The sequence below is a fragment of the Mus pahari genome, chromosome 7 (assembly GCF_900095145.1).
Source record: "Mus pahari chromosome 7, PAHARI_EIJ_v1.1, whole genome shotgun sequence".
NCBI classification, from domain to species: domain Eukaryota; kingdom Metazoa; phylum Chordata; class Mammalia; order Rodentia; family Muridae; genus Mus; species Mus pahari.
In genome coordinates this window covers 103,524,326-103,595,386 of record NC_034596.1, presented here as the reverse complement: position 1 = coordinate 103,595,386, position 71,061 = coordinate 103,524,326, and the positions used below count along the sequence as shown (strand labels likewise).

The window sequence follows — 71,061 nt, the reverse complement described above, 5'->3', positions numbered from 1 at the left end:
TGACCCCGTCACCCCAAGCCAGATGCACAGCAGACACAGCAGGCGCAGCCAAGCAAGCAGATGCCAGTGACCCCACCCCCGCCCCCGAGTGGCAGGCGGACGGCCACCTGTGCATCCTGGGACACTGACCTTGGGTGCTCCACGGACTTCTACCTCCACACTGGTGCTCCAACTCCCCTGGACACGCCCCTACCCCTCCCAGTCTCCCAAGGTGCTGTGGTTCCATGCTTTCCACAACCCCAGCCCACCCTGCAAGCAATTCCACCCACCCCCCACCCACCCACTACTGGTCTGGTCCGGCTCGATTGACACCTCATCTGACCCTGAACTCTGATCTTACCTGGGCAGAACTGCTCCAAGGAGCATTCGACGTACCAGTTTGACTTACCAGATGGACTGATCCACCCTGAAGGTCCCTGAGACTCAGGGGACCCAAGAAAGAGTGGTCGCAACCAAGTGGGGCTCCCTTTTCCCTCCCCAAACGGACATATGGACAGTGCAGGGGACAGAGACCTTATGTAAAGGAGGGAGCCCCCAGGAGACACTGGTGAAGCCCCAGATACCCAGACTACTGTGCCAAGGAGCCAAGACTGTTGTGACCAGACCCACTGTTCACTGCCACAGGAAGGAAGCCTTCTCATGTTTTCCCACCCCATACCTGCTTCTGCCCCATGAATAAAGAGAATAAAAGATTATCTGACTTGGTGCTTTGTTCTTAAAGGGAGGGGTGAATAGCAGGAGACAGGACTGGAGAATATGGAGCATGGGGTCAGAAAGGATGGAGGGTGAAGAGAGGGTCGGGGTGGGCAAGGGCGAGGGTGGGAAGGGCAGGGGTAGGAGGGCTTGACTCTCCGGAAACAGCTCATGAAGACAGAGCAACAGGCCTCCTGTCTTCTCCCAAAGGGAGGGAAATCACTGCACTCTCAAAAAATTGGGCTCCTGTGGGAAATGGACTCAGGGGTTCATGGGGCAGAAGGAGGGTACCCAGAAATCCCAGACTGGGATTTCTCATCTGGTCCCAGCCCTCTAGTCACATGAGAAATGAGGAATGCTCAATGCCCACAGTTGAGGAGGGGCAACAGGCAGGACGTTTAAGATTGGGTCCCAGAAAATCAGTCCTTAGAACCCAAGACTGCATCCCTCCACACACTCTCCATCCTGCAGTGGGGTCACTGTGCCCTTATGGGTGGGGGCCTCATGACAAGGAATCTACCCCTGACAGTAGTACCCTGATGGATCATGGGTAGGATCCCAGGTTCAAGGTCAGGGGCTCAGCCTCACTCAGCACTTCCTCCTGTTCCTAAGGAGGCTTCAGTGACACCCCCCCCCCCGGAACCATTCCCACAGTTCGCCCTGAGGAGATAGCCTGGATTCTTGTCTTAAAAAATGCTATCATGAGGGATTCTCTGGGGAGGGGAAGGAGCTCTTAGGGGTATAGGGACATAGAGCAATTAAGTCCTTTACTTACAAACTGTATACTTCCTACCCAGAAAATCGGCTCACAAGCTAGGAGCACAAAAACAAGGGACCCCCCCACTCTAACCTCAAAGATAGTGGGGGGTGCGATGAGCAGGGTCCCCCCAAGGGCCCGTTCCTAACTCGGCCCTTTACATCCTGCCTGGAAATCCGACCCTGAGTTAACCTCAGGAGACCCTCCTTTGACCTGAGAATGTGCCAGACCCCTGAATACCCAGCATGACACCTCCCCCTGCCTGCTCTCAGCTCTCAGATCCTATCTATACAGGATTTATGAGCTTGGGTCCCAGAAAAACAGTCCTTAGAACCCAAGACTGCATCCGTCCATGCCCTCTCCATCCTGCACTGGGGTCACTGTGCCCTTATGGGTCCTAAGGGGCCTCATGACAAGGAATCTACCCCTGACGGTAGCACCAGGAGATCATGGGTAGGATCCCAGGTTCAAAGTCAGGGGCTCAGGCCTCATTCTCCTGTTCCTAAGGAGAGTCGATAACCTTAAGGTGGGACTGGGGTCCTAATGGAGGAGAACAAACATACCAGTCCTGTTCCCTCACTTAGTGTACCTGGGCTCTTCCAACAAAACTGTGCCCCAAAACAAAACAAAACAAAACAACCCTGTTCCTGCTTGGTGAGAACTTCTCTGGTCCAGTGGATGAACAGGTGACTGTTACATCACAACTACTGCCAGGGACCCAAGGCCTTCCATAGCAAGTGAGAGTGAAGGAGAATTCAGTGAGCCAGCAGCCAGCCAAGAGGCTGCCAATGATGTTGACTGCAGAGGTAGGCACATTTACCCACAGCCCACACAAACACAGACCATAAAGGACCAATAAAGGCCCGCTGGCCTACCAATCTACCCAGCGGGGATTGGTCCCCATTAACAGCAAAAGGAGGCAGTCTGGACCGTGAAGAGAACTGGTGACATGCTAAAATGTGCTAAAACGGTAGGTTATGAGGTTATCGGCGGAGCCACTTATACAGATTGAAAAACACAACACAAACCTTTTTGTTTCTCCTGGGGAAAAGAAAAGAAAAGAAAAAAATTGGTGTGAAAGTTCCTGCTAGGCGATGATGACATCACTTCCACCCCTGTAAAGGTGAAAACCAGAGGCCAGCCCCTGGCTTCAGACTCCACCCACCGAGGAGCTGCCCCCACTCCCCCACTTCAATCCCCAAATGGAGAGCTCTGACAGCATCCAGGAACAAAGAGGAGCATGTCCCTCCCTTGACCACCTTCCCTGTACCCTCCCTTGCTTCCCCTTGTAAGATGTCCCTGCAGGCACCAGGCCAGGCATATTGTCTCCAGAGCTGGTGACAGCACATAGACAGGACCCTGAGCCCAGAGTTTGACCAGCTTAGGAGATCTCTGCATGCCTGGGTAACCTGGGCTGCCCCCATAGTCAGAAAAGGAGGGAAAAGTAATGCCCATCCCACAGCTACCCCACACACCTTAAGCTGGGCCCAGGGGACCACATCCTTAGACACGACCTGAGACCTGAGCAGCAAACCTCATCTGGACTTCCATCCACCTGTGTGAGCTCAGAGACCTGCATGACCATCCTGATGCCATGACCGTGCAAGGTCCACAGGTAGGAAGAAGGAGATGGGGGCAGGGGCGGGAGGAAGGGAACAGGGAAGGGAGAGACAGTGGTCAAGGAGAGGGTGGGGGACTAGGTGTGGCCTGGGTCCTCCCGGTCCTGCTCTCAAATCCTTTCACAGCCTCCATGCTTTCCACTCAGGGTGCTCCTGTGTGCTGGGGCTGGCTGCCTTAGTTGGTTAATGCAGTTAATAATGGTGGTATATTGAGGGGATGGAGAAGGGCCCCGTAGGCATGCGATGATCTATTTATTGGGGTTCAGACTCTATGCCAGCTGCTCATCGTGCTACTGAAGTGTCTGTGGGCACCCGGCCTGGGAGGAAGATGAACAGGGATCTTCTGCAGTCCTTAGGGGATCCAGAGTTTGAACTGGACGAGGTGAGACGTCTCCAAAAGGGCTCAAGGAGCGAGTAAGAGGCCGCCTGTAAGGGACCTCAGCCTCCTGGTCATAAAACAATAATCCTGGATAGAGGCAGAGGCCCCTCAAGGAGACCCTGTTCTGGGAGCACTGGTAATGCTCAGCCCTGCCCTGTCTCAGCCCTTTCCCCTGCTCTAGTAACAAAGACCCCCATCTCTCGAGGATCCGCCCCTTTCTTCTAGGAGCTGGGTCCCCTCAGAGGACCTCCAGGAGATAACAGCTCCTGGAATCCCAGTGGGAGGAGCCCCAGAGTAGGCCCAGGATCGACCTCTGACCTGTCTACCCTTGGCCACAGAGTCAGAGGGTGACCCTTGGCCCAGCCCCAGGGAATGTCCCACCAGGGGTATAGCTCCCCCTCCAAGGAATGATCTCAGGTATGGCCCGCCCCGGGTATTCCCCTCCAGAAACTGTGGAGAATGGTGAGAAAGCATGCCAGGGAAAAGAGCAGGCTGAAGACGCGTCCCTAAGCGGCCCAAGGTGCAGAGGAGGGTCCGGAGGCCTCACGCGGTTGAAGGGGGTGAAGAAAGGCATCATATAGGAGCTGAATGGCTGTGCAATCAACTCCTGCATGACGCCGTTCCCACCCCCCAACTTCTCACTACACTGGGACCCTCCTCTCCTGAAGAAGCAAGGCAAGAAGCACAGACAACAGGTAGGACAGACTCCCAGGGCTTAGTGTTAGAGGAAAGAAACCAAAGGCCAGCCAGCCCTAGGGCACCTGCTGCACAGTGGAATGAACCATCTACCCTCCTTGCCCATCCTCACTTCTTATAAACTCTCATGGAGAGACTGGAGCCAATCCAAGGATGAGGAGAGAGGAGAGTGGGAGGGGAGGGGAGGGGGGAGAGGAGAGGGAGAGGAGAGGAAAGGGAGAGCCGAAGGAGGGGTGGGGAAGGGGAGAGGGAAGGAAAGATGACTGCGGTCACAGGAGTGTCCTGCTAAGGTCCATTCCAAGTATCCAGTGGGCTCCTCTGGAGACCTAAAGGGACTCATGGGAACCAGCAGGAGCTTAAACAGCCCCAGGTGGATCCCCAAAGACAATGCATGGGTTAAAAGCTACTCAGTGTGGTGAGGGGACAAACTGCAGGTACAGCTAACAACAGCTCCCCAGATTCTTTGAGGGTTCAGCTTTAGTTGCACTGCTCCGTGAATAACTAAAAACACAAACTGCTTTTGCTTGCCTGTTGGTTTTTTTGTTTGTTTTTGAAACAGGATCTGTGTAATACAGAGTGATCTTGACTTCTCCATCTTCCTACCTCAGGCTTCCAAGTGTGGCTACGACTGACAAACCTCTGTTACCATGGCCAGCTTGAAAGGCACAGGTGCATCACCTTACATATGAATAAAGTAAAAAAAAAAAAAAACCAAAAACAAAATCTTTCCTGACTTGTGCGCTTCTCTTCCTTGTCTGCCACACCCACCTTCCCAGCTGTCAACAAACACTTGTCCCAGCATAGTCTCAGATAGCAGGGCCAATCAACAAAGGTATAAAGGGGTAGAATGTGGGAGAAGGCATTAAGGATAGGGGGCCAGAAGACAGGGGAACACAGGTGGGGGGACTCAGTGTTAAGCCAGGGAGAAAAGGCGCTGCACACGACATGGGAATGACAAAGGGTTAAGGCATCTCAAATGCTGTGGTAGGAGGCTGCAGATGTCAGTGGGGCAGGGGAGGAAGAGAAGGGGGGCTCAGTGCAGCATGTGGGACACAGCTGCACATCATCCAGGACGGAAGAGGGTCACAAAGGAACACGTATGTGTATGGGAGCACAGGGACATGGCTCATAGGAAGCAGGAGGGTCTTGGGGTGATGTATGTCACAAGGGAGAGATGAAGCATGTGATATCCCACACAAAGAGGGGGTCCTTCATGTCACAAAAAAGAGAACAGAGACATCCCATGATGCCTAACTACACAGGAGGGTATCAGTAACATGGAGAATGATTAAGGGATTAAATCTAGCAGATAGGGTGTGGTCCAAGGCTGTACATGGGGAGAGAATCCTTGGTACAGGGAAGAAAAAGATGTAAATTTGATGTGTAGAGGAGGGGTCACATGACACATAAAAAGAGGAGGGGCTCATCTGTCAAGAAAAGTGTCCATCACACGTATGGAGAAGGACTAGATGTGACACCTATGAGTTGCTTTGTGACGTGGAAGACATGTTTGTCACAGTGTGGTACATGTAGAGGCAGAGTTCCATGTCACATTGATGTCTCAATGTGCCGCATGCAGAGGTGGGGCTTCCCAACATGAGGAGAGAGAGGAGAGGAGTTCCATGTACCACATCTGGAGCACCAAAAGGGTTTGTGGTGACTAAAAGGAATGAGGGCTATGTGACACATGATTTAGGGGCACTCGCATGAGGGAGGAGCTTAATATAGCATGAGTTAGGGAGGGGTCTAAGGTGAATGGGGAGTGAGTGGGGTGAAGCGCGGGTGCAAAGGGTCCCATGTCTCATGAAAGAGAGTCAGCTGTTGACTCAGTACTAGGAGAGCTGTGTGGCTGAAGAGGGCATGCACTGGGAAGAAACCTACTGTGACATGCACAAGGACCCAGTGGGACAGACATCAGCGCTGCACAGTGAGAGGGTGCTCCCTGGAGAAGGGTGCTCCCTGGAGAAGGGTGCTCCCTGGAGAAGGGTGCTCCTTGGAGAAGGGTGCTCCCTGGAGGACCTTAGTATGACCCACATGTGGGGGAGGAGGAGAGTAAGATGCTCAGGGGTAGAGATCTGGGTGTCACATAGGCAGAAGACGAGCTCTCTGCCACAACACAGTGAAGTGCACTGTGACATCTGAGAGACCGGTCCTTGGAAAGCAAGGGTATGGAGCAGTTCAGGGTGGAAGACGTGAGGCTCCGCAGGATGCACACTCGAGGCAAGGCTAAGCATGAGACGTGGTGACACATGCATGGAGCTAGGTGAAGTGTGACACAGGAGCAGGGAGGGACTCTGCGGGACACATGAATACGGCTAGGCTAAGAATGACACATGTGGGGAGAGGAGTTGGGTGAGGAATGAACAGGGCTAGGCTCACCATGATACATGTTAGAGAAAGGTACCCTATTAGACACATGGGAGGGGCTAGGCTAAGCCAAGCATTTGTTGGGGAGAGGTGCTCTCTCTACAGGACACATGGGTGGGGCTAGACTAAGCATGACACATTTTGGGGAGAGGTGTTCTCTCTATAGGACACATGAGTAGGACAACTCAGGTGACCATGACAGAGGTGGGAGTGGTCATAAAGGACATAGGAAGGGTTAGGCTAAGCATGACACATGTAAAGGAATGGTGCTCTTCAGGACATATGGGTGGAGCTAGGCGAAGCGTGCCCCATTACAGAATTTTATCTTTTTCTGTTTGTTTGTTTATTTGTTTGTTTTTTGTTTTTGAGACAGGGTTTCTCTGTATAGCTCTGGCTGTCCTGGAACTCACTCTGTAGACCAGGCTAGCCTTGAACTTCAGAAATTCACCTGCCTCTGCCTCCCAAGTGCTGGGATTAAAGGTGTGCGCCACCACCACCCGGCGGAATTTTATCTTTAAGACACATGGCTGACATTAGCCTAACCTTAACACAGGATGACAAGAGGAGAGGACTCAGTGTGAGGCCAGCAATAAGACACAAGAAATGTTAACACATGAACTCAGAGGATCTTGGGAGTGCAGTCTATCTGAGATGAAGCAGGTGTAGTGGGAAACTTTATGTAAAAATAGGGAAGAGAAACTTACTCTGACCCAGGGATAGGGGTGGAGCTGAATGTGATACCTGAGGAGAGACGCAGTGTGACTCAGGACCCTTGTTGTGATTCATGGATGGTAGGAGGGACTCTGTGTGTGACACAGGTGGAGAAAGTTTTGACATGTAATGGGGTCTAGATGAGAAACACTGTTGGAAAAGAGACACAAATGTCTTGTGGAAGGGTAGAGAGCTCAGAGCTCTGAGTGTCACTGTTGAAAAGGGACTTAGTCTAGCACAAAGGAGAAATGAGGAACTGTGGGGTACACAAGCAAGGAAAGACTTGAGATGGCACAGAGAGGACCAACCAGTTTGATACCTAGGTGGCATGACCCCATGTGATGAAGAGAAGGAGAAAGGTTCTGTGAGAAAGGTGTGACAGGTGACCGAGGGGAGTCTGTATGACTCAAGGGAGAGGAAAGGGGTTCAGTGTGTCACAGGGAAAGAGGGTGGCATGTGATGCAGGGGAAGAGAGATAGGAGAAGGCAAGACTCCAGGTGTCAGGAGAGGTGGGGGGTGGTTATGGTCAAAAGCATGGAGAATCTTTTCTGTTTGAGGCACATGGGCTGGAGCATAGTATGACAAATGGGGATATGAGAGGTTCAAAGTGACACAGCAGAGGAGCTCTCTCTATAGGACAGACAAGAAGGTAGTGTTTCATGTGGCACATGGGTGCAAAAGGGGCTCGGCATGACACACACATGGGTGTGACACCTGGTGGCAGAGGGGGAATTGGTGTGAACCACAAAAGGGGAGGAGACTGCAATTCACAAGCATGAGGTCAGCATGACCCACGAAGAGGAGAAGACCTCAAGAGAGCAAGAGGGCTGTGCTTTAGTTAACACATGAGGGGCGGGTGGGGTTCTCCATGCCTGAAGAGCAAGGGTGAACCCTGGGGGGAGGGTAACAAACCTGATGGAGCACACAAATTGAGAAGTCCATGACTCAGTCATGGCTGTGCATGTGAGGAGAGAGACTTCAGGTGACAGGGGTGGAGGCAGGATTCAATGTCACTTAGGTGTGGGGGCTATGGATGATACATCACAGCAGTGGGCGTTTGGTGTGACACACAAGGGCTTGTGTGACACATGAATGGAGGAACTTTGTGTGACACATGGTTCTTACTGACAAGGAGGTGGGAGAAATTCTGCACATGGCCTGGCAGGAGTCTGCGTTAGTAGTACAGAGAGGAGTGGCTACCTAATATGTGGGAGAGGGTGGTGTGGGCCAAGGAAGAGGTGTGTGTGTGTGTGTGTGTGTGTGTGTGTGTGTGTGTGTGTGTGTGTGNGAGAGAGAGAGAGAGAGAGAGAGAGGGGGGGTGGGTGAAAAGACAGCAAGAGATTGGGGAATCTATGACAAGGAGATGAGGCAGAGCTCAGATAAGTGACAGCCTTAGGAGCCTAGGTGGGACACTAAGGAGGGGAGTGGTGTGACATTAGTGGACTCAGCCTGAAGCACTGAACCAGCAGAAGATACAGAAGATAGACAAAGGAGATACAGCTTTTACTGAACGACTTGCGTGGTCACTGTGGGGAGAGCTTTGTGTGACTTCTGGATGCAGGAGGATCTCTATGTGACAGTGTGGAGCAACTCGGGGTGATGCAGAGGTGGGACAGGGACTAAAGGGGTAGGGGAGGAGTTCAACGTGATATCAGAAGGGGACGTGGGTCCATGTCACATACAGTAGGGTCACAGATTGTGACACATGACTAGATAGAGATTTAACCTAGGTTAATAAATGGCCCTGTGTGATACTAGAATAGGAGGAGCATAGTTCAATATGACCCAGTAATGAGGGCAGAGAACCCAGGTCATAATACAGTGGAGGGGTGCTTAGTAGGACATAAAAGGGGGGCTTTGTTATGGCATCAGTAGATGAGACAGTTAGGACCCATTAGAAGGACTCAATTTATGTTTATAGGTTGGGGGTTCATATGATAACTGGAGGGGAGTTCATGAGACAGAGGGGAAAAGAGGTCAGGAGAGCATACACCTGAGAGAGGGGTTTAGTCAAGTGCCCGGTACTGTGTCTCAGGTAAGGGAAGAAGACACAGTAGCCAGGAGGGTGCTCTGACAAGTGAGAACCTCAGGAGGCTCAGTTCACACAGGGAGGCAGCTTGACATGAGACACAGAGGGATTTGGTGTCGTAGGAGGAAGCCTGTGATCTGGGACCTAGCGGAACAATGAGAGCCTGAACATCACACATGGGTAGAAGAAGGGATCTATGAGTGGGGAAGCAACTCAGGTAGACAGAACCTTCCGGTGACTAATGTGGGAGACTCAAGCAGGTGAAGAGGTGAGACACGTGGGTGTGACATGAGAGGTGGGGGCCTAAGGTCACATCACTGGTGGGGTTTGGGCTCTCCTTAAGCATCTAGGGATTGCTGTCCCTGGGTTGAAGGGAGGCCCAGAAACTACCTCAGCCCCCTAGACACAAAGGCATTAACATAACCAGCCCCATTTCAGCTCCGAATCTAAAAAAAAACCATTTAAGTGAACATCCTGCAATGTATACACAGATTAACTGCAACAATACATTCCTGAGAACCCTGGTATAGGCCCGAGGGCCACCACAGTCCCCCAATGTCAAGTACATGTCAAACCTTAAAGGAAACTTTAAGTCCCATGACCCAACCTCAAAGATCTAGGAACTTCCAACATAGATGTTTAACAGCATATGATCAAGGGAAAATGATTAATAACAGCAGACATAGAGATCATACCAACCCCCACCCGAGCCCCAGAGTGCACAGAAAATAGCCCAGGGAACAAAGCAGACGCAGGGGTTGCTGACCCAGAGACCTGGGTGTAGACTCTAGGGAAACAAGGCTGCTAGGGGGTAGGAATCTGGGAGTGAGCAATTCTGGGAGGGTGTTAGCTCTAATGGACTGAGTACCTGGTACCACTTCTGGGACAGGCAACCCACTGGGAACAAAAGCACCTAAGGCCTCTCCTTGCAGATTCTTTTGGAAATGCTGCGGCAGGGGCTGCACCTACACCCCCTCCCTGCATCCACGTCCCGAGCAGCCTTGACACAAGTTCCCTTCCAATCCAGCAGTTTGTAAGCGTCTCCCCGAGGTGTGGACTCTCAAGGGCAACGTCCATCTACACGATGCCTGGCACAGGGCCTGGCACACAGTAGGACCTTCACCGAATGTGCAAAAAATGAATGAAAGCCTACCATGTACAAGGCCCTGGCGGCCAGAGTGAGCCCAGAAGCGAGGATGATGGAGGTGAGGAGGTGATGGACTGGCCAGAGGTGAGATGCTGAGCCCAGGAAGATGGCAGAGGCCAGGCAGAGGTGATGAAAGTCATGATGATGAAGTCCATGGTGACAGACATGCATGAGATGGACCCCTGCCTCCCCCTCCCCGAACAGAACAGGAAGAAAAAGCCAGGACCCCAAGGCTGAGCCTGGAAACCTCTGTCCCTGAAGATCAGTATGGATTACGTGTCTAGCTTGATCCCCCACCCTGACCATTCAACATGACAGATCATTATCCCAGCATGGTGTTCGGAGAATTTCTGAGCCTGGGCATCCCACCAGGTAGGAACAGCAGATTCATAAACAGATTCGGTTTATAGACACCCATATGGGATTCTGGAGAGCCATCTCTCCTCCCTCCCTAGATCCATCTTAAAAATGTCACTTATTATCACAGTGTATGCGAGAGCGTGGATGCACAATGGAGCGGTCAGAGGGTAGGTTCTGGGATTGAACTCCGGTCCCTCAGGTTTACACAGATAACACCGTTACCTGCTGAGCTGATATCATACAGCTTGTTTACTTTTCTTTAAATGTTTCCAATTTTGAATGGGCCACCAAACTTCCAGGGCAAGTTGGAAAGTCGGCAAGCAATAAAGTGGCCTCCAGCATATTGTTCAAATAGATTTGTGACTGATTTGCCATAACTTTTCAAGTGACACCTGATTTTGCCTATGCCAATCCTCACTGGTTTATTACCCAGCAACGTGCTTTCTCAGAAGAACTCCAATGCCATCAGTGACCTTCAGTTCAAATCATGGTGCTCATAGTCATCAGGAAAGCAAAAATATTGCACACGGATATCTGAATCGCTTTACCTGCACAGGGAAAGGTGCAGGGAACTTACCTGGAGCCCACGGGATGATGTCATCTCTTGCTGGTAAGAGTGCATGTGTCTCTGTTGAATCTGTGGTGCAGCGGTGCACTCTGGGAAGCTCATCCAGTCTGGGGGCACCCAGACCACCACCAAACGGTGGCAGGTACCCCGGGGAGTGAGTGGCTGGGAGGTTGGTTGAAGAAGGTAGACCAATCCTTGCCCAGCCAGCTATCCCAGAAACTGGAGAGTTGGGGGGGGGGTCAGGGTCTGGGGAGCTGATTAGCACTCCAAGCAAGGGGGCAGGAGATGGAGGGTGGACAGGGTGCCCCACTCCACATAGGGAGGAGAAACCCCAATGGAAGGGGTTATTGGCAACTGATAGGGGAGGGGAAGTACCCCACTCATAGATGCAGTGAGGGGCTGTCTAAGCCGTATGGCCAGAAAGAAGGGCGAGTTGGGGAGTGGGAACATAAAGGTGGTAGGGACTGACCACCAACTCTTAACCCTGTAGTGGCACTAGCCACACAGATTGGCTTGGGGTGGGGGGCGGCAAATCGAGGAGGTTGGGTGCAAGACACTGGGCCCTGGGTGTATGTAGAGTCTGTACCCAGGGCATCTGAGTGGGGTTCCCACTCAGTCTCTTCTTACTTCCAGGCATTCACCATTAACCATCACAGGACTCATACTCACACAAACCACAACACAATACGCACACACAACACACAAACACACAACATACACATACCACACACACCCACACATACACACATACACACCGCATCACACAAAACACATAACACACAATACACAACAGAGTACACACAACACAAAACACAGTACATACAACACAAAATACACAAAGCACATACACACACATTTTCACAACTCACACCAACTAGGGCTCCTGCACAATGAGGTCTCTTATGGGAGTCCAGTTTCCACCTCAACCTAACACATGGACCAGTGGACATGGGGCTTATTTCTGTCGTGCCAATCAGGCACTACCCATTGCCCAGGCATTACCCATTGCTGTGAACTGGGTAAAGGGGTGAGGATGGCCTCCATCCGAGGCTCCCAAATAGCAATTCCCTAGAATAGGTACTTTTATAAGCTTCGTGAACACAGGGCTGTGTGACCTATAAGGCCCAGCCTTTTAGAGGGATGGCACTTGGTTCTAATTAATAGGAGGTTAAGGCCATTAATCTGAAGTTTTGAATCAGCAGGGAATCTGGGGAAAGCATCCTGCTACCTCTAGAGCCATGTGGGAATATTCAGTTTGGCCTTCATGCCCTCTCAGAACCCAGGGGCTCTGTCTATGATCTCGATCTCTCTCGATCTCTCTCTCTCTCTCTCTCTCTCTCTCTCTCTCTCTCNCACACACACACACACACACACACACACACACACACACACACCTCCACTCATACTTCACACCATCAGCCAACACCATGCAAACTATAAAGTGCTTTGTAAAGTGCAGGTATATAGACAGTGATCTGGAATACCACCAACTCCCTCCCCCTCCCATCAGCCCCCTCCATGCCCAGTCCCCCAACCCACCAGGCTTGCTGAGTACTTCCTATTACCCCTTTACTACCTAGCCACCCTCCATGATGTTATCTGTACACAGATCCTGTACACCGTAGGCATTAGTTCCCACCACTAAGCTAACACCAAATTCCAACCCCCTTGTCCAATATGATTTGGGTCTGGGTCATGAGAGAGTCACTTGTGAAACTTAAAGGTGTCTAGGACATTACCACCAGCTCAGGATCCTCACTAGTGTCTTCATAGGACAACCAAGGGCCTCTCTCCTTTATTGAATCCAACCTATCTTCTGCTGACTGTCCTCTCCATCTACCTGGCCAGTAATGACTCCAGAGGGGCTTTCTAGAAGTCTCTATCACCAAATAGGACACTGTGTGGGAGAGATGGGGTGTGGAATGCAGAGCTGGGTCCAATGCATCCTATGAGGATGCGAGGAGGGTCAGTTAGAAACATCTACTATGAAAATAGGTATGTGAAAACTGAAGAGTGTTGGTGGAGGAAGAGGGGTAGGGGGAGCTCCTCACCGCCTGTCTGCACACTCTGACACACTCCAGCTCAGCCTCCAAAAGTGCAACTGCCAGAGGACAAGAGGAAAATCACAGTCATCGGGAGAAAACCGTGGCCCAAGCATCACCAAGCCACAAGCCCTCTACACTGAGGGAGTATCAGGGAAGCTCGGACCCAGCTCAGCTCATCCTAAGAGGGACAAAGACTATGATTTTCCTCTCCAGAGTCATTATCCACCTCCCTGCCTCTGGTCTCTTTTGTCCAGTGGCTATCATTCAAGAGGCTAACCATCCCTTGGAGATAATCATGTGGACCCCACCATTTGATTCTGAATGCTATGGGTTGTAGAATCGGGTGAGTGTAGAAGACACAGACAGGTGGCCCTGCAGCAGCCTGGAAAAGAACAAATTGAATAATGGGAAACTGAGGCTGAAGGACTGGGCAAATGCCCAGGAGTACCTAGACAGGCAGAAAGCATTACTCTGTTCTTCCTTTCTCTTACCCTCTCTCCATCATTGGGGGGTGGGGGTGGGGGTCAGAGCTGGTGATAGAACCCAGAACCTCACACATACTAGGCAAATTTTCCATCACTTAAGCTATACCCCAGCTCTCACCTCTCCCTTGAGTCAAGGCTGTGCCTGATGATCTGGAAGCCTATGCCGTTCTTGAAACCGCCACATATGCCGGAGTCTTGTGCGTGCAGCTGGGGAGTGATGTCTCTGAAGATGCGTGCATCCTTCATCTCTTGAGTCGGCTTCACCAGTCCTTCTCGTTTGGCCTCCAAATCCGTTGTCGAGACATCTAGGAACTCAGCAATCACCAGTTCTTGGAAATCTTCTAAAATATCTTGGCCAGATGAGAGAAGGGATGAGAAGAGACAGTCCTCGAAGATGGCCTTGCTCTTTCATTTCATTCCCGGGTCTAGAATTCCAGTTACTCATCAAAGAAGTTCTTGTGCACACAGTCCGAATTCAGCTGAATGTCCAGGCAGTGTCACAGAAATGATGATGGCAGCATCAGAATGTTTGTTAGCTGCTTCCTTTCCTACACACTCCAGCTAAATAAAGAGTCATGCTGGGAGATGGGACCATGTCAGAACAGCATAACTAATGGGAGCAAGTCCTCAGAAGCCCCCAGTATATGGGCTGCACAGTTGGCCTGTCCAGAGTCACATTCAAGGATCTCTCCTCCAAGTGGCTACATTCTTTGTCACAGACTGAAGCCCTCCACGATGCTCTCACAGTTTCTGAATAAGTCACTATTTTTTTTCCTCTTATTTATTCAATTATCAGCTCTCAAGCTCAGTGGCCAGTATGGGCTCAACCATGTCCCAAGAGGACAAAAGATGCTACCAAGAAGCACAGAACTAGCCTCCAGCTCCAAACATAGCCTCATCTGGTATGCCAGTGACCATGCCTCCAATTATTTGGGAGTCTTCTTTGTGGCTACTGAAGTCTTTATAGTTGTCACAACTGTATTGACCTGTCCCCAGCCTCAAATTCAGTGAACTTCTATTGCTGGAAGGAAGCAGCCCTTTCTTACCAGCCCCGAGCTCAGCTTGACACCAGGCTTGTGAGTGGGCGTTTAGCACCTTGCTTTGAGAGAGGAGCTAAGCCGCAGAAACTAGGTTGAGTTACATTCCAGTCAACTTAGCATTCCTGTGGGGTCAAGGCTTGTTGGTGTATGTCCAGCCATGAACCCAGCACAACTAAAAATCATAAAATGGTGCATTATGTACAGTTGGTCAAGAATCATTGAAAGGTCTTTATCTGCAGTCCATGACATCAGCTGTCATGTTCTTACAATACTCGGTTCTACCACCAGAAGTCTCTTTTCCACATTTCTTCTGAAAACTTGCAACTCTCTCTCTCTCTCTTATGTTAGAGTCATGGAAATGCCATGGGACACAGGAAAGCACTGCCATCTACTGCCATCTGCCCCCTCCAGTCTCAGGTCAAGCTGTGGACTACTCAGCCCTGTCCCAGGAAAGTCTGTAGTCTCCAAGTTTTTTCTCAATTGCAGATATCTGAGTTTTTCTCAAAAATTTAAATTTGACTTCAGCTCTAGAATACCAAAGAGGTCCCTTCTTCTGGACAGATCATCCAAAGTAGATCATCACAAAGGTCTCTCTTTCTGGACACTTGAACTTCATTAGAGGCTAAAGATGGGATCTCCACTCTAGAAGAACAGAGGCCTGTCTTGCTGAACCTATCTGAGTATTACCAGAGCTCTATCTTTAGAACAATATGGAAGTCTCTCTTTCTAGAAACCTGAACTCCATTAGATATTGAAATGAAATTCTAGATATAGAAAATGAAGAAAGTCTCTATTTCTACACAATCGGGCTTCACTGAAATTGAGCTGGATTCTTGGCATTAACATATTTCTGGACTTCTGATCATCACTGGAGACAAAAAAATGCAGACTTGTAGAACACTAAAGAGGTCTCCTTCTGGGTGTTTTAGGACCTTGAACCGGGATTCTAGCTCAAAAATGTTAAGGAGGACCCTCTTTCTAGGCTTCTGTGCTTCTGGCCTCTGTGCTTCATCAGCGAATGAAAGTACAGTCTTTGTTCTAGAACATCATAAAGTCTCCTCTCTTTGGATAATTGGACATCAATGATCAGAGGTAGAGCTTAGCTTCTGGAACAGAGTGGAGATCCCCTTTCTAGATATCTGGACATCGGAGAGTGGAGATGGAGTCCTGGTTCTAGTACATTGTGGAAGTTCTTTATGGACATCTGAGTATCATTAAAGGCTATGGATAGAGTTCTGGTTCTATAAAATCATTGAGAATGCTCTTTTCTGTGGACATTTGTGCTTCATCAAAGGCTGGAGGTAGATTCTTAGTTCTGGAACATCAGAGAGGGCCATCTTTCTGGACATTTGAACTTCATCAAAGGCTGGAGGGGGAGTCCTAGGTCTGGAACATCTGAGAAGTCCCTTTTTCTTGACATCTGAGCTTAATCAAAGGCTGAGGGTAGAGTCTTGGGTCTGGAGCATCAGAGGGGTCCCTCTTTCTGGTCTGGAGGGAGGGTCCTATGTCTGGAACATCAGAAAAGCCCCACTTTCTGGACATCTGAGCTTCGTCAAAGACTAAAGGTGCAGTTCTCACTCTAATTCTCCCTCAAGAGCATCCATATTTATGAACATCTGAACATCACTCAAGAATGGAGCCAGAGTCTTAGCTGTGGAGTGACAAAAGAGCGAGTCTTTCTGGATATCTACAGTTCATCAGGAGAGAGATTGAGTCTTGATTCTAGAAAATCAAAGAGGTCCCTGTTTTTACACATGTAAACTTCACTGGAGACAAACAAGCTAGAGTCCTAGATCAAAATTATCAAGGAGGTCTCTTTTTCTGAGCTTCTTCAAAAACCATCATTGAGTTATAGTTTTATATTGTCCATTTCTCTGGGACATTTAGGCTTTGTGAGACACTGGAGGTAGATTCCTGGCTCTAGAAAACTGAACAGTTTCCAGATGTTTATGCTTCGGTAGTGACTGGTCTAGACTATGAAAGACTTTCTTTAGACATAGGAGTTCTCTTAGAGGCTACAGCTGGAGTTTGGCACTAGAATATCAAAGTGCTAACTCTTTTTGGGCTTCTGGGCTTGAGTGAGAGTTAGAGTCCCATTTCGAGAACATCAAGTTAGCCACTCCTTCTTGGTCCCTGAGGTCCATCGGAGGCTGAAGCTGGGCTCTGTGTTCTGACATGCCAAAAGAACTTATTCTGGATGTCCAAAGTCTGTCAGAGACTGGAGTTGATATCCTGGCGCAAGGACATGAGAAGACCCCTTAAGCTGGGGATCTTAACTACATCAGAGGCTGGGCTTGGGACTGGGGGCTAGACTATAAACATAGAACTCCACTTAGAGACACTGACAAAATGTGAGGCTTCTTTGAAAGCTGGAGATGAGGTATTTTCTCTGGAATATCAAAAAAGTCTTTTTTTTTTTTTCTGGACATTTGGGCTCCATCAGAAGATGAAGTAGAGGCCTTTTCGGTAATGCAGCATTAGGGCACTCACTCTGGAAGCCTGAGTTTCATAGGAATGCTCTGCTCTCCACAGAAAGGGTTCTTCTGGACTCTTGGACTCTTGGACGCTCTCAGCAGGACTCAGGTTCTGGAGGTATGTCTTCTCGCGGTTGTTTGCACTGTGACTCATCATGACAGAGTCCCAATCAGGGCTGGTATTGGCTCTTCCAGACTGGGTCATGTCCAGTTCTTCAAGGGGGAGTTCAGCTGGCTGGTGCTAAAGAGCATGCAGTTGCATTTGCCGGGTGCCTCTCGGTGAGGATGAAGAAGTAGGGAAAGGAGGAAAGACAGAAGCGGGGACGAGAAGGAAGAGGAAAAAAGGAGAGGGGAGAGAAGAAAGGGGAAGATGAAGAATCAAAAGAAAAAACAAAGACATGTGTAGGGAAGAAGCAGAGCAAGAATAAAAGTCAGAAGAGCAAGGAGCGGAAGAAAGGATGAAAAGAGGAAGAGGAGAGAAGGGGAGGGGGGCGGTGGCAGTGGCAATGCAGGAGTGATCTTTGTAGATGCTAGTCACTGTGTGGCAACTGTGGTCTTGGTAGACAAGTGGCAGCTGTGGTGGTTCTGACCATTGTCTTCCGCTTTGTTGGGATGATGTTCATGTCATCTGCTCTAGAGTAGCCAGGAGCTACCAAATCTCAGCTCCATTTTCCATCCCCTTGCTCCCAATTCCCTCCTCTCAGCTGCTCAGGCAGCCTGACTGTCCATCCAGGTCCCTCAGAAGCCATGAGGGTAGGGCTTACCTCCCAAAGCTCAACCAGCATACCTGATGCCAGGCATCGTGAATGTCTGAGCACTCACTCAGACCCATGCAAGAACCACTTTTGTAGAAGCTGTGTTGGCCCCAAGTCCCAGTGGGACCAACCCATCTGGGTCATGATGACACCTCAGCTAGGGCCCTGGCATAGCCCTGGGGAATGCGGAGGGCAAGGGGGGTGCACAGAACTCAGCCCCGGAGCAACATTTTCTATGGAGCTCCAAGGACCGGAGCTGTGAGCCCCTCAGGCTCCAAAGCCAGACCTCCCACAGCTCTTGTGTGGCTTCATTTCCAGAAGGAAACCCGCATCCTGAGCGCAAGAGGAAAGGGTTCTTCTAAACCCACGGAGCACAGGCCCTTCATCGGGCCCCAGTATATCCATCTCTTAAGCACACACAGGGTAGCACAAAGGCGACTTTCAGGGGTTTGAGGCAACTCCTCTGCCCTACTACACTACAAAAGGAAGCCCCAGCAAGACACCCATCCTCCCTCCCTCATATTAGTAGCACACCCATCACTGTTTTAGTTAAGACAAAAAACATTTATTGAAAGCACCATGAGCCACCAGGCCCCATGCTTCTAAGCACATTGCAGCTGCCTCACAACAGCCCTGTGAGGTAGGAACCTGAGCCCATTTCACAGATGTGGACTCAACAGTGAAGACTCAACAGCCTTCCCCCCCCCCCCAAGTCTCAGGGTCCATAGACAGGGATCAAGGCCACATGCCTGACCCCAGGGTCAGCACAGTTCAGTCAGTAGGTGGGTCTCTCTACTCAAGGGGAGGCCAGGGTCCAGAGTCTTGGGTCCAGTATATCCCACAGGAAATGTGCAAGGCGTCCCTGTGGCTGTGGAAGCTGAGAGAGACACAGCTGCAGATGAAGGCCACCTGCTCCATCCCCCCCCCCCCCCGGCAGTTTTCATGCACCAGGCAGAGTAGAAACTGGAGGGGACAACCCAGCCCTGTGCTCAGAAAGCCTGAGCTAGGTAGAAGGCCCAAATTCTGGGCAGTCATGGGGGTGGGGCAACACCTATACATCAGGTCCTGACCTCACTAACCTAGTCTAGAATTTTTCCATCTTTCTCATACCGCCCCCAAGACTTCTAGCCAATTCACAGTCTATTAAACCTTGGTGGTTTTCCAAAAACCCTTGCCCTCCTAGAGGGGTCTTCTAAATATTCTAAATATTCTTCCAGGTCTTGTATCTTGATGTGCCACTTGTACCTCAATGCCTCCCACCAAAACTGCTGAATCCTAACAGTTGAAAGCAAGGCCTTCTCTCTATGTCCCTCCAGAGCTGGGTAGGTGCTACCCTCCTGCCCTCCACTCTGCCCGAGTCTCACGTGGACCTGAAGTTTCAGAAACTAGGTTACATCTGTACCCAGGGCCCACCTCCAGAACAGCCAGTATGGGTTAGCAGGCATGAGCACCTGCATACCAAGCAACAAAACACTCGTTTTCACACATTAAAACAAACAAACAACAAAAAAAAAAAAAAAAAACAACTCACTGAATCCCCTGATCAAACCAGGTTGGTTTGACTGTTTCTAGGATATGGCAAACAGCCAAGGCCACATGGTCCATGAGGGGCAAGGATGAACAGAACCCAGACCTTGATTCTCATGAACCACCATATGATGGGCAGTCACCAATGACACCCTGTGTGCAAGAAGAGAAACTAAGGCTGGGGATGACTCAGGTAAGCTGCTCAAGGTTCAGTTGGAAGAAAACAAAAAACAAAAACAGGTCTGACGCCCAAATGGGTAAGACGCTGGGAACCCCTCCCCTCCCCATGTACCTATGGAGTACTCTGTACAAAATAAGAATCCAAGGTCTGGGGTCCACTCTCCCCAGTCTGCTGGGTGCTCGAGGCTGTGCCCCAAACCTCACAAGTAACTTCTAGGTCAATGCTGATTGTCACCAATGGTGGGGATGAAATAATCCCCTTTCACCCAGGGAGAGGGGCCTTAGCGATGATATGGGCAGAGCCAAGTCCACCTTAGAATTTGGGAATCCCCGAACAACTCCTTTTCAGGATCACCCAGGCCAAAATCTCAATGAGGACATTTCAGCCCTCAGAAAGTTTTATCCTGGACATAATATCTCCAAAGCAGTGTTTCTACCAGGAAAGGTGTCCTGGAGCTGACTAGATCCTAGGGGAAGTCCTTACAGAAAGACCTCAGAATCGTCTGCATATCCACATTCACTTAGCCTTCCCTACTTCATCATGGAGCAAGTATTAGGCGCCCATCACTTCAAGAGGCAGGGTGACATTGAGTTGGACCAAGCCTGGAGATTAGTCACAATCTAAGCCTTCCCTAGTTGCCAGGCCCCTGGCTTCCCTTTCATTGCTTCCAAAGGACACAAGCTACCTAATAGTCACCTGAAAACCTGGCCCACAAGGGGCCAAAGGTCCATCTGAGACCAGGCACCTAGATAAGGAGTCAAAATTATCTGAGGAAATGACCCGACCCACATGTGCCTACCACGCACGAGATGCCAGAGCACAGAAGCAAAGGTTCTAAGAAGTTGTCCAAGACAGGATGAACTGGAGCAGCCACACTGCAGGCCCAAACACAGCCTGAGGGAGGCAGAGTCAGGATCTTGGTAATGGAGTATGATAGGGAAAGACATGGCAGCCAGAGGGAGCAATGAAAACACAGGCTCCTGAGCCCAAGGACACAGTGACAACGCCAAGGGCTTAAGAGCATCTAGGGCTGAGACACAAGGGCTTTGAAAGCCAGAGTAACACAAGGAACTGAGAGGGGCTGGGCTTCTGTGGAGTGGGCAGGGCTTCTTGGCATGGATTTGGAACAAGAGCAGAAAAGTGGAAGGCTGCTCTCCCAGATTCACAGGATGAGGACTGGGGATGAAAGTCAATGTCATGGAAAGACCCTCGTGGGAAATGTGAATCCCAGACAGACATTGACTAGGACACTCTGGGACTGGGCAACATGGAAGGACACAGCCTCCTTGCTCCTCCCATCACACCTTACCCGCCAGGAAACAACTAGGTGAATAGTGGGACACAAGACAGAAGGGAGACCGTTCTGAGTGCATGCCAGGGTCAGGCAGGGGTGAGCCTAAGAAGCTGAGCTTGCTGAGGTTTTATTTGGTAGAGCGGAAGGAAAGAGTTATTCACACAGGAATGTGACTATTGTCCCTGGCTCTCAGTCTGCCCATCCACAAAATGGGACCATGTTGAGGACAACAGTAAAGTGTGTAAACCTAAGTTCAGTCCAAAGCAGAATTGGATATAGGGAAAGCTAATTTTTCTCCTCTCCTGGCAGAGGAAGAAAGCGGGAGGGGAGAGGAGAACAAAGCATGCAGACCTACCAGGTCAAAGTGAGAGAGCCATAGGAAAAAAATCCAAGGATGCCATTATTTGGAAACCCCTCTATTGACCCTTGGTTCTTGGCACTGTCCCAGGGGGCAGATATGCACACACATCACATACACAGAAACACAAGCTTAAAGAAGCATCTACCGGCAGATACCACCCCTCCTAATGCCCCGAAGCACAGTGGCCCAGCCAGCTTCGGCCGTTCACATAACCAGCAGCATCAGCCACCAATTGAAAGATTGAAAGGAAGGGAAGGTCAGGGAACCACAGAAGAACTTAGAAGCCAACATGCATGAATGAATCACACAAGATTTAACCAGGACCACACAGTCAGTGGCTCACAACCAGCCTTGCATACCACATCAACTGCTGGAAAGACAACCTCAGTGTCCACAGTGAGACTCTATTCAGGGACCATGAATAACGGCATAGGTTGTGATTTCAAGCCAATACCATCATGGCACCATCCCTGGTGACAGTCAGCATGGACATCACACTGTTACAGCTGATCAGCCCTTAGCCCTCACAACAACCCTGTGAGGTAGGCTTGCCAGTGACACACACCTGAGAGGGAAGAAAACTACGGGTCAGAGGGGCAGAGAGACAGATTAGCTGACCTGCCAGATCACACCTAGGTGAGTTCTAAAAGAAACAGACTCTCGGCAGAAAGCAGGAGAGGCTTTACTTAGCACAAAAGGTAACAAAGCAAGGTGCAAAAGCCCACTACAGTAGTGGCTGCTTAACAGGGTAAGGAAGAGAGATGACTTGATATGGGTTCAGATACATTCTCCATTACAAACCACTGTATGAGACCATACACATCTGCCCCTAGGACGTGTTACAATTGAGCTGCCCATCTATCTACACAAATACAACAGAAGGTCACTGAAGCCCTACCCCTGGCCAGGCACTGTGGTAGGCACCAGATCTCAGGCAGTTTGGCCTGATGCTGTTAGTGGGAGAGAGGACATTGGGAAAGGGACAATGGGGTCTGCCAGATCGTGCCAAGTGCTCCCCTGGGAAGAGCCTTTTGGAAAGGGATGTAACCAGGTGCCATAAACAGTTCTGAGTCAGAGGCTTGGTCCTCAGTCAGAGAGCTAAAGAGAACTCCAACCTCTCCTAGAGGGAGGTGTGGATGTGTCCGAGGGGGGTGGAGGGCAGAGGTACTATCTAAAGAGTCCCCCAACCCATGGTGTTAAAGTCTTTACTTTATATGAAAATAAACAAATTTAACACACACAAACTATTCCCCATCATACCCAAGCAAGGCCTCCCCCACTCCAGGGCTAGGGTTCCCAATGCTCTGGCACACCCCCAGGGACACATACACTGCCTTTTAGGGTCACAGTCAGAAGTGTCCAGTTACACCAGTCCTCACAACATCCCTGAGACAAGACCCATCACACAATTTGTCCAGCTCCAGGGTCTGGCCTTGCCGATCCTACTGCTTCCAGTGGGAGGAGAACTCAGAATCTGAGACCTGTGTCTCTTCCCCCTTCACAGCAGAAAGCTGAAAGGAGGGCTCACCTAGCCCGGGGCCCCCTGAAATACACAGGGGTTTGCAAAGTGCCACGCGCCCTGCTCGCCTGGGTCTGCAAATGGATTATTCGGAAAGGACATTGGGACATGATCCTTGTCACCTGTACAAGTAACCATCTCCTGCAATTTTCTCTAAAAAGGAGCCAAGCATTAGCTGAGCTCCAAAGTGGCCAGAACAGCTCTCAGATCGTCCTCCTAGAAGAACAGAGTGTCTCACTGCCTTGAAAGCCTGCTCGCAGCCAGAGGCAGCTGCTTCGTGCTTAGTCCACTCCCCATTTGGGCCTCTTAAGGATCTGGGCTATGATTTCTGAGCACCCAGGGAACATAGTTTGCTGATTACTAATCAACCTAGTTTTGTGAGGAACAAAATTGGAGAGAGCAATCAAGCTTGCAATAGAACTCAGACCTGAAGTTTGAATTGAAATCAAGGAGCTCCTCTTATTGGCCACACAAACACAGCTTCTTTACAAATGTCCCCATCTTTTCTTTCAAAGGACAGTGGTGCAATGGGTGCTTGTGAGCCGGCTCTAGTATAGCACTAGCTAATTTTTTTTTTTTTTTAAGATGCTTGCTGGCTGTAAGAGAATGAATGAATGAAGGTGTAAAGGAATGGGCACATGAGTCAAAACCACTGCCATCTGGTGGAGGAAGCTGCAAGGGAGAAGGCAAAGCTTATGACAGGGACCATGCACCGGGCAGTGAAAAGCCTGGGGAGGCAGCTCTGCTTATGGTGGGAAGGGCCAGTCCCAGGGCACTCTGGGAACCTGGCCCTCCCGGATCACAGTAGAAGGGAGTGGGGTGTGAGAAGCCTTATGGAGAAAAAGCTGTGGTGATGGGGGTCCAGCTGGGACGTGCTCAGAGCCGTGACTTAGGAGGAGGAGACTGTGAATGGGGGCCTTGCTTCATGACCACAGCCCATGGTATCACACAGCTTGCCCAAGGTGAAGGGGTTTGCTTTCAGGAGAGGGAGAGAGGCCCAAAGCACCAGGTCAAGTGATGGAGGCCCAATGCGTGTATGCATGGATGGGTGGATGGATGGATGGATGGATGGATGGATGGATGGATGGATGGATGGATGGATAGATGGATGGATGGATGGACTTACTGACAGATGGCTAGATGTATAGCTAGATGGATGAGTGGATGAATTAAAGTCAGTTGAAGTCACCACTGGCTTTCCAAGCTTCAATGTCCAGATAAGCATGGAGTGAGAGGGCTGAACACAGGCAGACACGCTAAGTGCTATAATAGAGTATGGGAGGGAGTTCTGGATGGCAGGGTGAGCTCTCCTGGAACATGCACCTTACCCTGATGGCTATGACTGCCCTGTGAGAAGGTTGGGAGGGGAAGAGCCGAGACCAGAAAATGGCCTTGCTCCTAGAACTAACCTGAGGGTCACATCAGTCCTGAACTAAATTTCTCATTCATTCCCTAAAAGACCACAACTGCCACTGAAGTGCACGGGAAGACTAGAGCTAAGGTATGTGTCAAGACAGAGCACTAAGAAGCCAGTTCCTGTAAGAAATGGCCTCAGAGTCTACACCTCAGAACAGGGGCAGAGGGGTATATGTAGTCCATCACTCAGGAGGACACGGTGGAGGACTGACAGGACGACAAGAGGTACAGAGGACAGGGCAGAGCTCATAAGCTAGAACAGCATGGTGAACCCAGACACAAGCCTAAAAATGTTCTCTACCTGCTGGTGTAAGGTATCAGCCTCCCTATTTCGCAGGATAAGTAAATTCTAATGTTACCTGGAAGTCAGCTGGGCCTCCCACATCATTCTGTAGATATCTGTGAAAGGCCATTGCCTGGTCTAAGGACACCCTCAACCAAGAGCCTTAAAGAGCCATGAGCCACTGGACTTGGACAAACAGTTCACAGAAGATAAGATACAATTTGTTAACAAACATGGGTGAAAAATATTCAGTCTTCATTAGTAATTAGAACAAGTTATACACACACAAAAGCATTTTTAACAGAGGGGTGAGGAAAGTCAGCAGATACCTCAAATAATAATACATCACCTTAAATGCTAATACATCAGACAAGCTAAAATACTCGTCAATCAACCAGCAGCCATTCAAACACCATTACCCTTTCATCCAAGCAGCTCAGCCACAGAGAATCCATCCATCCATCCATTCACTCACTAATTCACTCACTCAGCCATTCGTTCATTCATCCATTCATCTAACCTCTCATCTGCCTGCCAATCTTTCAATCACTCCATCACACATACCTGTCCACCCTTACACACACACACACACACACACACACACACACACACACACACACACAGTCAACATACATAGATATCCTACAAGAAATACAGAGCTCAGTTCCACAAGCTCCTTGCCCTGAGCGGGCTCACAGTCTAGCACAAGGAAGCAAGGAGAAAAGAGAAGAACCATGGGAAAAGCTAGATGTCAGGGGTGGGGGGTGCTAGAGATGCTGAGAAAGCTAGTGGTGCAAAGCCATTAGTGATGATGTCATTGGTAATGTTAAAAAAACAAACAAACAAAACAAACCAACAATGTTAAAGGAGTTGATCATGCGTCAGCAACAGTAAGATGGGTAGATCATGATGTCATAGCCATTCAGTGGAACCCAAGCAGGTGAGAGAGACCATGGAGCAAAGAAATCGTGGACAGCAAGATGCTAGTTGCAGGAGACGGAAAACACCAACAGAAAAGTAAACACCACCAATGGAGCTTTAAAAAAAAAAAAAAAAAGGATGCTCATTAAATGGAAAAAAAATTAAAAAAACAAAACTGTGCTCATAAGAATTTGGAAGGCAGAAAGGAAGATGGAGCACAGGGTGGCAGAGTTGAGGGTGTGTTTCTTTCCCCTGCTGAGTTACACATCTTTACATTAACAACTTCACCTCAGAAAACACCAGGGCCTTTGGCCTACCTGCCCCAAAGGTGGGCTCAAAGTGGGGGGGGGGGGAGCCGAGGAGAGCTGTAGGTCCCAGTATTATCAGAGAAAGGAAGTTGTGGTTTGCATATGAGTGTCAATCAAAAGACAAAATTTGCCTTCTTTTATAATGTTGAAAGGAAAAGCAAATAAGTCTAAGACAGCCCTGAGCGGTCAGAAGTGCTGGGATACCAAGCTGGAGCGCATGCAGACCACCCTCCCCACACATATCCTACGGACTCCTACCACTCTCAAAACCCCAGAACTAGAGACATTTATTATTCCAGATCAGATTAAGAGTCAAAGACTCAATACAGCTAGATCTATCCTTCATTATTCCCAAGGTGACATGACAAAGTCACCTACCCGAGCCCGTGATACTTCCAAGGTCCCACTGACCCACAGTACCCATGGCATCCCCTCCAATCTTCTGGCATGGATGTTGAGACAAGGCCCACCTAGAGACCCATCCCCATGCTGCCCCATGTCACTGACTTCACAGCTGTAGCCCACATGTAGTCCCAGCATTCTCCTCCACACCCATCCCACCTTGCCTGACTCTCTAAATAGCTGGAAATGAGCCCCATGCACAGACCCTCTGGCCATTTTCTTCTGAGCATCTCCACCCGCCCCCTCATCTCACTCCGTCACTCAGACTTGTGTGGACAATCCTCCGGAGCCAGGTCAGCAGGTGTCCCAAGGATGATAAACGCCCCAGGTTCTGAAACAGGAGGCCATCAGACCCCTGCGGCCCCAGCTCCACGTCAGGCCCACGTGGCGTTGCTCACGTGGCCCAGACACGTGGTGCTGGGGGCACAGAAGGTGGCTTCTGACAAGGTTAGGCTGTGTCTTCCACGATCGGAGGCAGTTGGCGTCTATTGGGGCCTACACTAAAAACCTTGAAGCTAGAAGCGTAGGGAGCGCCCATCTTCCTTCTTCAGTCATCTCAAACCGCTTCTTCCAGGGGCCCTTCCTCCTTGCTGGTGTCTCAGACCCTCAGCAACTCAGGTAGCAGCAGCCCCACCCTTCCCAACCTTCCATACTGTCTCTCTACTAAGCCTGCACTCACTCAGCTCTCAAAGCCCCCTTGCTGTATCGCCCATCTGTCCACCCTACTCTTAGGTCTGCATGTGCTCCCTGGATCCAGCCAAGCTATTATCCTTCCTGTCGGGCACTTGACAAGAATCTGGTTTGGTCTGATTTGGACTTTAGCACCCCCAATAGGAATTAAGGAGTCAAGGAGGGCTGTGACTCTCTCTCTCTCTCTCTCTCTCTCTCTCTCTCTCTCTCTCTCTCTCTCTCTCTCTCTCTCTTTTTTTTTAATGGTCAGACACAAGCATACAACACACAACTCTACAAAATCTTGTCCACAACAGAGAAAGAAAACTGGGCAGAAGCAAAGAGTCCCAGGGGGTGGGGGACACTAGAATAAACAACTCTCCAGGTCTCCCCCAGCAGCCCACAGAGGCCAATAAGAAGACAGATTCAATACACAGTACAAACTCGCGTTTTACTAGTTACAGAACACAGGTTAAACATTCTGGAAGACGGGCCTTGAAACAGGCTCCAGGGGTGGCATATGTTTCTAGGGGCTGGGACCCAGGAACATGTGTGGGAGCCTGGGCAGGGGTCAACTCTCTGAGCTGAAGGGTAGGCTTGATCTCTGAGAGCTTTGCCTGGGCCTCCAGGGCCTCTGGGCTTCCAGGTCAAGCTCACATTGGCTGCACCCTGGGTGTAAGTCACACTCAAGATGTTATGCAGCAGGCAAAGCCTCCTTTGCCCTGACCTCCTCCTGCCCTTTGGCTGGCTAAGCCCCCTCACATCAGGATCAGAAGAGATCCTTTTCCAGGGAGGACTCAAGGTACCCACTGGGCATAGCGCCCCTTATTCACGCAACCATTTCCAGAGCGCCCCAGGCCTGAGCCCTTCCCACCTATCCATGTCTATGGAAAGGGCACTGTGCAGGGATGTGTCTGTGGACTGAAGATGTGACAGACAGTGAAATGGCCCCCCCGCAAGCAAAAAATGGCAATGATGATCCAAGGCTAGCTGTTCCCAGTCAGTCAGGCTGTGTGGACGCAGCTTGTGGTGGGCCAAGAGCTATCTATTACCAATCCCAGTCAGGGAATAGCACGTGCAAGCTCCTCCCTGCCTCCCTGCCTCCCTGCCTCCCTGCCTGCCCCCTTCCCTCTTTTCCTGCAATATTGTTGCCATCTTCTCTTCCTTCACAAAAGCAGTAAGATTTGATTCCTTGGGGGACAGCAACCGCTCAGCTTTAAAAGAGCCATAACCTCAGATCTTAGAGCCCCCACTTTGCAAATCCCTCTTCTACTCCCCCTGCACCCTCCCCCGTGTAGTTTCCATTCCTTTTCTATCCATCTGCCCACCCCCACCCGCTCCAGATTTCAGCTCTCTCTTCCTGCCCTGACAAACTCACTTTTATAAGTCCGGGTGTGCAGAATAGAAACCCACCCCGGAGTCTCCACCCCATCTCTCCGATCTTGCTTCCCTTCCTTATCTTTTCTCCCAGTCTTAGTTTGGATGGTTTCTTTCTTTTCTTTTCTTTCTTTCTTTCTTTCTTTCTTTCTTTTAATTTCCTGTGAACATAATTGTATTACACATGCAAAGCAAACATTGCCTCCCTCGAGTATCTGGGCTTGCAATCTTCCCCCTCCGTCTGGTCACCTTTTACATTTAAGTATTTTCCGTTATTTATGGCTCTCTGCTGCATGTATTTTATTACAGCAATGGAAGGTGCAGCCTTGTTTGGGGGCCATGGTGTTCTTCGATTTTTCACGCATTCTTTGAAAGGTATAATGTATTTATCTATTTAAGGACTATGCATGGGAACTCATTACTATTTCTGTCCAGACAGCCTCTCTTAATTACCCATTCATCATGTTGCTTGTTTTATTATCTTTCTCTCCTTTTTTGCATCTTTTTTTTTTTAATTCTCTCCATTCCCCCTCCCCTTAAGAACCTGGGTCTGGATTACCTCATCGATCTTTAGGATTAATGAGAGCCTCCTTATTAATCCTCGTGGACATTCCTCTTCCGAGGAACCCCCGATCGCTTCCTCTCTCTGATACTTTCTCATTTCCTCTCCTCTCCTCTCTTTCATTTGCTCTCAGGCCTTTCCCTTCCCCTCTTCTCCCTGCATCTTCTCACGAAGGGACCTCAGGTGCCTAGAATAAGATGAGCAGAAGTCCCATGGGCCACTCCTTCCTGGCTGCTCTGGCCATTTCCATTTCTAATTCAGTCATGTGTGCTCATTCATCCTTTCTGTCACTCCTTTATTTCAATATTTATTCTTTTATTTATGGACCTCAGGTGCACAGATTTAGATTAAGCGTGATCTGAGGGTCCCAAGCCTTCTCCACTTGGGTCTGCCTGCAGCTCTTTTGTTATTTAATCTCCTGTGTTGGTGCTTGGGTTCAGGAGATATTTAGCTATCTCAGGAGCCCAGTTTTGAATTAAGCAGAATTCTTGCTGTTCTTTCTCTCATCCCTATACGACCCTCTCAGGCATGTCTCCAGGATATTCATTATGTCCTCAACCTTTTCGCTGTGTCTGTCTGTCCTGTCTCTCTTCGGTATTGTGTGTCTTCCTTTATCTCCTTTGTACATTTAAAAAAATCCCTGACAGGGCTGAGTGCCACAGTGATTAACTAAAGTCACCGCTTCCTGATCATCCTTGTGTGGTCATTCCTAAACTTGTTTCTTTTCGTTATTTTTGTCTGACACACCCAGGAGATACGTATTCACCATATTTAAACACTTATCTTAAGAACTGCTGCTTCCTCTTGTGTTCATCTAACTCTTTCCCACCTCTTCCTATTTCTCTATCTTCCAACTGATCTAGCTCTTTGTCCCAAAACCATCAAAAACAACATTTACAACCTCTGGGCTATAATTTTGTTTCCTCTGTTTGTCTTGCCAGGCGGAGATGGAACCCAGAACTTGGCACATACTAGGCAACAGCTTCATCCCTGGGACCTAGCCCATCCCATCAGAGGGCCTCAATTTTGAATTAATATGGATGACTTGTGTTAAACAAGCCGCACTCCTAGACTTCATTGTCCCCACTTATTCTCTTCCACACTCCTTTTCATTTCTTCCCCATCTTATTGTTACTCTTTATCACTCCCTCGCCCTTTTATTCTCTGGGAGATCAGATGACCCTGGGGCTCAGCAGCACCCTCCCCAGAGCGAATGCAAATCTTTTTTTCCCATCCATTCATTTGTACTCTCGGCTTCCATTCAGTCTTTCTTTCCATTTCAATACTGGTTTCTGCACTTCCAGAGGGCAGGTGCACCTAATTGGATACATCATAATCTGCTATTAATGGGCCTTGCCTCCATTGCCCCATTGAAGCCCTCCCTGACATATTGATGCCTGAAAGGTCTCTTGGTCGGGTGGGTCATTGTCCATCTCAGAAGCACAGATGGGAATTAACCAGTCTGCTGACACAGCCTCTTGTCCAGTCCGTAGCCGGGCCGTCTTCTAACTACATTCACCTACCTATTTGTGAGCATATTGTTACCTTTCTTCTTCTCCTTTGTCACTGGCTATCTTTCTCAGCTGCACAGGCTGGTGAACTGCGTCACCTGCAAGCGTCCCTCCACAGCACCTGCACTCCACTCCCTATTGCTTTCCATCCTCTATGCCTTTCACATCTACCATCCTTTCTTCCGGCTTTCCCTCTTTTTAGTGTTTAAGCCTTTCTTTGCTGGTAGAGTTAAGTGGTCAGATTGCGAAGCCTAGCTTAACCCTCCCCTGAAGCTCCTCATCTGTCTGCTCTCTCTCTCTCTCTCTCTCTCTCTCTCTCTCTCTCTCTCTCTCTCTCTCTCTCCTGCCTCTGTCTTGTTACAGTTTCCTATGTGTCCTCTCTTTCTCACTTGCTGCCTCTCTCATCCCCTTGCAGCTGGGGTACCCAGACAGGATTAACGATCTATCAGTCCCCCGATACTAACCTAGCTGGGTTCTCCTTGCATGCTCACATATCCCCTCGTATTCTGTAAGCATCTTGTTTGTTTGTTTGTTTGTTTTCTCTTTCCTGTTTCGTTCTCTCTGATCACGCCATCATCTGTTTATATTAAAGGGCCTCAAAAACCTTAGAGCTGGTTTTGACAGCTCTTCTTATTCTTCCTTCTATTCTTTGGGATTCCTTCTTCAATTAAAAAACTCCTTAGGTCCATGATGACCCAATACCAGTGTGTCAGCTCAGAACTTTATTGAACATTTTTCGAACACCTGGCCACCAGTGAGATGGAATGGTGACTGTGTACTCTGTGACTAGCTCTCTATACCTATTCGTTTCTTTCTCTGTCCCTTCCCACTGTTTTCACTCACCCAGCTAAACATGCATTATGTGATGTAACACACACCAGTGAAACAGCCTCCCAGCAGGAAAACCAGAGCACCCGTGCCCTCTTGGCCCTTCTTACTTCCTCCCACCATGTTAACCACCAAAGTGTGCAAACCCATAGCCCAGAAACACACACAAATGGCAGATGTGGGGCAAACACAGCATATGTTCTTTTACCACCAGCTTCTCCCAGGGTTTACCCTAGACATACAAGGAGCAAATCTGAGACTAGCCCCCCTCCTTCCCCAGACCCCCTTGGCAGGGTAGACACTTCCCCTTCTGCTCCTCTGGGCTCTAGTGAATGGCCATCCCCATGAGAAACCTGTTTCAAGACCCCAGAATACATAGAGACACAAACATAGTACGGTCTTCCTGGTGGGAAACGACGGAACAGAGTCCATTTGTAAATAGGTGGCTTTGTCTACAGCAATATAAAAATATTTTGGCCTTTCAAGACAGATACAAAAGAAAGTCCCCATTACTGTCCCCAAGTGTCTCAGTCCTAAACAATAAAGAACTTGAAGAGGTTTTGATGGAAACTTTGAAGACAGAAAACCTGCCCATTATGTTTTCCAGACATTTCCAGGGGGTGAGCTCAGGTCATGGAGGCTTGAAGCCTATTTGAGAAGCTGGTCTCTCGGCCTGCATTTTCTCCTCAGCCCTTTGAAGGCCCCAGCTCACAAGGGCGCTTCCAATCCTAGTCAGTATAAGAGCCAGAGGGAGAGTCCGCAATGAAAGGCCCATTCATTTGGAAAAGTGAAAAAGAAGAAATTCTTTTGGGGTCCCACACTTGAAGCAGCCTATAGAATTCTTTTGAGACAGAGACAACACTAGGCGGATGGAGGCTCCCATCTTACAACACAAGCACCAGGTCAGCCCTCGACTTGGCTCACTGGGCAACGGCCCCCCCTCCCGCCCGCTTCCATCTGCAGAGACTGCAGCTCGACTGACAGGGTACTTGGAACCCCCACCCAATCAGCCATTACGTATGCTCTCTGTGTTCCAGCCACTTACAATTTACAGTTGGAGGGTCCCAGGGGCAGGTGTCTGTGTCCGTGTGTCCAGGGTCCCACGCAGGATTCCAGATGATGGCTTTGGCTAAAAATCAGAAAGCTTGCAGTCACGGGATAGAATCCCACCCAGGAAAGCAAGTACCAGGAGGGGGTTGGCAAAGAAGGCCGCTAAGTATGGCTAAAAGCACCTATGCAGGTCACAAGTACGGCTTAAAGCAAGGACTCTCAAGTTCAACAACTCTGAAATCCACAGAGACAACCCACTCTTTCCATGCTCAGCCCTACCAGCTATGAGGAGATGGGGCATGTACCAAGAGCCTTGGTATTAGCCTGGATGGTGGGCTAAGGGCTGCTAAGTGTAAGCTAAGCTTTAGGGATTCTGTACCTACAAAATTCAAACTGATACCTACGTGGGGTAGCCCACTCCCTGGTATACAAGAGCTCTGAGAACATCCTGAAAGTAGGGCACAGGTTGTGCCCTGGACAAGTCAGTGGGCCAGCAAGACTCAACATGGGCCAAGCTGGGCAGAGGGCCACACAACAGAGGCCAGGATTCCAGTATGTGGGCTATACTACAACTATAGGGTTTTCAGTCAGCAGTGTCTTGAATAACCATTGAACACACACACACACACACACACACACACAGAGGATGACAGGTGACCCCCTAGGGTACCCGTGCAGCCACCTCTGTGCTAACCATGTCACAGGAGTATAACAGACCCAACAGAATGCCAGTACACCAAGTCTTTACAAGTTCAGGGTTTATCTCAAACATGAGGTAAAACTGTGAGATGAACAATAAAGAGTCACATCACTAGACAACTAAAAAGGCCCACAAAAAGCACAATGTAGAGGCAGCCTCCTGGTATGTGTATAGGACACACTAAGGAAGGGCCAAGGGCGTTTCTGTATACTTTTTTTTATTTTAATTTTATTTTTGAAATAGGCTCTTATGTAGCCCAGACTGGCCTCAAATCTGCTATGTCAAAGAGACTAAAGCTGAACTTCTGGCCCTCCTGCCTTACCTCCCAAGTTCTGAGATTACAGGCATGCATGCACCACTGCATATGAGTTGATTTTAGTGCTGGGGACTAGACGCTAAGGCTTCTTACCTGCCAGGCAGGCATGGAGCTACATCCCCAACCCCCATAGTCACTGTCTTGATCGTTCTACAAACTCAAACTGCTTGAGAAAAAATAAAATAAATGACAACCAGAAGATGTGAGTGACCCAAGCACTATTGGTCATCTAACAGCTCATGACCACCTAACTGCATAGTGAATACCCCTCTCCCCATGACCCCTGAAGACTGGGGTGGCCACTCATCATAACCATGGTCTCTGGGTGACAAGACCTTAGACCAAGAACACACAGCAAGACCAAAGACACTGCTGTTCCTTTGCAGGAACCTGAGCTGGGGGCCTTCACTCTTCCATTCCTGTTTTCCTCTGTTTTGTTTTTAATGGCAGGAAGGTAATCAGAAGCAGCCCGGGGCATCTGGATTTTTTCCTGCCTTTCCTCCAGGACCCTGTGGACCCTAGGTGCGCCTGACTGTCCTTAATGAACTTGGCATGCTAGCACGTAACCCTGGCAAAGTCGTGCCTTGGTGGTTTAAAAGCTGCGTGTACCAGCTCCAGATCTGCGTGATGTATTAATAACGCAGTGCGGGGTTGGAATCTTAACAAATGTCAGAAAAGCTGCAGAGATGACTCACGGCAGCCAAAGGAAAAAACAAGATTTTATAGAGTCCGCAGGAACCTCTGTCACAAACGTTTGATGGAAGACCTTGTAAATCCATGTCCTGAGCTCATGCTACACATACAAAACAAGGATGGGCACAGTCAATGCAGCCCCCATGGCTCAACAGGATAAGAACATTCCAACTCTGCATCTTGAGATAATCTTTTTAAAAGTTTCTCTCTTCCGGAGGCACATAGGACCTAATTGATCTAGTTTTGGGTACAAATATCTCACTGATGTTTCAAACAGAGGAAAAACGTCAGAGGACTATTTTTACTAAAATGTTGATTTCAAGAAATCGAGTCTGCAGTTACGCAAATGATCAGCCTTTCCCACTTCCTACCTGTTGAGAAAATACTACCCTCTTGCAAGTTCCCCTGACAAATGGAAGCTCTTTGCAGAGCTCATTTCCTGTACCTTTGTTGAGACCCAGGCTCTGGACATTACGGGCCCATTTATGAAAATGGGAGCGGTAATTGGGACATCTTTTGAAACCATGTCCCCTTCTATGCACCGGGCCCCCATCAGCCCTCTAATTTTCCTTGGTCGGGTTTCAGAGGATGTTTATATATGCCTCTTCCTGGAATTTCACCTCTCTGCTTCAGGAGTAGGCAATTAGAGAGAATTAGGACCTATTTGGTACATGTTTACCCTTAATGGATAGAAAGGCTGAAGCAGCCTTGGGAACACAGTCTGCCAGTCTAATTGAAGCTGGCAATTTTTTGATTCCTCATTTCAGCTCGTAGGTATTGTAGCAACCAAGGTCACAAAACAAAAGCTGCAGTCCACCACGGTAATGATGGGCACAGACTGACAGAAAAGGTCCGTGCGCTCCTGATTACCATGCTGAGGCCCAGGGAGCAGACGGGGAAGAGTACACAAGGGGGAGGGGGTGGCGGGTGGGTACCACACACTGTTTTTACAAGTTGCTACCTTGGTGGCTTCAACTAGAATTTCTTCCCTGGGTGGGTCAGGATGCCTCTTGACCAACGGGTGCACAATGACCCCTTCTGGACAGCACCCCTAGGACACATCCTCCTGGCAGGGAAATCACGGGTCTAGTTTTATTACAAAAGGGATGCTCTCTGGCCTAAAAAGTGTTTCCCAGCCTGGCCTGTGGGATGTTTGAATAATTCCCTGTAATAAGTAATAACAGCACAAGGGGCAGCAGCGGCTTCCATGAAGACCTGTGATGTCTAAAAGCTATCAGTGATGAACTAGCTGATCTCTGAGACCCCCTGACCACCACACTTGTCACTCAGGAACCTACAATCAGCAGCCCTCACCCAGAGCTGGACACTCTGACCCTCTGGAATCTCCAGCCCCCTCACCTCCAAAGCAGAGGGACAATAGCAATAGAAACTAGGCTGCCGAGGGTCCTAGTGTGCTAAAGACCCAGCACTTATAGACTTTCCAGAGGCCTCAGATGACTACAGATCCATACTCCTCATCTTAAGGCTGGAGAAAGGATGACCCTGAGGCCTGAATGCAGAGGCTGAGGTCACATCCATGGGCAGGGCTGGGTTCAGACCCTGGAAGGCAGCTTTGGGCAGCTGCCTATCCTGGACCCAAGTACCCATCCTGAGCTCTGCCCTCTGACTACCTGACAGTTGCTAAGGAGCAATAGGGTGATCTACCAGAAAGCTAATGGAGGTCCACAGTGTCCAGTCAGGGACCTCTGCATGCCCTTCTCTGGTTAAACAGGGGCTGCGTCTGATTACAGAAAGGCTCCGGTCTGATTAGGCTGACTTACTTAGGGAAACTGAGGCTCAGAAACAGTCACAACAACACCAACTTCGACTGAGAACCAGGACTCCTTCTCTTAGCAGGGACTTTTGCTTTGGGACAGACTAGGGCAGTAGTGGGACAACCCCTGGCCGGGGGATGGTCACTCTGCTTTTTCTGCTCTATGTCTCTAACCTTATATACTTGTCATACCGTAACTTAATTTCAGACTCCTACCATCACCACCAGCCCTACCACCCTAGTTTCCTAACCCTGGAGGACCAGCTGCCTAGCCACATACAGAATGACCCAGAGAACATGCTAGAAGGCAAAAAAATAAATAAATAAAAAATAAAAAAGCCACACAGCTGTGGTCCCTGGTGGCCAGAAAAGACGTATGCTCACTCTTTGGCCCCTTCCACAGTCCTCTTTCCCTAACTCTTCATTCTGGACTATCCCCCCTTGGCCCCATTCTGTCTCTAAAGCATCTTTTGGGCTTTGGGCCCAATGTGATCACATTCTTGCCTATAGTTAATCCTATCACTCTATCCCAAGAGACTTACACAAATCTAGCCCTGGGAAGGACAAGCTGAAGAGTCCCCAGGGTCAGACAGTGACAACACGAGGGATTATACCAAAGGGGTCTGCTCCTAGGTGCAACACACACACACACACACACACACACACACACACAGATGCAGGCGCCCCATGCAGCACCCTGGGAACACACACACACCATGTCGAGTAGGTAATTGAGTTTTCTTCCTTTCATCTGAAGAAAGGGCACCTTCCATTGACAGGAGCCATTCACAGGACCTGGGAAACTCATCGAAGCTAGCTCTCCCAATTATCCCCAGGTGGCTGTGCTCCACAGGGCTCCCCCACATTCCTTTCTGCTTGAGCCTTTGTTTCCAGCTGCAGCGGGCCTCGGAGCTCCCAGGCTAAGAGTCTCCTCCTTAAGCCCCAGCCAAAGACCCTATTCACTGAGAGAAGAGAAGGCCAAGTCAAGGTGGTGGGGAGCCAGGCTCTGGGGCCCCACTCCCAGGCTAGGGGAGGGAAGACCTCACCATCTGCAATTTTCTCTTAAGCCCAAAGAAACTAGAGAGCAATTAAGAAAGTCAAGACTGTACCATACCCTCCACCCCTGCTCTTGCCTTAATTAATTCCTCTCCCACACACATCCTGCTTGAGTTGGAGGGGTGGGGGCTACTGGCCTCCGTCACCTGACACCTGTCCTTCACACACACACACACACACACACACACACACACACACACACACACACACACACACACACCCTGGACTTGGGGATGAAGGAAGGTGAGAAAACAAACATGGACAATGCCTCTGAGAAACCTGGCTTAAGCCACCAGATCCAAAAGGAAGAGGCAGACCCCAGACACTGGCCCCAGGGCCAGACAATCCCAGGACAAACCAGATATTTGCATCAGAGATGGAGACCCAGGACCCCTCTCCTAATGCTGTTCTGCTCTGTAGCCCTGTTGCTGTGTTTCTAGGTGCCCAGAAGGAAACACCAGAGACTCCTTCCTAAAGTGTCCCTAATGCCCCCCGGATGAATTTTTCTATGCCACAAAGGCAACCTCACCCTGAAACACCCCTTTCCTCAGAATCCTCGAGAGCCCTCGGTGTCCATGAGCAGCCAGGCTTTACTCAGAGGTCCCACCACCCACACAGTGCCTCTCTCTTTCAGAGACCCCTGTGCCTTATGTAGTCTCTCACTCAGAAAGACCCAGGTCTCCTAGAATTTTCCATCTTCTCTAACTAGGAATGACAGCCTAAATCTTACATTCCTCCTTTTGTCTGAGAGGATTGGGGGCTCAAGGCAGCAGAAGAGGAGGTAGCTCTTGGGACTCATTTCTAGCCTGTTAAATTCCTGTCCCTAGAGAAGAAAGGGCTCCCAGGGCAGCTGCCCCCACCCTGTCCCTCCAGCATGGCTTCTTCATTGCCCTTCACTGTCCACTGCTCTGTAACCTTTGAGGGCCTTATTGACCTCCCTCCACACCCCCTTCGTGTGACACCCCTTACTCTTCACTAACCAGCTCGTTAAAAGATCAGTAGATTTCTTTTTTCATCCTAAGAAGTCAGATGACTCATAAAGAAAAAAAAAATGTAAGTTACTTCATGTAAATGAAGGAATAAGAAACATATGCGTCCTGCTGCCCCGAAGTCTTGCCAGGTTTTGACATCATTTAGAGAAATGTACTTTCGAATACATTTGGGGTTTGAATCACACAAATCAGGGGCCCTGAAAACCGCAGCCAGCAGCTTGCAGGAGGGAATGTAGAAGCAAAGGCAGCCCCCTCCATGAGTAACCTCAGCTTAGCTCTGACCTCCCTTTCCTGCCCACCCCTGGGCTCTCCCACAAAAAGGCACTATCTTGTCCCACAGTCTGCCCTCCTCGTGAAGCACCAAGTTAGAAAGGACTTTGGGGCACTAAGTGCCTATTACCATGGCAAATGACCAGAGGCCACCTCCCATCTTTCTACCAGGTGACAAGGTCCCTGTGCCTGCTCTCTTGGGCAATTCAGGCCTCATTTCCACCCTTTATCACCCTTTGGCATTGTCTAAAGCATCAAAATTAATTTTTCAGAAAGCTATCATTTCTATTGATTCAATTCCTAAGCCTAACCTGAGAGGCTAGTGGATTGTATATTAATTGAGAACCTAGTATATTCTTCCTTGTTCTTTAACCTGATGTCACACAAAATCTTCCAAAGATCTATCTGCTTGAGATTTAGCTTCCACAATTCCTGAAACATCAGTCACTCAAAATGTACCTTCATGTTAAGCTTGTCCTTGAATCCCAGGAGGGTAGGTGGGGCTGGCTGCAGAGTGTTGGAGTACTATAGGATACCTGGGCATATTGTTTCGTGGTTGGGTCTGTTCACCTCATCTTAACCTAACCTAACCCCTTGGGGCTCAGTCTACATCCCAAGTTCTGGGCTGACCCTAATGAACGAGCTCAGAGCTGCAAGCCCTTGGCTCCCTCGGCTCAGGCTACCCAGCCAGTGGCTTTGTCTAAGCTCGGGATTCAATGCCCCTGGGAGCTTGTATCCTGCCCCCAGCCAAGCTTCCCCTCCCTGCCCGCCTCACCAGCCACGTCACTGTGTTTGCAGGTTGCTCAGTAAATGCCAGCTACGGAGTAAATGTCACAAGACAGAGCCTTCTGGTGCCCTAGACACACACCCCTCCTCTCTACAGCCTACTGGGCCCTCTAGAGAGGGAAAAACAGGCAGGCAAAGGCCAGGCCTGGGTGCTTGGCCCCCTTGTGAGTTAGGTTGTTTAATAATAGGATCCCATCCCATTTCCACTTCAGAGGGGGAAAGGTGGAGCTATAGAGGAGCCATCTATAAATCTCATTTAATGAGGATATCATGGAAGCTGCATCCAAAAGCAGAAATCCCATGGGAAAGGCAAGGTCTCCTCCAAGCAGGGTGACAAGTTGGGAGGAATTCTGAGGCAGGGGCATGGAGGTCAAGGTGTCAAAAAGGATAGCCCAAGGTCAGACCTGGGCCCAGTCAAATTGCCCCAGTGTCTCCCACCACCCCATGTGGAGCAAAGCAGGAGGACCCTCCTTGATGGCTGGCTGCCCTCCTCACCTGACCCTTCAACCCTTTGTTTTGGTCCTACCCACCCCAACACAACACACAACCCTTCAATGGCTCCACAAATATATGTCTTGAGTAAGTGAGCCACTCTTTGTGGTTCAAAAACAAGCGAACACATGACGAAGTCTTCTGTGTCTTCTCCATTTCATTCCTGTCTCAAAGCAATGTCAGGGGTAAGGAAAAGACAAGCTCGCATTAAAAAAAAAAAAAAAAAAAAAAAAACCACACCATTTCATTAGTCATCAAAGCCCCACGTAGGCAAAGCTGAAATTCTCTGAGTAAACAGCGCCACCATGGCTGGTGGGGAGATATGTCTCCCAGTCCATATCTCTGCATGGGACAAAGCCAAGGGCCTATGGATTCTTCATATCACGAACATAGTCGGGTTGAGTGTGTTGTGTGCCTACTGTGTTTCTTGCCCTGGCTATTTCTGGGAGTGTACATGTGCCCTACTCCCACCTACCGTCTCTGGTCCCTGCTAGACAGGGGCCAGGATGGACTTCCACGCATGCTGTCTCGTGGCAACAGTCTTTCTCAGCTCCAGGCAGCGTCCAGGCATCCAGGTCCAAGATGAGTGTGCGGCGCTTGGTAAGGTGCACCCTCCCCCTGTACTCCTCCTTGAGTGAAGATGCAATGTCAGTGAATTCTAACGAAGTTGTGTTTACCGGCGCAAGAGACTCACCCTAATCCAGAAGGGTTGCAACGTGTTGTGCGTGAGGTCCTCGCGCTGGGCATTGTGGGTGGGGTCCTCGCGCTGAGCTTCCTGGGGTCCTCGCGCTGAGCTTCCTGGGGTCCTCGCGCTGGACGTCCTGGGGTCCTCAGTCTTCTTTTCTTCAGCCAGCATGGCCGGAGGGCAATGCCAGCTTTGAGGAAAGGCAAAAAATTAGAATTCCTACAAAGCGGAACACCCTAAAATAAAGAAAAGCCACCTGTACTCACACGCATGAAGACAGGCAGCGGCCTCACCTGCTCTTCTGTGGAGATGGGCAGCTCGTGGAACCTGAGTACAACGGCAAATGGCACAGGAAGACGCGACAGGCCTGGATAGTAGCCCCCAAAACAACACCAAATGGTCAGCAAGGGGACTAGGAGGGTGGAGCCATGGACTCTCAAGGACAAGGTGGTGGGAAGTGTGGTAAACACCCACCAGGGAAGCACGACGGCTAGGAGTTCGAGTTCGACGAAGACGGCGATGGGATCTCCAGGGCCAGCAAGCCAAGTCTTAAACCTGTTTTAAGACCCTGGTCACTCAGCCCCTGGAAACTAGGCCCACAGATGGAAGAACCAGCAAGGGATTGTCCAACAGGCACCGGGAGGCTTTGGCAACTGAGGTGAGTTTGGGGAGGGAGGGTGGAGGGGGTAGGGCACAATGGGATAGGGACCCGGTAGCAGGGCTAAGGGCAGCAGGTGGACCAGGTTAGCCACAGTGTGGGCTTAGCAAGGGAAGCCAGACTGTAAAGCAGAGGAAGGAGTGGCTGGAACCCGAGGGAGAGGTTGGTATAGGATGAGCCCAGGGACACTGAAGCACAGGTAGGTGTTAGGGGACACCATGGAAGGGCTATGCAAGCAGAACGTCAAGTGGGTGATGAACCCCGGCACTGTAGAAGCAGGGGGGAGCCAGCAGGTAGAGAGGGGCAGGTGGGCAGCCAGGCAGAGGCGGGGCCTGCACATGCTCTCTAAAGGCTCCTGACATGGGACACAGTCCCCAGCCATAATTGGGGACAAAAAGGCTGGACTGAGTCCCAAGGGGAGGAACAAACTGTGGAAAGGGTCCAAAAGCCTCAGACCCCCATCCATCAACCTCAAGAGGGAGACCTGTGTGGCCAGGACAGGCACATCACAGCTGTTCCTTTTGCGCTAGCCTCAGCTCTAAGCTGCGGGGCCAGTAGCCCGTACTCAGCCATGAATGGGGAGGGAGGCAGAGAGGGGGGCAAGGCCCTGGGGGTGGGCAGGTCTGCGAGAAGGCAGGGCAGGCAAACCAGGCCCACCCCATGCCCTCTGAATGCCCTCTATGGAGCCAGAGACCAGTGCTCTGGTTCCCAGACAACCCCCCAGCTTGCCCTCCCTGGGAAGCAGAGGCCATCAAGGGACAAGCTAGGTGGCAGGTGCCAAGCCCAGGGCCAGGACCATGGGCACGCTCAGTTAGGATCAACTGTGGATGACAGAGTAAACGCGCGGACGAATGCAGGGCGCAACCTTAGGACCCCTCAAAGGGGGCTGAGCCTAGGGCAGGTCGCTACTGACCCCACTTCCCTTGAGCCTCCCGTACCTCCTGACCCTTAGCTGCCCAGATGTGGCAGTTGAGCCCGTCCATTCGTCCGCCTGTCCCACCATACATCATCCCACATACTCTTACTGAGCCCCACTATTTACCGGGTTGGTGCTGGGACACCCAGAAGAGGAAGGGGTGGCCTAGGGGCACCCCAAAAGGGGCCAGATCCAATTGGGAGAGGGAGGGAGACAAACAGAGGGAGGCTGTGACAGAGAATGGAGGGGAATGGGCAGTAAAGGCAGAAAAAGTTGTTCTCAGAAGAATTGGGGGGGGGGGCAATGCTTTTCCTGCCTCTTCCCTCCGCCCTTGGCCTCATCTCTGTAACTCCCCTAATATGTCCTGATTGATCCCATAGATATTGAGTACCCAGAATGCTCTGGGCCCATGGGCCAACTACTCTGAAGCCACCCTGGACGCCTGGACTGAAAGGGGAGGGGGACTAGGAAGCAGTTACCTGGAATCCTACTTATAAGCTTCCTGCCATCAGGGGCAGCTGAGATGGTGGCAGAGGGGGTAGGGAGCCTGGGGAGCTGGGGGAGGGTCTTGTTTGAATTGCTAAGTTTGGAGACCCGGTGACCTAGGACTTGTGGATATCAGAAGTGGCTTCAGGGGACCTATTATCGCAATATAAATATTACTGATAGATATTTGAGACAAGGGACCCTGCAGACAGTGAAGTCTCCACACCTGACTGCACTGTGGGCAGCCTCGTGCGTGGCTTCCACTCTCCTAGACCTCTGCTCTGTCCAACTGCCCTACCGTCAAGTCCAGCACAGGAGTGGTGCTGTAGTGGACCCACTGAGGAAAGGGGATGGGAGGAGGGAGTCCCCTTCACCAGGTTTGTTGATTGCTGGGGTGAGACTGGGGAACTTGGCAAGAGTCTAGGTGACAAGGAATGGCTGGCCAGTGTGGAGCTCTTATAGTTCCTTGATGCAAAGCTACCTTCAACATGCAACCCCGTTCAATGGGGAAGGGAAATCTACAACACTGACATTAAAGTGTGCCTTAAGAACCGAAGGCCCCCTACCCCTCAGCCACCAGCTCAGCTCATTATGATAATAAGTGTTTTTCCTTCGAAGACAAAGAGGGCTCCTTATGAGATGATGATTGGAGGCCAGCGGCTCCCTCATTAGCTAGAACTGCAGCCTCCTCCTTCCACAAGGCCCAAGATTAGCCCTGTGTTCATTAAGGAGAAAGGGCAAAAAGTAGAATAGAATTGGAAAAAAAGGAAAAAAAACACAGCTGGGGGGGTAGGGGTGGCTCTGTCCCGTGAGCCAGTCATTCCTTGAGACCCTTCTGACCCCTCCTGTACCATCGGGACTTAATCACCAGTCCAGGGAGGCCTTAGGGAGGGGGGAAGGGGTACAGAGGTTAAACCTCAGGAGAGGAACTCAAAACCCTTCAATGGGGCTATGTGATACGGAGACTTCCTGGGATGTGTCACTGGGTAATCAACTTAAAAGCTTCCTTCTGGTTTTTCTCCAGGCTAGCCTAGAAGGGAAGCTTTCGCTAGGTGAGGTCTGGGTAGGTCTTAGTAAATCCCCTTTCCTTGCCTTTGCTGTCTTTCATGCTTGCCCACCACCTTCAACCCCCCACCCCCCTGCCCCTGCTCTTTGGTCTTCTCTGTGGGAACCTAACTTTGAGAAAACTTAATTGTGTCCCAAATTGCATTTGCTCAGGAATACCTAATTGATTTCCCTTCCAGTCCCTCAGCTAAGGAGTGTCTGTCTTACCTGACAGAGACTCACCTGGCCTTCCAAGTGAAGCCCATTAACCCTGGTTTAGCCAAGGTAGCTTGGAAAAGCTGACCTACACCGTGGTCCCAACTTTAAGAGCTTTCCCTAAGACCTGAATCCAGCCCACCCAGCCCAGAGTGCTCTAGGCGGCCTTGGCAGCTGGGTGGCACAAGGCAGGTTTGGGAAACTGAGAGGGGCTAGGAATGTAAGCTCCCCGGGGGGGGGGGGGTGAGAAGAGCTGTGTCTGAGAAGCCAGTAATGTGGAAATAGAAGGGAACCAGAGCCGTGAAACCATGGAGCAGCAGGAATGGAGGAGATGCATGTGTCCTTGTGGCCAGCCAGAGCTGGCATCGTGCCAAGGGTCAAGCTACAGAAAAGTCTTTACCTGAGCGAGAGCCGTTCGATGGAGAAGAGCGAGTCAGGAAGCAGTGGGTTGGAGGGGAAATTGGAGGTGAGGAAGGAAAGCAGCGAGTGTAGACAGGCCTCGAGAAGCCGGGCTGTGAAGGAAAGACAGACACTGGAGTGGCGAGGAAGGAGGACAGGGGAAGGTGGGCGGGCGGGCAGGCGGGCAGGGCTCCAGGTGAGCACAGTGGAGCCAGAAGTCCCGAGAGGAACTGGAGGATGCAGGCTGGAAACAGGTTCATGTCCACTGCTGCTAAAACCGAAGAGACCGCGAGGCTAACGTTATGTGGGGGGCCCCGTCGAAAACCGCTTGGCGACCTCTGCTTCCCTGCGTGATGGCAGGCCGGCCCTGGGTCAGGACAGGGAGTTGTGAGCATCAAATGAATGAACAATTGCCAGAGAGGGACCAGGGTAGCTCCAGTCTCCATGTGCACAGAGCAGTGCTGACAGAGTAGGCAGTGGCGAGAGCCCCCTGGCCACTCGGCAAGACAGAAAGGGTCCCTTCAATCAGCCTGATTAACTCAGAGCGGGTCTCCGCCCACTGCATTTGTCTCCTGTGTGCTCCTTCTGCCTCCATTTGCCTCATAATCCAATCAGCCCCTTTCAGGGGCCTGGACACCATTGTCCACTCCAGACCAGTTGCCTCCCTAAAGCAACCCAGTTGGGTTTTTGTTTTTGTTTTTTTGTCTTGTCTGGACAAAACTGGTTGGTTTAAAAGTCCACCAAAGAAAGTGCTGGTAGAAATAAGGGTACTAATTAGCCTCCCAAAAGAGACTGTTCTCATTGTCTTTGTATCTCAGCCATAGCCTGGTGCACTGGGCACATGGTCAGTGTCTCAGAAAATGTTTGTTGAATGAATGTTGTTTTGCTGGGGTTTTTTTTTGTTTTTGTTTTTGTTTTTGTTTTGTTTTTTTAATTCTGGAAATTATTTGTTGAGCACAAAGACAGCCAGCACCTACTGGGTGCTCACTGTTGTGAGAGACTAGGGCTGGTCGATGGGCAATAGAGGCAGCCTCATTGGCTAGTTAAGGATTTTTTGCAATTTCTGGGCGATTTACAAGGCACTTTCTTGTGAGTTACATCATTTGGTCTTCAGAAGCACTCTGTGGGGTAGACAACCTGGTTTCCCCCCACCCCCCACCCCCCACCTCCCCCCACCCTCCACTTTTTCTCTCTTTATTTCTCCTTTTTTTTTTTTTTAAATTTTTTTTGAAATGCCTATTTAGGTGTGAAAGGAACTGAAACCTGGAAACTAAATGACTTGTTTAAGGTCACACCATTCCTAAGAGGTGAGGTCAGCACGTGCTACCAGACTTGGGCCACCCCACCCCCTCCCCCAGCAGCTCCCAAGACCACCCTTGGGAAGCTAGGATTCCCCACTGTGAAATGTTTGGTATGGATTGAAGAACTTTAGGTGGAGGACAGGGGATTGGACCATCAGGGGTCGCCACAATGGCACCCGGGTCCAACTTTGACCCCTTCTCTTACCCAATGTGGCAAGAGTCCAAGTGTCCTCAGTGTGAATTTAAGTTCAATCTCATGAGTGAGTCCGGGCTCTCCCAGTTCTCTTTCCCACCTACCTCTTTAAAAATCTTGAAAAAAATAAAAATAAAAATAAAATCAATGCCAATTTACCCCTCCTCTCTAGACACTAGGCTACCCCCTTTGACACACGAATGACAGGAATAACACGGTCACATTATGTAGAAAGTGCCCTGGAAATGACCACACACTTTATTCGTGTCCTTACTCAAAGTCTCCCGGACGTCCTGTTGTTTAGGAGCCCCTACCTGGCGCAAGGAGAGCCCTGGGCATAGGGGCTGCAGGAGTCTGTGGGAGAATGGTTGAGACACATGAGCCATGAACGGGAGGGCTAGATCCACCTGCAAACCTTTCAACAAACATGTGCTGAGGTCTCTGCCCAGCCCTGCCTCAGGCTGCTGCAGTTCATTTAATTCTCACAACAACCCTAGGAGGTTGCTCCTAATGTCCCCACTACCCCAAAAGGGACATCTCTGAGAAGGTGGGTGGAGGAGGGGGAGGGGACATGCCTTTGGGGTCAGCCACGTGCTCATTCCAGAAGGAAGCACCCCGCCCCACCCCACCCACGGAGTTGCCAGCAAGATGCTGGTCGCCCCTGACCCGGGTCCCCCTCCTGAGAGGTTCCCAATGGGACCCTTTTGCTCAGGCCATTGTTAGGACAGCATGGTCAGTCACAAGGGACGACCCCCCTCGGGGAGGGCAGCACTCCAGTTCACTAGCAGATGAACACAAGCACAGATGTACAGGAAAGGACTCAGACTCAAGACACAAGCAGAGCAAAGGTCAAGGGTCATGGCCAGTGCCCCCTCACTAGGGCACTGGTTCAAGGTTTGAACCCCAGAGAGACTAGCTGGCCACTGATGATCCTCTTTGTCTCTTGTCCCTCGCTGTCCTGATCGGGGGGGGGAGGGGGTCCACGAGGAGTTGCTCTGAATGGTAGTGGGTTCCTGGAATCCATGCTCCTTGGCTCTACAAATAACCAAAGGTTAGAGAATTTATTAAATGCCCAGGTATAGGTATTAATTACAATATAAGCTAATTAATTACAACTAATTACAATTACAGCTAATTACTTAACATTTTAAGTTGTCTTTAATGGCTAATGGGTCTGGGGGTGATGAATGCGCAATGGGTAGGAGGAGCCCACAGGCCATATAACATGCAGACAACTTGAGGGAGTGGCTGTGGTACCAGGAGGTAGAGATGCACAGCAGGTACTCGAGCAGCAGCCTTGGCATCTGGAAGGTGGTCCTGGAAGACTGGTGTGAGCCGATGATGTCATCCCTGAAGAGAGAGCCTAGGATATGGGAGGGGGTTGTTAGAATCCACCTTGATGACCTCTAATGGCCAGCCCAGGAACAGCATAGAGAGGGAAGGGGCAAGTGAAAGAGGAGAGAAGGGAGGGGAAGGCTTGGGGGGAAGAGGGAGGGGTGGGAGGGATCAGGAAAGAGAAGCAGGGATGGGGTGGAGGGGAGGAAGAGAAGGGAGGGGTAAGAGGAATGAGGAAAATGGGTGGGGGCGGGAGGAGGGAGGAGAAGTGGGAAGAGGGGGAGGAGTGAGAGGAAAAATGGGAGGGGAAGATAGGGGAGAAAAGTGGGAGGGGAAAGAGGGAGAGATGAAATGGGAGGGGGAGGAGGGAGAAGAAGTGGGAGGGGGAGGAGGGAGAAGAAATGGGAGGGAGAAGGAGGGAGAAGAAATGGGAGGGGGAAGGAGGGAAAGTAGAAATGGGAGGAGAAGTAGGAGGAGAAATGGGAGGGGAGGACAGCAATGGGAGGGGTACAGATGAATTGATTGACAGGTCACAAGTGTTAGCTGTGTGCGCATGCGCAATTCTAATGCTAGTCTAGCAGGCCAAGAACCATTTGCACATAGAGACCGCTAGGGGGCGCGCAGCCCGCACTAAGACTCCCATAGCCCAACCACCTGAGGCACCCCCACAGGCGCCAGGACGCAGCTGCTAGAGCTAGACTGACGTAGGAGGGGGGAGGGTGCCCAACAGGTTTCAGGCTGGGGGGGGCAGAGCCCACACCAGCCATCTTTAAGGGTCTCTATGCACCCCCATCGCCTCTGCCTGAGCCATTTTCCAGACATGACGCAGCACACACACAGGCATCCAGGAGCCGCCTTGCACCAAAACCACGACGATAAAGAGACCCTGCAGTAAGGGGCTGCCCCCAGACCACAATTCTACTCCTGATAAGTAAAAGCAGGACGCTGCCCCCCCACCATTAGTAAATCCAATTAAGCATAATTAAAATTTAAAGGCTCAATTCTTAATACGCAACACTCATTTTTGAGGTCTTCAGCTATATGACAAAATAAAGGCAGATCACCCCGCCTCCCCCCACCCAATTAACACCCTTCTCCTCAAAACTTTGCCCCCCCTTTGCCACGTCAACTCTCAAGACCCTTAAGGATGACGCCTAATTAATTAATATTTTTTTGCAATCCTTCCTCAAAAAGCCACACCTTTCTAAGACCCCAGAAAACAAAAATCACTGAAAATAAATTAATCTGAGTCCATGACACCCTAAATCACACAGCCACTGCAGATGATGCCATCTCTGACCTATTGTAAGTCCTGCAAGCGCACCTCAGTGAACCCAGGTATCTACTAACATTTCCCCTTAGGTAAATGAACCCACGGTCCCGCAGCCCATCTCGCTCCCGACCCCCTCCTGCAGGAGAACAAAGGCCACCTCCTCTTCCCTCCCCACCCCGCCCCCCAAAATTCCGCAGTGCCACCAGCGCCCTCTTGCGGCCATCAATAGAACATTCTAGAAACCTGCCACGTCGCAGCCCTCAGGCTGCCCCCCCCCCCGCAACCAGCCAGCCCAGAATGAGGAGGGGGCGGCCAGGGGGGGCTTCATGGGGACAAAGGAAACGGCAAAAGGTGATTTACCAAAAGTCAAAGGCCTTCAACACGTCAGAATCTAGCCGCAGCCATCATGCGCAATGCCGAAAAGAACCCTGCCTCCAAATTTCCAGCACTCAGATCACCCCCCCACCTCCACACACCCCCTTTTCTGCATTTCTCTTTTCCTTCCTATGAGACGCAACGACGTGGGTTTTTTTCTACCCTAGCCCACCCCCCACATCTATTCTGTCTGCGCCCCCCGGATTCCTTGACCCTAGCGTCAACCGCAGCCTTCTCTCCGTGATCTGGGGGTCTCCGGCTAGATTTGCCTTTGACACCATCTCTTTCCTCTGTTAAAGCGACTGCGTCAGGAAATGGCTAGTAATGGTTACATTTTTTTTCCCCTATATTTTTGCCTGAGGTCAGGTCTATACTAAACCCGAGTATCTGGATTCAGAATTGCTGGTGAACATGAACCTCTAAATCTTACACCCACGATCCACCGAGAACCTGGCTAGGAGAAATAGATGGCTTGATTCCCCTCTTTTCAGGTACCTCCCCCCCCCTCTATTTTATGGGGCTTGCGGGATGATGCATCGCCGCCATGTCTCCCACCATTAATGTGATTCTAAAGGGGGCTTTCAGCCGCCAAAATCAGGTTTTTAGACCCCAGAAACAAAAATACGCTGGATTTGGGGGCAGAATATCTCATTATTGCTGTTTTTCTTAATCAGGGTCTCTGCCGTGCTGCCCACACTAGTGAGAAGAGCCCTAGTGGACCGGACCCCCCCACACACCCGAGAAAAAAATGTGCCTGAGGATTCCTTTCCTTACAGAATTTCGTGTTGGATGCTGGGGACCAGGCTAAGTAAGGGGCTGCCTTTGGGAGAAGATCCCCAGCACTGGCCTTTCGGCATGTCCAGGAGGACCGAGCCGAAGCTAGATGGAGATGTCGTCTTCAATTTTGCACATCCTTCCAGGCAAAGGATGGCTAACCACTCACCAGGTAAGAGATTCTTCTGTGGGCGCCCTGGGTTTCTGGAAGAGCTGCAGCCAAGGCCAGCAGAGCCGAGGCGAGCTCTATTCCAGCTCTTCGTCTTCTGCGCTAGGGGCTGGCTGGGTGGGGTTTATATAAAGGCGCAGAAGGGGTGGTCTTTGACGTCAGCGCATTCTGCTGCAATGCGCTCATTTCTCTAAAAGTGATTGGCCGGAAAAATGAGCCCCCCAGATTCTATGACAAATTGCTGTAGCCGCACCCAGACTGCAGCAAAGAACGAAGGAAAAAAAAATCTGCCGCAGTGCCCCTGGCCGCCATGACCAACACCCTGTGGTCGCTGGTGATTTTTCCCTACATGAGCCCTAATTGTGGATGGAAGGGCGATTTGTAGACATAATCTGGGGGGAAATAACCCCAACTGGTGATTGTTCTCAGGAGGCCAAGGATAAAGGTGGGGTACCCGGGGATCGGCAGATGGCTTGCCTTGGTTTTTCAGAACATCAGTCAGGGGCTCGGGCTTAGGAAAGGAGAGCGTTGTTTTTTCCTAATTGCACTGGAAATTTTTAATAAAAATCCCAGATAAAATAATTGATTACCGAATGTTAGCCCGGAGGCTGCCACCCCCACATAGGGTACCCCGAATCTGACGGACTATCTTGATACGGGGAATTTGACGTCTTTGAGTCAAGAGGACCTTGATTTTGAGTCCCAGGCTTTACCGAAGATACAACCTGTGCACCAAAAAACTTGCGCTATTCCGCCCTTTCCCAAGGATCCATTTCTGTCCGTTAAGGGGGTACCCAGCAACCGGGAGTGTACTGTGAATATAGACGAAACCGTGCCCCACTAAGAAAAGTACTTTATTAGTGAAAATGGGGTCCCGTGTGGTAATGCTTAGAGTACACCCCCAAATCCGGCTGATTCCCCACACTTTGAAGGGTGCCCCCCCTCTCCGCAGCCCAAGCAGACACATGTTGCTATGGTGCGTAGCTGCTGGCTGCGGACACTCTGAGACTTGGCACAGGAGAGCTAATCCTTAACAGGTGGCACCTCCGGCTGCTCTGCCTACCCTAAGTGGCAAAGGGGGCAACATGTCCATCAAATGTCCTCTCGAAAAGGTCAGAATGCTGTTGAAAGGGACGAAGGATCTATCTTAGGGTGACAGGTGGGTGGCAACTGTGAGTCCAAAGAAGAAGCGTCTGGTGACAGAAAAGGAGCGAGAATGATTGAGACCCTAAAAGGGAAATCAGAGGCCCCGTGGAGGACATGAAGCTGGAAGAGTCATTCCCCCCCCCCCCGCCTTATTTATGCCTCTGCAGCTGCTTTCGAGTAAGCCCCTTATGGCCAGCAAGCCTAGGATGCCACTGTAACTCGGGTCCTGGGGCTGAGAGGCACTGAGAAAAGCCACCGCTGAGCCCAGGGTTACTGAACAGCAGCTCGCCGGTGAGGTGACTCAGGCCTTTTCAGGGGTGGGGGCGTTGTTAAGGTAGGAACCAATGCACTTCGGAGGGTGAAAATGAAGGTTTAGGGCTTTGGGGGCGTCACAAGGAACTATCTGAATGTGTCAGATACTGGGAGAGAACGAAAACACCCCATTTTTGCAAACAGCTCCCCAAAAGAAGGCCCCTGACAAGCTAAAGAGGCCTTCTCCAGCCACAGACGTCATTATGCAGCAAAAAACATGGCTCCCAGCACCATAGTCAACAGGAGACATTTATTAACCCACAGTATTATTAGCTAGGAAACAGCCAGAGCTGGCTGGGGCCAATCATCAGCAAGGAGACCCTGTCGTCAAGCCCCTGTGGCCAATCAGACACCAGAAGGCCCAGTTGCTAGCCTCTGGGGGCAGAGGCAAGGGGTGCGCATTGTCATGGAGGCTCCTGTTCGTGGCCCACGAGTGGGATGGCAGCGGCCACTAGAGAGCATCAGTAACCATGTACTAGGGGTCCCTGAAGGCTGTCAGCACTGCAGCCCCCAAAAGGACGTGAGCTGGAGCCTGGAGTGAGCCTCTGGCGAGCACTGACAGGACCCTCAGACACCCAGCAGCCATTCTCTGGGCTCCAAGCCCTGTGCCCTTGAGGGAAGGAGGGCCTCCACGGCAAAGTCAGCCTCTGCTTTTTTTTTTTCCCTGGGCCTCTCGCTCCTAAGCCTGTTCCTGGCAGCAAACCGTATCCCTCGGCTTCAAAGCCTTTACTGACAGGCCAAGGTAACAGACCCTGGAAGCTATGTGTTTCTGACAAACTGTGCAGTGGTTGGAATCTCAGCCCCATTCCCTCCCAGCTGGAAGGCCAAGGTCCAGGCCCTTCCCCAATCTGGGCCCCTATTTCCTCATCTGGAAAAAGGAAAGAGTTGGACAGGAGAGTCCCCAGGGAGCCTTCCAGTCCTGCTTTGCTTGATTTGAATGTATACATCAGGCAAGTCAAATGTCTTCCAGAACATTCTTCATGACAGTAATTAGTATCAGGTGTATTCTGTAGTCCGTGTGGTTACTTCATCTTGCAGCCTTTCTTTCCATTGTATTTTATTTTATTTTAAACAGAACTCCATGGCAACATGTTTGTCCTTCTGGCTTCCTAAAATAAAGAAAAAAAGAAAGATGGGGTAATGGGGGGCGCCAGAGAATGCTGTAAACGAATCTCTACGAAGTCTTATCGTTTAACGACAATTAAAAAATAATCCATATGTTTAAATGTTCTTGTCAGCTTCTCTGGAGCTCGGAACCTAATTTTTAAAATATTTACTGGTCCAAAGCAATGGGAGAAATTCTGGAAGAAGCCAAACCTATGCTAATGTTTGGATGGGAACTGTTTCTCTGTCTGGGCAATGCTAGTATGTAGCTCTGCTCAAAATGGATCTGTGAAGGCTCAGATTGGTGTCTATGAAGGAAAACAGGGGAACAGATCCACAGTTGAGACAGAGTACTTTCTCTCTGAGTGTTACAATGTGACTCTTCTGCGGGCTGGAGAACAGCCAGATTTCCAGGCCAGTGGCTTGCCTAGCCGCCTCCTCCTCCTCTTACCTAGAGAGCCAACTCATGGGATATAGATTTTTCCTTCTTTTTAATTCTTTTCTTAAGACAGGGTACCCCAGGCCATCCTCAAATTCATTATAGTCCAAGCCAACCTCAATCTTATGATTCCCCCATCTTGGCTTTTGGAATTTCAAGCAGGGATTTTTTTATCTATATATTCATTTTTTGGTTTTTTTAAAATTTGTATTTAGGAACTCAAAAAGCTGTGTGACCTAGGTGTGGCAGCCTGAATCTCTAATCCCAGCAGAGACAGATAAATCTTAGAGTTCAAGACCAGCCAAGACATAGTAAGCACCTTGTCCAAAAATATAAAATTAAAAAATAAAGCTACATGAGCAGCCTCTTAGCCCATGTACATATTTGTGGTCAATTATACAGATGTCCTCAGATTCAGCTAGGGAGTGAACACAAGGTCTTTTTTCCTTTCCCAAGCATAGGTTAACAATGTACTCTTGTAAAACCATCCTGACAGCTATTGTAAAATAGCATATAAATGCTGCCTGCTCAGAATAGCCCTTCCAGAGTTCCCCTAGACGTCACTGTCCTCCAGATGCCCAGATATCTCTGGGACACATGCTTCCAAACCCCTTCCTAACACACTTAGAATAATGCCCTCGTAAAACTATGTTGGGAGCTATTGTAAAATAGTAATTAAATGTCACCCGGAAAAGCGCAGCCAGAGTTCCTCTAAACGTCACTGTCCTCCAGATATCCAGATGCCCAGATATCTCTGGGACACATGCTTCCGAACCCCTTCCTAACACACATAGAATAATGCCCTTGTAAAACCATGCTGAGGGCTATTGTAAAATTGCAATTAAGTGCTGTCCAGAATAGCACTTTCAGAGTTCCCCTAAATGTCACTGTCCTTCAGATATCGATATCTCTGAGCCACATGTTTCTGAACCCCTTCCTATCAAGCATAGACAAAGAGGGTCTTTAGCCTGGGTTTCTTTGGGAGTTGGGAGGGGCTGTTTCTCCTGCTGTGCTAGGCACCATCAGGAAAAGAGGGACTCAGAAAATATTAATCAATAGAACCCCCATCTTTTGGGAATAGAGACCTCTCCTCTAGAAGGCACAGCAGCCCCAATCTTCAATGTTAGAGGTCCCCTGCTCTCCCTGAAGTCTAGCTCCTCAGTGGGGTGCAACCTGAGCTTGCAAAGAAGAGTTGGCCAGATTGTAGATGCAGAAAGAGAAATTGGTCCTGTGCCTTATGCAGAAGACCAAGAGTAAAGTTTACTTGCTGACAGACTGCAGTGCTCCATGGCAGGGCCTGCGTGTGTCCTGTTTGAACTCTATCAGCCTGAGTCATAGCCAAGGCCAGCAGTAACCCAGGGGTAATCGCTTACCAGAGAGAATTAGCCCTTGCTTTATCTTACTGGATACACAATGTGGGAGAGAAGGGGGCTTTGCTCTTCGGGGCTTTTTCTAAGCAAGGGTCATTGAGAAAGTTTGAGAGCAACCCTCCCCGCATGGTGAGAGGACAGAGAGTTGTTCTGAGTAAATAGGTTTGGAATGTTGTTTTTTTTTCTCTCATGACTTTTCAGCTAACACGTGTTATTTAAAAACTGTACACTTAGGAAAAGAAGAGGAAGAGGAAGCAAAAGAAATGGCCCAGCAGTCACAGCCCTTTCTAGTGTGGAAGATCTGGGTTGGTTTCCCAGAACCTATAGAATGCCTCACTATAACCTAAAACTCCAGCAGCACCAGGTCTTGTGGCCTCTCAAGACACCAGGCAGCCATGAGATGCAACGCACACATGCAGGTAAGCACTCGTGAACATCAAAATCAAAACCAATACATCTAAGAAGAAAGTTAGGGAAGGGAAAAGCAGTAATCCAGGGCTGAGGAGGCAGAGAAGGCTGGGTAGCATGACCCTGGCTTTAAATCCCCATGTAGAAGTTCAGACACGGAAGCCAATGCCTGTAATCTTCATCAGCTAAATAGGTGAGCTTTGAGTTCAATAAGAGACTGTCTCAGAAAAAAAAAAAAAAAAAAAAAAGAAGGTAGGGCTTAGGACGTTATTCAAGATGGCACCAAATTTCAGCTTTTAGCCTTGACAAGCATGCACACACACGTGTGCACATACTCATGCACACGTACAACACACGTGATACTATGTAAATACAAGTTCAAGAAGGCTTACAAACATTTTAGCTTCTGTCATCAAAAGGTACCTATTTTACAAAATCTTTTTCTAATAAGTAAGTTAAAAATCTAAGGTCTCGGGGCTCACCGCTGTCCTTTCTGTGACACCCACTCCCTGTGAACAGTGGACACAGGACGTGAGGAAGGCACACAGCAGCCTCCCTCTCTAAAAGGGCTCTTGCCTTCTTCAGCAAAGAAATTCCTAATGTCTAGCCTCCCTCTCTAAAAGGGCTCTTGCCTTCTTCAGCAAAGAAATTCCTAATGTCTAGGAGCTAAGGATGAGCTCTAAAGTTTCCTTTCTTCTGGAGGGACCTAGAAAAACCAGGACTAGAGGGCAAGGTAGATGAAGGACAGGGGTTTAGCCAAGTGGGCCATTTCTGCAGGGTGGATTTTTAGAATTCACATCTTGACACAGGGAAGAGATGGCCACGTCTCCAGATCCACCCCCTCCCGTCCCCCATGGCTTGGGCAGGGGCCAACCCTGGATTCAGGCAAGGGGTTTTTTTGGCCCTGCTCCATGGAAATATTTCCTTCAGTGGAGCAAAGAACTGCTTCATTCAACTGCCCACAGTTAGGGAGGGGTGCTGACAGAGGGCAGCCAGGCCCAGGGAGCACCCCCACCCCCAGGAGAAAGAAAGTATATCCCAGGTAAAAAACAGACTGGAAAGCTGGAAAGTTTGCTATATCTCCTCCTCCTCCTCCTCCTCCTCCTCCTCCTCCTCCTCTTCCTCCTCTGTCTTCTTCTTTAACAAAAAGATTGATGACAGTTGAAAAACTGCCACCCCACCCCAGAGGCTAGAGAAGACACTGGTCCTAGATTACCACGAGGCCTGGAATGTTGTCTCACTAACACGAAGGTTCATAGAGAGCTTGCTGGACTTCTAAACAGGGCCTGGATCATTTCAGAACCTGCAGGCATCCTTTCAGGCCTGCTGATTTCACCTCTTAAGCTAGACAGCAGCCACTGGCTCCCTGAAAGTGAGGTCAGGATGCACAGGAGAAGCCCAAGGCACTGAAGGAGGCAAGAGCAGGCAGTAGGGTGTGAGGAAAGGTGCTACTCTGGGTGGCCTATATGCTGCTGACTTGAGGGGTGATCAGCAAAGAGGCACCCCCAACTCTAATCCTGATCACAGGTAGAGTAGTAGTCTTGCCGTACTACTGGTATTGCTGTGGACCAGTTGCTTAACGTGGAATAATAACTCTTTAATAATAACTATGCTTAGGGTAAAACTTGCCATTGGTGGAGAAGAGTAGATAGAGAAAGAATCGCACACACACTAATCCACTCCGTGAGCCGTGTTTTATGTCTCCCCGCTGGAGGACAGAGAGGAAGTTGATGATAAAGAGACCTTATTGACACTTTCGTTTATTTTATAAACATACATTTTAATTTATACATGTAGGCATGTATACAAACACACACACACATATATATGTATATATACATATGTATACACACACACACACACACACACACACACACTATGCTATGCAGCAACTCGCCTCAAACTCCTAGGCCTTACCCAGCTCTTACCTCAACCCGGGTCAGCTGTGGAGGTATCTGTACCAGCAGCCTAGCTTTGAATGCATCTTTTTCCATCCCTCCATCCCTCAGTTTCCCCATGTGGAAGCTGAATATAATCATGGTACCCATTCCGCAGGGTTATACACATACACGGGGTTCACAGCGCCATTCTGCAGAGTTATACACATACACGGGGTTCAGAGCACCCATTCTGCAGGGTTATACACACACACACACACACACACACACACACGGGGTTCAGTAGGCTAGTGGATGAGAATCTCTGAGAACACCCGATTAACTGAGCAGAAAGCTCAAACCTTTTGTTCCCCAGAGAGGGCACATCTGATGATACCAGTTTGTCCCCAAGAGTGCACAGAACCTGAAAACATGACCAAAGTCCCCTGCTTGGGGCAACAACTCTGGGTCTGTTGGTTACTGACTGTAAATCTCATGTTCTTCTATCAGCCCCAAGAATCCCAAGACCTGGGCGGTGGCAAAGGCTTGAAGCTAGCCCACTTAGCCCTCTAGGTTAGCTCCTCAATGGATGTCTGTCTGGCAGCTCTCTTGAGGCTATTTTGCACCCTGTTCCCTCCTTTAGAGTAAGTAGCCTTGCCAGCCTGGGTTGCTAGATAAGAACAAAGGTCGCTGCGGCTCTCTGTGCTTCCTCTCCACCTAGCAAGTTTCCTGGGCTTAGGCTGTGCAAACGCAGTGCCCTCAGAGACACAGACGCGAATGTTCAACATACCCTTTAGGTGTTTGTGGAAAGGATGAGCTTAAAGGCGCCTGCCTTTAGGTAAACGGGGTTGCCCTTGTGCATTTGGTGATAAAGAAAGGCAAACACAGGCTGCCTTCCAAAGGCCGTCCTTGCTCCCACCAGCTCCCAATAGGTCGTCCTTGGCTCTGTGAACTTTGGGGAGCAGACAGCCCAGGGAGGGAGGGGAAAGGAAATGACAGTGGTTCTTGAGGACCCGTGCACTGAGAGAGATCAAGCCACTCCTTGTGTCTACAAAAGTATGAAAATTAACATCCATGCTACAGATCCCCTGTGAACACAGAATAAGACAGACTAGATTTTAAAAACAAACAAAAAACAACAACAACAACAACAAAACACCCTTCCCTACTAGCTAATTGAAAAAGAACCTTAATGACCAAAGTCCGTGGCAGGGGGCGTGGGGGGCACACTCAGGCCTTGGTGCCCCAAAATACACCACAAGTTTTCAAATGGTTACCCTGAATTCTGTAGACTTTAAAGAGGAAAAAAAAAAGCTAGAAGGCCATTCGCACAAGCTCATCTGCTAGTTCAAGGAACACGGGAGCACCACATACTAAGCGTACAGGGCAGGCAGGCTGGCAGCACTAGAGATGCCAGGGACAAAATGACAAGCACCGGGGGGTGGGGAGGGGGGGGAGTAGTGACTCTCCTCACATGCTCAGAGCCAGCAGGAGAGCTAACTGTCCTTACTGTGGTGGGCTTCCCTCTAGGTACCTCTGCCTAGATCTCAACTAGACAGCTCTCAAGCCCAGCCTCTGGGGGTGGATAAGTGTCCCCTCCCCACTTCTCTGCAAGGACAAGTCAACAAGTGGGAAATTGTCATTTAGCTGACAGGGAGAGCTGGTTTGGGGGCTGGGATGCCCATGAAGAACTAGTGCTCTTGCCTGGGTGGGAACATCAGGAATGTGGGCCACGTCCTTTCCCGACAGCCTGGCCTTCTGTAGGTTTCCCAGAAACTCCTTCTGTTTACATGGAGGGGCCTCTCCAGAGCAGGGGGCCACTCAGATCCTGTTTGCAGCCCTAACTCATTTTCTGTCTGGCTCCAGGAACAGGCATCCTGGAGTGTTGAATGTATGGCCACGTGGCCAGCCAAGAGATCCAAGCAAAACCCTCTGCCTTCCCGACTAGAGATGTCCCTGAAAGACTACAGTGTATAACCCAGCCCCTGCTCTAGGGTTCCCACAGGGCCTCACACACACCCCACCCAGCAGGCACAGACCCAGGCCCACTTATGGCTGTTTCCACAGCTGGAGCCTGGGCCATCCTTCAGAGAATCATGAGTAGATCTGCATGGAAGAGCCCCGCTGGGAAGGTCGGGAAGGGACAAGGGGCATTATACAACTCTCCTCTCCCACCTCATGAAACGAGGTGACAGAAGGGTGTGGTGTGTGGGAAGAGGAGGAAGAAGATGGGGGAGGCAGGGAGATCAAGGTGACAGAGGACTGGCTGCTAAGACCAGATTGACCTCTCACACTGTTCCTTGTCAGGAAGGGAGAGCTCTCATAAATACCTCAGGGACTGCAGTGTAGCTAATGGGTGAATGTAGGATACCTTGGTCTCCTTGGGGCTTCTGCCTAAGACTAGCAGTGTCCAACCCAACCAAGTCCATGAGCTTTGTGCAATAGGGGATAGCTGTGAGCATGGCCTAACACAGAACTGTGAGCTTGCTTAAAACTACATTTCCTTTTATATTTCCTTTTAATTTGATTGCACAGTTGAGTGTGTACTTTGGCAATGACAGAGCCGTGTCGTAACGTCTGTCCTCTCACCCCTGGGAAAGAGTCCTGGGATCCCGTGTGGTCAGGAAGAGCAGCAAGGGCGAGGGGAGCTGGGCGTAGCTCAGGCAGAGGAGCCTCGCTGTCCTGGGAATGAATGTCAGTATTGCCAGAGCGTTCTTGTGACAGTGGTGTCCCTTTCAGGAGGTGATAGCCAGGCAAATTCCCTACTGCCCTTCCTTGATGCCTCTTTCTTGGGACTCACTGTGGTCTAGTTGGTGACAAAGATGACAGAGGCTCTTGAAATGAGGAATCGGGCTGTTGAGTGGTTAGAATCCATTGTTTTCCAGGCACCCCTTGGGCTTTAACTTTGGACCTTTGCCAAGAGAGAATGCAGGATGTCACACTGTGGGGTTCAGCCTCTTCCAGATTGCTTCCAGCTCCCCATTTCCTTCTAAAGTTAGTGGCCTCCCTTGGAGAATCCCAGGGAAAAGGCCAAGCTGACCATATGCTGGATCACCCAGAGCTGGAGGCTGGCATCGAGTATTGGAACTCACTGATCTCAACAGATGTCAGGGTACCCTGTAAGATGATTCTTATCTCCTTGGGACCCTCAAAAAGCCAGGCTGCGGTCTCAATACGATACGGCGACCAAAGCTATAGTGGTTTCTCCTGGGCTAGAGCTGGGTCAGTAGAGGTTCAACTGTGAGGCTTAGGATGACATGGGGCTTGAAAGCAACTGTGAATCCAGTGTGTGTGTGTGTGTGTGTGTGTGTGTGTATACATACAAGCCTACATGTATGTGCAGAGAGATGAAATAGTTTGCTGTTTTCAGAATGGTACGTAGCCTGGCGTAGTACCTCTAAGCAGTACTAAGAACCCTAGTATCCCCCCCACTCAGTTTGCACAGCCTCAGGTCTGCCTAAACAGGAAGGGAGGCTGAGGCTTGCCCCATCCCCCCACCAAAGGCTGCACCATCCCCCACCACTGGCCGCCAGCAGGGATTTCCTGGGCTTAGGACCAGCCCATTCACTAGGAACCAAGAACCTTGGGGGAGGGTTAGCGGGTCATCAAGATGCCATTTCCCAGGAAAGGGAGGTTTTTGTGGGGGGAGGGGTGTGAAGGCCTCTGGCCTCTGGAGGTGGGGGGGGAGGTGAAGACTCCTGGCGGGTAGCAGTGTAGCTCTCTCTGAATAAAGATGAACACAAAGTGGTGGATGGTAGTAGATAACCTGTTGTCTAAGAACAAAGACCTGTGTGATCACATACCAGAACGAATTGTGGCGAATCTCGGGAACGGTCACAAAAAACTGCACTGGGACAGATTAGGACTGGAAAGCTAAGGGGACATACTCTCCACTGTGGCTAGTTACAACCACAGAATTAGGTTGCGGCAAACCGCCGACAACTGGCAACCCTCAGGTAATTGACAACCTCGGGCTGACCACGGGTAATTGGCAACCATAGGCAGCTGACGGGCTGCAGTAAATGGCATGTGAGTGACTGGCAAACCCCAACTTAGCAAAAGAAGTCACTTTACACAGACTCACGGTCTTGAGCAGTTTTGCGTTGGCGCCTTGAGTCCAGAACATTGTCATGCCTTACAAGCTACTGGGGCTGGAGGGGTGGGGGGAATTACTAGTCTTGGGAGTAAAACTATAGTCATCAAACTTCTCTGTAACCCCAAAACCTACTATATCAGTTTCCAGGCATTAAAGATGGCCATAGGAAGTCAACTATAGCAGTGGAACTGAACCCTTGGCCAGGTGAGAGACGTTTGCAAAACAAGTAGATTCAGGCATTGGGGTTAGAGCTTTCTGATTTCTACAGCTTAGGAGTTTCTCCAACCCCAGTGTAACCTTCTGCCCTGGTTTAGGGAAAAGTCAAAATGGTCACCTGTAAATCAAATGGGAATTGTTTTTGTTTTCTGAATTGTGCCTCAGTGCCGTGTTAGGACCTGCGTTTTCTGCCCTCCGGTTTTATACAATACCAACTAGTGTCTTCACTCACGGGGGTCAGGTCCACACAACTACCCTTGATGAGTTCAGGTTGCAGCCAGGCTCTCAGAACCAGGCATCCCGGGACTCAGGAGTAGGGCCACTTGCATCAGAATGAAAGCCTGAAGCAATCCCACCACAGCTTCTTAGCATATATTCAAGAGGATTCAGTATTCCAGGGTTTTGTCACCTGGCGAACAATGAGCAGCAGGCCTGAGATTATCCGAGACCCAAAGAACTGAAAAAACTTGGTTAGCCCTGGTCAGAAAAGTGTTTCTAGACAACGGTGAGCCAGGATGTCAAGAGTTGTGGTCAACAAAAGCATCTCTGTGTACCATGAAAAGACTGGCATGCAGCAGACACCATCCCATGAGGAACTGGTAAACCACGAACATCCACACTTCACTGTGGTCAGCTTGGAAGCCCCAGCTCTAAGGCACAGGCTTTCTCTTTGTCTCCCATAACTAATATCCTGAAATGAAGTGCCAGATTTCAAACCCCAAACTCAAATTCCTTGAATCGCGGAACTGAGCGGAGACGAGTTGGCAGGACGGCTCTTTCCCAGAATCCACTGGGCCTGTTTGGGGGGCAGCTTTGTTAACCACAGGGCTCTGGTCTATTTGCAAAACAATAAGAAGGGTTGAGACTCCCCCTAGGATCCCGAGAGTTTCTCGGTCTTCTTTTTCTTAAAGAAACAGGGTGTCTCCCGCAGGCTCCAGGGGGTGTGTGAAGATTGGAATTTACCGAGGGCAACCTGGGGAGGAGGCATTGATGTTATTCTTACTCTTGGCCCCGTGAGAGATGCTCAGGAAGACAGTGGGGGAAGACACTGGTCAAAGAAACGATTTCTGAGAGCTAAGGCCTCTAAGATCAGAGATTTCTGCATGTCCACAGTCTAGCAAGGCTACAGCAGGGAGACCAGAATTCTGAGACTGTTGTTGTAAGTGCACGTAGTATCACAACGCCTCCGCCAAGGGCTGCCAGGGAACTGTGGCTGAAGGAAGTCAGCTCACAAACTAACATTTAGAATTTGAGATGTGAAAGTTCTCTTTATTTCTTAGCTAACCTGAGCTCCATGCTATTGGAGGTCCTGGGGGGACTCTGCAAGTGCCAGATTCCATCAAGAATTCCAAAGCTCAATTCTATGGTCTGTATAGCTACAGCACAGGAGAGAATAGCCTCTTACTCGTGTGAGCCTGTTCCCAATTCCAAAGCTCAACCCTACGGTCTGTATGGTCACAGCACAGGAGAGAACAGCCTCTTACTCCTGTGAGCCTGTTCCCAATTCCAAAGCTCAACTCTACGGTCTGTATGGTCACAGCACAGGAGAGAACAGCCTCTTACTCGCGTGATCCTGTTCCCAATCTGTGAAAATGCTTTGGCAGTTCCCTGTGCTCAAGGCATTCTCCAATGACTAAATAATGCAGCCCTTCCCTCACCTCAGGAGTTAAGGAAAAGAAAGAAACAGCATAGCATAGCTGCTGCAGCGCTACTCCACGGCGAACTGCGGCACAGCTCCACGGCGGTCCACGGCGGTTTGCGGCACGCGTACACGGCGGTACGCGGCAGTAGTGCACGGCGAACCTCCTCGCTAGTTCACGGAGGTCCGCGGCACTAGTTCACGGCGAACCTCGGCGCCAGTCCGTAGCGATCTGTGGCACTGACTGTCCACTATGAACCGAAGCAGTAGTTCATAGCGAACAGCAGCATTGTGCACAGTAAGCCATGGGACTTGCCCACGACAAATCACAGCACTTGTGCACGGTCGCTTGTGTACTAGTCTATCGTGAACCGCAGCCTGGGTCCACAGCACATCTCTGTATATATTAACAATCCTTCCTAACACCAGCATGATGTACCATAGCACAAATATAGTATGGACTATAAAATGGCTGCGTGGTGTGCCATGGTACAGACATATCTCTGCACACATACAGGATGACAGAAATATTATACAGTGAATTGCAGTGGGTACAAGAGTCATTATGCTTGGTATGGAATGTGCCATGGCACAACTACACAGGGCACTACCTGTTGACTAGTAGCAAAGTACGTCGTGTAACACTGCTGTGGCACAAAGCAATGATACAAGATACACCATGACATAGACATAAAAGTCCACAGTGTGTATAAACCATCCTATACAGTAAACCCACATACCTGTGCCATGAGACACCAGGTCTATAACATAGTATACCTTGAATTTGTGCCTCAAAACACTAGTTTATATTATATAATCCACGCACTTTTGCTGTGAGGCACTTGGCTCATACCGGAGTACACTACGTAGCCTTGCCGCGAGGTGCTTGGCTTATACCGTAGTATACCGCGTAGCTGTGCCGCAACGCACTTGTTTTATACCGTAGTATACCACTTAGCTGTACCACTTATCACTTGGCTTATACCGTAGTCTACCACACAGCTGTGCCACGTATCACTTGGCTTATACCGTCGTATACCATGCATTTGTGCTGAAGGCACCTGACCTATATTGCAGTACATCCATGTATGCCAGGCCTATACTGTAGTACACCACGTATCTGTTCCGCGAGGCACCAGGCTTGTACCATACATACTATAAATACTATGTGTTTATGGCTCGAGGCACCTGACCTATACTACAGAACATTCACGTACCTTTGCCACAAGAACATTCAGGCTTATACCATAGTATACCGTATATCTAAGGTGCCAAGGCATTTGTCCTATACCGTCGTATAATTGTACTTTGCCGCGAGGCATCCTGGCTGTCCTAGAACTCACTCTGTAGACCAGGCTGGCCTTGAACTCAGAAATCCGCCTGCTTCTGCCTCCCAAATGCTGGGATTAAAGGTGTGCGCCACCACGCCTGGCGCGAGGCATCTGTCTTATACCATAGTACACCCACATATCTGTGCTACAAAACACCAGGCCTGTACCATAATATAACATATATTTATGCTACAAACCACTTGGACTATACCGTAATATACCATGTATTTGTGCTGTGAGGCACCTGGACTATACCGTAGTAAACCTTGTATTTATGCTGTGGAGCGCCTAGCCTATACCATAGTGGCCCACATAAGAACGTTGCTCCATGATACATCCTGTTCCTTAGTGAAGGTTTGCTATGCCTGTGTCATAGTGCACTACTTGAATCTGTGCCACGGTAAATGTGAATCCGTCTATGCCGCGGAGCTTTGAGCCTGAGCCGTAGTGCCTGCACCGTGAAGCTTTGATCCTGTACCGTGGAGCTGTGTACGGGCAACGTGAGCATGACACGCTACTGCTCTGTGCTGTGAAGCACCGGGTCAAGATTGCCTTGTCCCACTCAGCTTTGCTGGTCCAGTACCTGGTCCAGTACCAGGCTGTAACGGACCGTGTGTATGTGCCGTAGCCAACTTGAACTTGAGCCGCAATGGACTGCGCCTATGCCGTGGTGTTCTGTTGCCTGTACTATGGTGACTTGTGCATCATGTATCTGTGCACAAGGCACTGTTCCTATGCCATAGTGAGCTGCTCCTCGAGGCCCAATGAGAGCCTGTTACTTCATAGCGTTTTCCAACATAGAAGGTTGGTGCACTACCCAGAGGTACACATAGGACAGGATCCATCGGGGCATGAGTTCAAGTGCACCTTGTCACAACTCCATGGTACCTCACAGCACAGGCCTAGTGTATGGCAGGGATGCATGGAGCCAACTCAGCACAGCTACATGGCACAGTACGGTAAAGGCAAGATGCATCACAAGATCTCAGCATGGGTCCGCCCTGAACCCCAGTGAAGGCCCCCAGGGATCCTCGGTACTGCCGGGTTGACTCATCTCTCAGAGTCCTCCTGACAGTTCGAAATCACTGACGTGGGTTTCAATGCATCTCATTCTCACTGCCTCTAGGCAACCAACCCCACACATGTTCGTCAAACCTCTCCCTGTTTGCTCAAAGGTGAATAAATAATCTAGCAGCATTGAGTGGTCTTAAGGTGGCCCCATAAGTCCCAAGCGTGCCCCCCAAACCTGATTTTTCCAACCCTTGGGCTTCTGGGCTAAAGGACCTGAAGGACATAAGCATTTCTACACCCCCACCTGTCTCTCAACATCACCTTCCTCAGACACACCCAAGCAAGCAATGACAGTGGGCGGGAGCTTGAATTTTGATTGTCTGATGTTCCGTTTAGAGTGGGGGCGTCTTTATCTTTATCTTTTCAAAGGAGTGACAGCAAGGAACATCCGCTCCTCCCAAAGACAACCTTGCGGGAGTTTGCTGGTCAGCACTTCCGCGTTGAGCCAGCACTTCCTACTCAGCCAGCACTACCCTTGCCTTGGGCTTCCCAGAAGCTGAGGAAAAACAGACACTGAGCTCAGAGCTGGAGGGACAGACAAACAGCCCTGAGAGTCTGGAGCAGGGTCATGGCAGGTCCCAAGAATTTTACTCTAGAGTTAATCCTTTACAATGACAATGTTTAGGCTCAAGATGGCCACGAGGATACAAGTAGGGTCTCCTCTGGAAGAACGCTGAAGTCCTGAGCCATGTTGAATAACCAACAGCTAGCATTTGGTCTGTGACAAGCTGAGGGAGCCAAGCAGGTCCCTGTGGACAACTGAGGCAGAGAAACCTGGTGGCAGAAGTCAGAAAGATCCGGAATGCCTCTCTGGTGTTCACTGGAACCTGTCTCCTTTAATTCTCCCAATAGCCCAATCTGGAAACTGTCATAAAATTATAACCTTTAAGACAATTATAGGAAAAATTCTTGTCCTTTGTGTAGCCGGATTTTGGAGGGGGGGGGGTGGACCACAAAAACAAACTAGAAGACAATAGAAACAAAAAATCCAAAGGATCCAATGGTATGCGACCAAGGAAGGTCCTTGTTCCTCTGTTGCCTCCCCACCCCACTCCCCAGTATGTGCTGTGGGGGTGGGGTGGGCAGGGGCAGGAAGCCCATTGTGGAGAAGAAAATTTCTTTGTGGGGCACATTCTCACCCCTGGAGGTTCTGGACACTGTGGATCTGAGTGCTCTCTTTTCTCTCAATGGGTTGGGTGTTTGTTTGTTTGTTTGTTTGGAGCCTGGTGGGGAAACCAAAGAGGCACCTTTTGTACTGGGAAAACAGCCACCTGGAAGGGTTCCTCAGTAGCTCAGAGAGCCTGGAGAGAAAGCTGAAGCTCAGAGGGGGCTCTCCTGGAATTTTATCTTCTGAAAACAACTTCACACGCAAATTCTTCTTCCCTTGGCCACGTGGACACTACCCTTTCTTGAAAGGCAGAGATGGGCCCCCTTCAGGGTCTGGAACTGCAGCAGCAAGGAGGTCCCCCAAAGCAAGGGCTGTACCTCACAAATTCCTAAGGGCCAGTCAGGCATATTTCCTTTCAGTCCAACAGGAAATCCAAGTGCAGGTGCTAAGAGAAAAACCATACCACTGTGCTGGACGAGGGTACCTCTGGCGCGGGGAGGGGGGGGGGGCTGACTCCCAACAGTTCTCCCTTCAAGACCACGTGTTAGGGATCGGGCCAGGGGGGGGTAGGGGTGGGGTGCGGGAGGGAGGGGGCAATGTCATGTTCTTCCTTCTCAGCTTCTTCTTCCTTCTCTTCCCAGATGCGCCCCTGCCCCCATCCTCAGGGCTCAGAGGAAGTCCATTAATGAAATGCTGGCAGAATGGATGCTCCATGAACACGCAGGTTTTCCCTCCCAAGGAAAGCCTGGAAGCCATTTATCCCAAGCCCTTGCTAGGCTACTGAGTTTTCCTTGAGTGTCTGAACAAAGCTGGCCCGGGACAGAGAGGTAGCTGGCACCGGAATAAGACCCAGAGATGATCCAGAACTATTCGAGCACGTTTAAATTTACCAGGGAAGTGAGTGGAAGGTGTTTACCATTAACCCTTGCTTACCCGACAGCCCTCATGGGAGAGAAGATAGCAGGCCCTTACCCCTCCACCCTCGGCAGACCCCATATGCAGCTGTGTTCTTTTCTCTTTGCCTGGCAGGGCAGGAAGGCACCCTATGCCCCAGGATACAAGTGGAAGCCTAGACCATGTTCTGAAGACTCACTGGCTTCTGGGCAAGGCACTTCACGTCAGCACTTGCGAGGCAGTGGAGGACTGACTTCATGTCCACCTTGGATGACATAGTGAATCGTGAGTCTTGAAGCCAGGCAGTAGTAGCACCTGCTGGTCTGATTCTTTGTTTTTAGAGCGACTTTGATTCTTCTCAGGGTTTTATATTTCCATATGCACTTTAGAATTCACTTACTATGAAAAGAAACTTACTTATACTTAAAAGAAAAAAAAATCCTCTCTGAGTTTTTAATTGAAATTATGCTGACTTATAAATTATGGAAAATGTTCTTTTTGCCTTTGCTCTGAGAGAGGGTCTTGCTGTGTAGCCCAGGCCTGCAACTCGCCACTCTGCCTTCAGACCCAGTCAACAAAGATGCTTTAACATGAAAACCGCCAAGCCACGCTGCCCCTCTTATTCTCATCTGTATGATTGTGTCTGTGTGTGATTGTGTGTGTGTGTTCTGGGAATTGAACCTGGGTCCTCTGAAGATCAGCCAGTGCCCTTAACTGCTGAGCCACCTCTCCAGCCCCCTATTTATTCCCTCACTCTTTTTTTTTTAATTAGATATATTTTATAGTACATGTATGATTGTTTTGCCTCTGTGAGTATAGCACGTGTATGTTTCATGCCTGCAGAGGTCAGAAAGCATCAGAAGGCACCAAATCCAGTTTCAATTCCCTGGAACTGGAGTCATTAATATTTAGGAAGCACTGTGTAGCTGGTAGCAACGGAACCTGGGGCTTTTGTGCGAGCAGCAAGTGCTCCCAACTGCTGACCCATCTCTCTAGGCCCCTCTCTGTTCACTCCCATCCTTTCCTTCTCTCTTCACGTTGTTAACCTTTGGCCAACGTTGTTTCCCTGGGTGTTTCCTGTTTTTGATATTACTATAGGTGGTACTTTTACTTCAACCTCTTTCTTTATTTTCTGGATATTTGTAGCAAATACATAGAAATACAATCGCTGTTCAGTTTTGCTAAACCCATTTGCGGGATCTCCATAGCCTTGTTATATTAGATTTTTATAGACTTTAGACAAGAATGCAGTGGGCACAGAGTTTGTAATTATCCCTACTGTGCTTCTAACATCTGGAGATAGGTAATGAGCTGCTGTTCTTATTGCTAATATCAGTCCCCTCTTCCTCCTCCTTCTCCCAAGTCGCCCTGCCTGCACACTTACCCATTCAATTAGTGGGTGTATTTCTTGTGGTATGGGGACTGAATGTTGAACCTCTGGTTTAGGGGCTTACAGTCTGCAACAAAGCTATACCCAGCTCTATTTGTACATTTTATTTTGAAACAAAATCTCACTAAGTTGTCCAGGCAGGCCTTGAATTTACTCTGGAGTCCCAGCAGGCCTTGAACTTTCGATCCCCCCGGGCCTGAGCCTCCGGAAGAGCTAGGATCACAGGCCTAACCGCCTTGCCCAGCCTGACATCTTATTGATCTTTTACACTATCAGCTTTTGGTTTCATTGATTTTTCTCTGTCACGTTTGTTTTATGATTTGTGGCCTTCTGTTTTGATCTTGGTTATTTCCTCTTTCCTGCTGACTTTGAGTTAAATATGTTGTCCTTTACCTAGCTTATCAGTTTAGAGGTGAGGGACAGGGACCTAAACTAAACATTTGACTCTGTCCGCTCCAGAGTCCTCAAATTCCCATATGTTAAATCTTATATGGTATGCTATTTATATGATTTATTTATAATACAGGACACTTTCTGGCTGCAATGTTAGCACTAGGGAGGATGAGGCAGGAGGATTGCCACAACTTTAAAGCTAGCCAGGCCTTGAGAGACAAACACCCAAAAAAAAAAGAAGAAGAAAAGAATCTGTCTGCCTTCCCCCTTTCTTTACCCTTCCTGTTCTCTGGGTCTGGGGTTGTCTTTGTAGCTTTGCTATAGCCTGTACCTTTTTAAACACAGCACTTGTCTTGCTACCCAGTCTATGGTCTATCTTTCTAAATGTTTTGTGTGCATTTGAAAGAAATATCTAGTGTCCGGGTGGAGTGTTCCATAAATGTCAGTCATGTCCAGTCGTGGCTTCGCCAGTTCAAGCCCCACATACCCTTGCTGGTGTTCCGCCTACTTGCTCCATCAAGTATTGGGGGGAAAAGATGTAGAAATGCCCACCTAGCCTGGCAGAGTCCTCTTTCTCTGTGTAGTTCTTTGTGTATCTGGAAGCTGTGCGGGGGTCATTGCGCCCAATGGATTAATGACCCCGTTATCATTACAAAATGAACCTTTTTAGCACTAGTGTTGGGCTTCTCTCTGAAACCCACTGGTCTGGCATTAATGTGGTCTTTATTTGCTGGGGCCTGAGATGCAACCTAGCACCCTGCTTCTTGTTTGGCAATCATGCAACTGCGGAGCCACACCCACGGTCCTCAGCTTTCTTTTGGTCAGGGTTAGCAGCTTAGGTCTCTTCTTCTCCTTTGTGCTTCCACATCCTTGCAGGCAGCTTTGGACCTTGCTTGTCTGCTAATGGACGTGTTTGTCAAAGTATTGCAATGATTGCTTTTAGTTATATTTAAGCCTACCTTCTACTTTGTTTCCTTTTCTCTAGCAGCTCCCCTTTCTCCTTTTCTTCTTCCACCTTCCAAACTAATTGTTACTTTGTACCAGTTTATGTCCCTCATAGGTGTGTTGACAACAATTCTTCACTTTGTTGGCTTGCTCATTTGCTTTAAAAACCGTAGCACACACAGGGTGCTTCTCACAGAGCACAAGGACCTTAACACAAGCCACCCACCCCCGCCCACCCCCACCCCACCCCACCCCCTCCCGTCTCTACTATGGTCACAGATGTTACTTTCTGTGTGTTGTAAACTCTACACTACATCTCCAGTATTTTAAACTGCTAATTATCTTCTAATGAAATCTAAATATTGGACTGGAGAGATGGTCCAGTGATTAATAGAGTTCATAAATATGACTCTCAGGACTCACATGGGGCAGCTCACAACTGTCTATAGCTCCAACTCCAAGGGAACGCCACGTGTCTGGCCTCCACAGGCACCAGTGCTCATGTGCATGTGCCTGCACACATATACATAATTAAAAATAATAAAATAATTCTTTGAGACAGGGTCTCATTAATGTAGCTCCAGAACTTAGTATGTATACCAGGCTGGACTCTTTAAGTCTGAGATCTGCATGACAGTGTGTTAGATTGGGGTTAAAGCCATATTCTACCACACACAGTGTATGAAATATTTTTTTTTTAAAAAGAGGAATTTAAAGAATTTTTTTTCAAAAACAACAACAACAACAAAAAAACCAGTCTTGAATATTTACCGACATAGTGTGATGCTTGGTGTTCCTCAGTTTGAGGGTTTACTTGACATTTCCTGAGCTATGGGTACACCCTTTCAGTTCCAGGATGTCTGTAAAAGGTTTTATTGCACCTTTGTTCTTGGGAGTTATTTTCAGAGAGGGTGGAATTTGAGAGTGACAGCTCTTTCCTTAAGGACACTTCAAAGATGCTGCTGCCATCCTCTTGTTTGTGTGTTGTTTCTAGCCTGAAATCTGCATTAATCCTTAGCTTTGTTCTCTAAATCCCTGCCTTTCCCCCCTGGCTGCCTTTAAGGCTTTTCCCTCCTTGCCGCACTAGTTTAGACAGATTGTGGGGTGTCTGGGTGTCATTGTTTGCTCCCTTGGTCTTCACTTGGGGTTCACTGAGCTCTTCTGGTTGTGGTTGAATCTGACCCTCTTCTGCCCCAGCTCTCCCTTGTGCCTCAGGTTCCCCAGTCACCTCTGGATTGAGGTACAGGCTCTCACCCAACAACTCTCTGGTGCTACTTTGGGTCTTTGATCCCCCAGCCCTCAGGTGATTTATTTTAGGAGGTCCCCTGCTCCTCCATGTCCTCTGGCCCTGCCATGTCCAATCTGCCAATGGTCTGCAGTGTGCTGTTCACCTCAGCTCTCCTTGGAAGCTCAATTTGTTTCCTTCTCTTCCTAATCTCCTGCATGGCTATGTAACTTTTGAAACTCTGAGATGTAATTGCAGTCACCCTTTCTAAGTCTTCTGCTGCTTATTCAAAAGTCCGAGGAGTCCCAGGTCAGCTGTAATTAACCAGCCTCCTCCTTGTGGGTGGCATTCTTAAACCTCTTTGAACGTCTGGTAAACTTTTTAACTGGCTGCCAGACCTTGGAAATTTCACCCTGAGTGTGTGCTGCATATCTCTGCATTCCTGTAAATATTCTTGAGCTCCGTTCAGGGGTGCAGTCGAATTACCTGGGGATAGTTTCATCCTTTTGGGTCTGGTTTATATCACGTAAGAGGTGGGTTGCAAACACATTTAATCTCAAGCTAATTATTTCCCTCTGCTGGGGATAGAATTCACCTTCTGAGAATTCCATCCAGCACCCTGAGAGTGTGAGGCTTTCCAGACTGACTGGGGGATAACAGAAGTGATGTACAGCCCTGGGGAGTGAATGCTGGCCACTCTCCCTGGCTAATCTCTTTGGATGATTTAAACTGTGGCGGTTGTTGTTTTGTGGAACTTGGGATAAAACCCAGGACCTGTAGCACATTAGGCAAGCATTTCTACCTCTGAGGGGTAACCACAATACCTGACATTTTTCTCTTCAGTGTACACACACACACAC

At 49.6% G+C, this 71,061-nt stretch overlaps 1 protein-coding gene across 11 annotated transcripts; it reads right to left on the bottom strand.

Annotated features, from left to right (window-relative positions):
* Positions 1-18,673: 18,673 nt before the first annotated feature.
* On the bottom strand, positions 18,674-49,336 carry LOC110324815. Of its 11 annotated transcripts, none has more exons than XM_029540600.1 (9): positions 49,238-49,336; positions 46,569-46,674; positions 45,626-46,346; positions 43,819-43,930; positions 40,573-40,653; positions 40,365-40,465; positions 40,108-40,288; positions 32,330-32,413; positions 18,694-19,002 (listed from the first exon to the last, which is right to left on the bottom strand). In XM_029540600.1, exons 3-9 carry the CDS (start codon positions 45,738-45,740, stop codon positions 18,918-18,920), a joined length of 759 nt encoding a protein of 252 aa, XP_029396460.1. In that variant the 5' UTR covers positions 45,741-46,346; positions 46,569-46,674; positions 49,238-49,336; the 3' UTR covers positions 18,694-18,917. The 11 variants fall into 11 exon arrangements, 9 of the variants coding, with proteins under 9 accessions (XP_029396463.1, XP_029396460.1, XP_029396459.1 ...); XM_029540599.1 differs by lacking the exon at positions 18,694-19,002 and adding an exon at positions 28,350-32,012 and having other exon boundaries at positions 45,586-46,346; XM_029540597.1 differs by lacking the exon at positions 18,694-19,002 and adding an exon at positions 28,350-32,012.
* Positions 49,337-71,061: the final 21,725 nt, after the last annotated feature.

Bases quoted from the DNA above. Each gene is read 5' to 3' on its own strand.
- LOC110324815 (XM_029540597.1), bottom strand. From the start codon at position 45,740: ATGTTTGTTGAAAGGTTTGCAGGTGGATCTAGCCCTCCCGTTCATGGC. The intron at 40,654-43,818 runs GTAAAGACTTTT...GTCTTAAAACAG, and splicing joins ATCGAACGGCTCTCGCTCAG to GTTTAAGACTTGGCTTGCTG. The intron at 40,466-40,572 runs GTGGGTGTTTAC...GCTACTATCCAG, and splicing joins CTAGCCGTCGTGCTTCCCTG to GCCTGTCGCGTCTTCCTGTG.